Source organism: Spermophilus citellus (assembly GCF_964194105.1).
Source record: "Spermophilus citellus genome assembly, chromosome: 10".
Classification (NCBI taxonomy): domain Eukaryota; kingdom Metazoa; phylum Chordata; class Mammalia; order Rodentia; family Sciuridae; genus Spermophilus; species Spermophilus citellus.
In genome coordinates this window covers 32052927-32124610 of record NC_138197.1, presented here as the reverse complement: position 1 = coordinate 32124610, position 71684 = coordinate 32052927, and the positions used below count along the sequence as shown (strand labels likewise).

The window sequence follows — 71684 nt, the reverse complement described above, 5'->3', positions numbered from 1 at the left end:
TTTGTGAACTTAGACAGTACTATGTTGGTGTAACATTGAGGATTTGATCAAGAGTATGATATATAGAGTAAGTAACCAGATCCTAAAAGTAAAACTAGAAAAATACCTACTTGTTGAGCAAAGGCATTCTAGAACCTGTTTGTTTGGTGCTGAGGGCCATATGCCAAGTAGGAATGACACATCAAAATTTCCTTGCCAGCGTACCCCATGTTAAATGGACTTGCCTTGGAATTTCGCTGTTGACATTGCATGTAAGGTGACCTTGCTCAAGGACCAGGGCGGATCCGGGTTTAGAGCTGATCAGGTTTGAGGAAGTATCCCGGTCCTTGGGTTTAGGGCGTTCCCGGTTTAAGACAAGTTTTAAGTGTTCCCGGTTTAAGACAATAGGGGTTTTAGGGAAGTTGGAGGTTGAAGATTATTGCTGCTGGAAATAGGGCTTTCCTGCTGCCTGAGCTCCCGTTGAGTTCTCGTGAGATTCAGAAAGTATTTGGGGGGAAAAAGCCTCGTGGAGTAGGTGAATTGAGCGGTGGCAGAACTTGGATTTCCCCAGAACATGTGTAGAGGCCGGTGTGAGTTCGGGAATAAAGAATTTCTGTTTGAATCTACAAAGCTGTGTGGTGGCTCGTGATTCTTGTGCCCCGCCAAGACATTGGCAGTTTGGGTTGGTTTTTTAGGTCTAGGTCAGAAAACAAGTTACTTACAGACCTGCAGATAAGGTCTAATGACTGATTTAATAGTGCTATTTATGATCAAAATATGTGAGTAACCTTTAAATGTGGACTTTTAATAGTGGCCACTCCTGTTTTGTTCCATGTCTTCTTTCTACCTAAGCTTATGTCTCATATCGTACCTTGAAAAGTTGCTCAACATCATATGTCACTGGGGAATACAAGTTAAGACAACAATATTATACTACTACATACCTATCAGAAGGTCAACATCCAAAACACTGTCAGCACCAAATATTGGCAAAGGATGTATATCTACAGACATTCTCATTACCAGTGGGACTACATTTGGTACAGCCACTTTGGAAGACATATTGGCAGTTCCTTACAAAACAAATCAATATTGCTCTACAATCCAGCAATCATGTTCCTTGGCATCTAACCGAATAATCTGAAAACTCACACCTACACAAATGCCTGTATATCTTTATTCATAATTACCAAAACTTGAAAGCAACCAAGATGTCCTTCAGTAGATAAGAAAATAAACTCTGCTTCATTCATCTATAGAATGGAATAGTACTCAACATTTTAAGAGAAATGAGCTATCAAGTTATGAAAAGACATGGAAAAAGCATAAATGCATTTACTAAGTGAAATAAACCAATCCAAAAAGGCTATATACTATATGATTACAACTATAAGACATTCTGGAAAAAGCAAAGCTATAGTGATAGTTAAAAGATTGGCTGTTGCCAACGTATGGAGGTCAGGGAGGAGGGATGAATAGACAGAAGAGAGGACTTTCAGGATGATGAAACTGTGTGGATATTCATCATTGTATATTTGTCAAAACCCAGAGAATGTATAACACCAACAGTGAAGCCTAATAAAAACTATAGGCTTTGTGTAATAATGATGGTTTAAAGTCAGTTCATCATTGTGACAAATGTACCACTCTGGTGATCGATTGATGTTGAGACTGGATGAGGCCAGAGTTGGGAGAGGTCTATTGGTGCTCTGTGCTCTCTGCTAATGTTTTTAGGGAACCTAAAACTTCTCTCAGCCCATTTTTTAACAAAAAGTATTTCGGGGCATCTTCAGTGAAAAGTGGAATAATTTTTATTGTCTCAGTGACCCCTCCTGAAAACCCAATCCATGTCTGTCTGTTCCTTGATCTATTTGTATTGGTGCTGCTATACCTTGTTCTTGTTCTCCTAATCTTTTTCCTTTCCTGAAACCTTGTCTAGCCATAATAGTGGGCGCATTTGGATTGATGTTATTTGTTAATGTTAGTCCTAATTGATCTAGGACATCTCGTCCCCATAAATTTATAGGAAGATGATCCAATACATATGGCTGTATAGTTCCTTCACATCCTTCAGGATCCTTCCAATCTAATACCATTGCACTTCTATGGGGATTAGTTGCCACTCCTAGGCCTCGAAGCGTTTGAATGGCTTGTTGTAACGGCCAATGTTTTGGCCATTCTTGACGAGAGATGATGCTAAGGTCTGCACCTGTATCCAGTAGCCCATTAAATTCATGTCCTTGAATATTTAGTTTTAGCATGGGTCGAGAATCAAAATTTAAAGAAAGCATAGCCCAATCTATACTTGTGAAGCCTAATCCCCTGGAACCTCTTTCTATAGTATGGTTGGAAAATTTATCATGTAGGCTGGGTATTATTAATAACTGTGCTATTCTATCTCCTGGTGAAATTACTGATATACCCCTTGGAGAACTAGCTATAATTTTTATTTCACCTTCATAATCAGGATCAATTACCCCAGGACTTATCATAAGTCCTTTTAGTGTAGAAGAACTGTGTCCCAATAATAAGCCTACTGTTCCTTGGGGAAGAGGTCCTTTTACCCCTGTGGGAATGATTTGAACTCCCATCTCTGGAGTTAGTACTGCTCTGGCGGAGGCACAGATGTCCAATCCTGCACTCCCACTGGTTTGTCTAATGAGGGATCTAATGGATAATGTGTCCTGGGCATTACCCTGATGGTGTTGCTGGGTTCCTCCAGTGCCCCGTATATTTGTGGTCATGGGCCCCGGAGCATTGGGCCCCCCTGTCCGTTTTTTGGCAATGGAGCCCAATGCTTTTCTCCATGATATCGTGGGTAAACACTGGTCCTTGTCCATTTTTTGATAATGGAGTACCCTCTATGGTGGTTTGAGAATGGCATTCATTAGCCCAATGTCTCCCTCTATGGCATTGTGGGCAAATACCCAGTATTCTACCCCTTTGATCATATTCAGTTTTGTTAAACCCTCCTCCTATGGGGCAACTTCTTCTAAAATGTCCTGTTTGTCCACAATTGTAGCATGTTTTTGGCCTGGCACCTAAAGCCTGTTGTACTGCAGCTGCCAAGACTTGCCCCTGTTCATTAATGTCTCTACATAATTTAATATATGTGTTTAAATCTTCATGTTTCCATGGTCTAATGGCCTCCTCGCACCATCGATTTGCTTGTTCATAGGCTAGCTGTTTAATTAATGGCATTGCTTGTTCTGTATCTCCCAAAACTCTGGTAGCTGTTTGAATAAGCCTATCTACAAATTCAGCGTAAGTTTCATTAGCTCCTTGTATTATCTTAGATAATTGACCTTATAAATCTCCATGTCCTTGTAAAGTCTTCCATGCCCTAACCACATCTGCAGCAATTTGTGAGTATATGGCATGATCATATCCAATTTGTTGCTGCTGACCCTCATAAAGTCCCTTTCACAACAACATATCTAGATTTCTCTGAGGATAACTGGCTGCTGCATTTCGCCTAGCCATCTCCATGCACAATTCCTGATTGGCAACCTTCCATAACAGATATTGTCCTCCATTTAGCACAGCTTTGCACATACTAGTCCAATCTGCTGGCGTCATGTCCAAGTTGGTAATGGATTCGACCATAATTACAGTGAAGGGTGCTTGGGGACCATAGGCTGTTTACAGCCTCTTTCAGCTGCTTCACTGTTTTGAAATCTAAAGCATGGAGAATTCACTGCCCTCCTGCCTGCTCAAATACAGGGCATGCTAATCTTTGAGGTCCTGTCAAAGGATCCCATCTATCAACTATGGGGGTTGGGGGCCCCCCAGCATATGTTGTCTCCATAGGTAGAGCTGTTGGTTGGACACTTACGCCCTCTGGTGATAGAAAGGTGTTAGTAGCAGCCTCCTGTTGTAACTTTTCCCCTGATAGCCTTTCCTCCTTTAAATTTTCTTCCTCTGTCTGACTAGCTTGAGAGACCTTCTCTTTCACTTGATCTAAAATGTCTTCTCCTTGACTAAGCAAACAAGATCGTACCAACATCCATAACGGTAATGCGCCAACTGGCAGAGTTCCTGGGCTTTCCTTTTCTATCCTTTTTAAATCTTCACCATTATGGTTCCATTGTGATATATTTAATAACCCCTCTTTAATGAACCATGGGCTACATTTTTGTATTGTATCAACGTATGCCCTAACTGATCTTGATTTTACTGGGGTGCCTCCTTCCTCTAACAATTTACTTAACACTCTTTCGGTTTGTTTTTTACTAATTTTTAATTCCATATTTCTGCTAAAAAAATAACGCAACCCAACAAGATAACACAAAACAAAACCAAAGCAAAACGAAACAAAAACAGAACAAAAAAATCGTTGTATCAGTTTTTCTATTTTCATGACATGTGCATTTGTGGTCTATCTCTATCTCTTCCTCAGAGGTGAACAACTTCAAACCTTGAGCCAACCATTTTCCCGAGTTTGCCTGAGAAAGTTCTAGGTACAGGCAGCTTGAAACAAAAACAAAACAAATCAAAACAAGAACACATTGTTTTTTGAAATGGTCACCCATTCTCTCACCCTCCCTCAGGGGTGAGCAATTTCACTTTCCCCCAAGCTTCAGGTGTCCCCCGCATGGGCCACCAAATGCCGCAGTCTGGCTGGGTACAAAATAACTGAGTCGCCATGAGGCACTTGTAGTTTCAAACAGGAACTACTTTATTGCCCTAACTCTCACCTGCACTCCATGCGCACTTCCCAGGAACTCACTCACCCTCCACCGGGCTCCGTGAGAACTCAAAAGTAGTGGGCGCCTGAGGCAGCAGGAGCCACCCTATTGCCAGAGCCGCCCTATTGCTGGACAGCAAGGGTCTATATACAACTGAATACACAGCCTGTTTCAATCCAGCAGCATCCAGTCACAGCAATTATACACAGCTTTACTTAATTATCATAATCATCTTAATGGCTGCTGGCATCACCTCTCAACCACTCCTTCTGGCAAAATGCTGTGGCTCTCAACACCATATGCTGTCCTCTGACTCTTGCCCTTTCCAATAAGATCCAACCATCCATGCACAGTGACATTGGAACCTCATTGAAAATACAGAGATACCAAATGGAAGTAGCCTGAGTCTCTAATTCAAATACTGTTCCCATAATTCAGGACAATGCATTATACAATCTAGACCCACATTTCCTTAGATTCATAGTCCCTTATCTGAAACTCTAGAGGCCACAAATGTTTGAATGCTTTGATATGCAGACATTGGGGATTTTAATTAGGTAATGAATTACTACATGAATACATGTTTTATGTATATTACATGTTCATATATGTTAATGAAGCCAGATTTAAAGTTAGGTAGTCAGTGTAGTTAGATCGGGTCTAACATCGAGTGAAATCTAAAATGGAGGCCATGCTGAGAATGACTCAGGAAAAACACAGGACGACTCATGGAATGTTACTCATGGAATGTTAATGAAGTCCCAAAGAGGCCCTAGGCCAAAGTCCACCTCAAAGAAATGTTAATGAACAGCCCCCAATAGATTTGGAGATAGCCCATCCCAGAGAAGTGATAAGCCCATCCCAAAAGTCCTTCTTGCCCTTTTGGCCCACCTGTGTCCTAACCCTTCCCACCTACATTCCATCACCAAAACTATAAAAAGGGGAAACAACCGCACTTCCACGGATTCCACCTCTTGGGTCCCCTTCTTCCTCCGGGAGAAGTCTTTTCTGCTGTCCTTTAATAAACTTCTAATTTCTACTCTGACCTTGCCTCGGCGTGCTTCTTTGGTGTTATTCTTCAACATCGGGGAAGTAAGGACTCGTCACCGGTCTACAGCGGTAACATTAATTGTGTGTCTCCTGTACACATGGAAAGCTCGGTCCTTGTCCCTGATGCCAATCCAATAACGAGGACATGGTTTTGGTAAAAAGGAAAAAGAAGTTTTATTACTTTGCTAGCAAAGGAAAAGCACAGCTGTCCCAGAGATTGTGATTCTGTCTATCAGGAAAAATAGAGGGCTTTAAAAAAAACTCTTCAAAGGCTGGTGCCCTGACAGGGGGTCCCAGGTGCACCATAATAATTGTGTTGAAATTCACTTGTTAATTTGGGAGATAGTCACTTCCTAGATCTTCTGTTGTTCCTAGATCTCCTTTCTGTGGTGGGTGTGTGCTCTAGGACAGATAACTCAAGGTAATAATGTTCCCCACCCCCAAGTTAGGGAAGGGGAGAGGGAGGAAAAGAAAAGAAAAATATGTCTCTTTTAAAGTAAGCATTGACTCAGCAGCTCGGGAGGCTGAGACAGGAGTTCAAAGCCAGCCTCAGCAAGGGTGAGGCACTAAGCAACTCAATGAGACGCTGTCTTTAAATAAAATCCAAAATAAGGCTGGGTGAAAGACCCCAGCCCCATAACCTAAGGCTTGATTATAAAAAGTAGAAAGTATGTAGTAAACAGGTGAGCTCACCACATGACCTGTTAGAAAGGGCACCCTGACCACATCACAGGACATGCTTGAGCAGACTGGGATCATAAGCGGGAATAGGGAGGAAACACAATGTAAACCTGTAAGATTGATGAGTTTTTCGGGAACCTATAGTGAAAAACAAGTTTATCATAGTGAAAAACAAGTTTACCCTTTAAGTGACCTGTACGTTGGATTCAGAGGGACCAATGAGACACCTGTTACTGAGCTAGGCGGGAAACAACTCCTTTTTCCCTATAAAAGATCTGTACCCCAAAGCCCGGTGTGCCAGTTCACCAAAGCTTCGGCTGAGGTTTTGCTGTGCACCCGCAGGCGCCTGTGTATTAATAAACTTCCCTCTTGCAGCCAGTGTGACGCTAGTTCTTTTGGATGGGGGATTTGAGGGTCCGGGGGTCTTTCATGGGGATGTGGCTCCAGTGGTTGAGTGCCCCTGAGTTCAATCCCTGGTACAAAAAATAAAATAAGCATTGAGGGCTATATTCAAAAAGTGAAGTGGATCACTGTTACAACCCTAGAATTAAGCATACTGAAACTTCAGCAAAATATACGAATTTTTGCTCTGAGATGAAGATGAAATCTACAAATTGCCTCAGAAATATAATAGAAATAGGGACTGTGTTGCTACAAATGTATTTTCGCAACACAATCATTCAAGTGTTTATTATAGTATTGATTATTTATGAATAAATGCTTTTCGGTTTTGGTTTTCAGAACTTTGTGTATTTCAGAATTGCAGGTAAGGGACTGCATAACTGTGTAGCCAAAGTCCATAATATTTGTTTAGTATTAGGCAAACTATGCCTATAACTATGAAGCTAAACTCCATTGAGAGGATTATCCAATTGTTACCTCTAGTCCTTGCTTCCCCAATGCTGAAGTATAGCACCAGAGAAGCACGCGGAGGCAAGTTTAGAGTGGAAAGTTGAAGCTTTATTAAAGGACAGCAGAAAAGACTTCTCCCCGGAGGAAGAAGGGGACCCAAGAGGTGGAATCCATGGAAGGGGGAGGTCTTCCCTCTTTTATAGCTAAGGTCTACTTTCAGCTTTCCCGAATTCCTGTCCTTTGTTTTGCTATCTTGCAGTGATGTAGGTGGATGTAGGTGGAAGGCCCAAAGAATGCGGGACAGGTGGGATGAAGGAGTAATCTGCGCAGGGAGGGCTTTTGGATTAGCATCTCCTGGTTTTCCAGAGCTGCTTGATTAACATTTCCTTGGGATGGGCCCTAAGACTTGGGGACATTAACATTTCAATTCCCCCAAATGCTGCTCTGGTTTCCTGGATCCATTCTCAATAATGGTCTTCATTTTATTCATCTTACTCGATATTAGACCTGGTTTACCTAACTACACTAACTACCTATCTGTAAATCTGGCTTCACAATCCAGAGGTTGGTATGGCTGAATGCTCAGGTTCCATTAGATAACACTCAGTCATATGGCCACCTTAACAGCAAGAGGCTGGAAAAAAAGTAGTTTATCTGTGTGCCTAAGATACACTGGATCACTAGGATATGCCAGTAACTGTCAGTCTCTACTAAAGTCCACCCTTCTTGTCCCCAGTGTTAGGCCTTGCCGGTGACTATGAAGTTAAATTCTGTTAAGAGGATTCTCCAATTGTTATGCTCGAATTCAGGACCCCCAAAAGACCACCAGAGACCAAGATCGATGTAAACAGCAAAGAGGTGTTTATTGCGAGCTAGCTCGGTCCTCCGTGCGCACATAGCAACTGGTGATGCTGAGAGGCCCCGAGCCCAGGGTTTGCAGCAGTTTTATACACTCTTTGGAGAAGGCAGGGACCCCCACATACATCATAGCATCTCTTAGCAAATCATCACACACCGCGGGAATATCAAATAACAACTCTAAAACATGATTAGCACATTCACTGGCAGGAACAAGTTGGGGAGGGGTGATTGGTTACTACAAGAGGGGGATTTATTTGAACTGATTGGTTTAAGCTAAAAGGGGTGTTCATGCTGAACTACATGGTTTCCCAACACGTTGTCAACCACCATAAACTACTGGGAGGGTCATCTGGCATCCCAGGTATTTCCCTGTCTCATGCTGATTGGTGGCTGCTGGGGGCTGCTATGGATCCCCACCTAGCCTGACTGAGTCAGGGACACCTGGCGCAGCAGATCTCTCCTGTTATTTGTAGATAAACAACTTAGCAGGGTGGGAATGTGCCTAGGAGTGCTCTGTGGGTCTTTCCAAGGACAAAGGTGATGTCCCTTCCTTGGACAGGCTTTGCTCTGAGGTAGAGGCTGGTTTTTCACAATTAAAGGATGGTATGTAGACAACGTGCCTAGCAATGTGAGGCCCTGGGTTTAACCCTCTGTACTTAAAAACAAAAATCAAATTCAAAGTCTGGTGTGTCTGTTTCAGTCTTCCCATTCGACAATGGACTTGACAGCAGCTTTGACAAGCTATATCTCAGCTGTGCTGTGAACCTGGGCATCCTTAGGGTATCTCTCTGGGCCACTTTTTCATCTCTTATGTTTCTTTTTTTTTCTTTCTTTGTTTTTTTTTAAGAGAAAGTGGGGGAGAGAGAGAGAGAGAGAGAGAGAGAGAGAGAGAGAGAGAGAGAATTTTTTAATATTTATTTTTTAGTTCTTGGCAGACACACCAACTTTGTTTGTATGTGGTGCTGAGGATCGAACCCGGGCCGCACGCATGCCAGGCGAGCGCGCTACCACTTGGGCCACATCCCCAGCCCACTTATGTTTCTTTTGATTGTGTTACTCATTCTGATCCAACATCCAATATAAGCCCTACACACACACCCATCACTGTGAAGATTTTTAGTGTGTAGTGTGTGGGGAAAAGATGATTTTCCAGTTACCTAGGTTTTAATTTAATATTTTATTGAAATTATAAGTAGAAAACCTGATTTTGCTTAACCTACTAAATTCAACTTATAAATCTTGAAATTCTGTGTATAAATGTACAAAATGTGGTTTTTAAAAATCACTTTCACTTGTTCTTTGATTGACATTTAACTCAACTTGAACAGATTTAAATTCCCTTAACAATTAGTTCCACTTAAAAACTTGGTTAAATTTCTGTAACTGTTTTAGACCATATTCACATGTTTAATATATCTGATTCTTTTTCTCATGTACTTCAATTGCCTGACAAGGTAGACTTAGAATCCTTTTTATCATGCAAAATTTTTCTCATAGCTTAAGCAACTCTTATAAATCTAATTACTTGATTTGCCATGTTCAGGTGTTTGATTTCTCTTAAATGTTGTAATACTGTTTACAAGCTTGAGTAGCATCGTAACTAAACATGATTCTAGAAAAACAGAAGTTTAATTTAAATTTAGGCTTAATTTAAACTCATACTTTTTTTTTTTTTTTTTTTTTTTTTGATACCAGGGATTGAACTCAGGAACTTACATCCTTAGCCCTATTTTGTATTTTATTAGAGACAGGGTCTCACTGAGTTGCTTAGTGCCTCCCTAAATTGTTGAGGCTGGCTTTGAACTAGGGATCCTCCTGCCTCCACCTCCCAAGCTTACAGGTGTGCGCCACACACCCAGCTTTGAGGTTATTAAGTTTAACAATTAGTGTGACTGGGGGTACAGTTCAGTGGTAGAGCACTTGCCCAGTATATACAAGGCCCTAGGTTTTGAAAGGATAAAAGAAATTGAAATTAAAATGTAAAGGACCAGGTTTTGTAAAGTTTCTAAGCTGCGCTCAGAACCTGAAATTCCTGTGGCAGTTAAAACAATTCCTGGAACTGCCCATTAAATGTGTGTCGAAATCTCCCCTGACCACCTAGTTGCTTAACCACCCCCTCCCCGAGACCATGCAGTTCAGCACGTATACACCTTACGGCTTAAACCAATCAGTTTGAATGTATACCCCTCCTTAGGACTGACCTATCACCCCCGCCCGACCTGTTCCCGCCAATGAATGTGCTAATCATGTTTTAGAGTTGTTATTTGATTTTCCCGCGGTATATGATGATTTGCTAAAGGAGGCTATGATGTATGTAAAGTCCCTGCCCTGAAGAGCAGGAAGAAAAGATTAACATTAAACAGAGACATGAGATGGGAGGGAAAGGGAGAGAAAAGGGAAATTGCATGGAAATGAAGGGAGACCCTCATTGCTATACAAAATTACATATAAGAGGTTGTGAGGGGAATGGGAAAATAAACAAGGAGAGAAATGAATTACAGTAGATGGGGTAGAGAGAGAAGATGGGAGGGGAGGGGAGGGGGGATAGTAGAGGATAGGAAAGGTAGCAGAATATAACAGTTACTAATAGGGCATTATGTAAAATTGTAGATGTGTAACCGATGTGATTCTGCAATCTGTATTTGGGGTAAAAATTGGGAGTTCATAACCCACTTGAATCTAATGTATGAAATATGATATGTCAAGAGCTTTGTAATGTTTTGAACAACCAATTTTAAAAAATAAAATAAAATAAAAAAGAATGTATATAAACTCTGCTCAAGTTGTTCTCGGGGCTCTTTGTTCTTTGCTCCTCTGAAGTGAGCTCAGAGCCCCAGCATGCTGGACCCCCAATAAACCCTTTGCTGTTGCATGAGACGGTCTCTTGGTGGTCTTTTCCTCCGACGTTCGCCCGACCTTTTCAGTTTGGTCACCAGTACTGAAAAACAAAATAATAGTATCTGTTATGAATTGAATATTTGTGTCCACACCCTCTCAAATTCTTACATCAAAATCGTAAATCACAGTCTCTCACTCTTTCTGTTCGTTGCCACATGAAAACACATAAATAAAAATCATTTACGAATCAGGAAGAAAGCCCTCACTAGACATTGGATCAGTTGGCACACAGATCTTGGACTTCCAGCCTCCAGAACTGTGATAAATAAATGTTATTTCAGCTACCTTAAATTCAACACTCATTATTGACATTCAACATCCACACTGTAGCACAGTGTCATAAAGCAGTTACTTATCAGACTGAAGAGCAGGACAGGAAAGTTCAGGGCCATATGCTACCAAGGTCATTCTCACTGGTGACTGCATTCACCTGGTAGATTTACTTCTGCTGGCCTCATGCTCTGGCTTTCAGATGCACTGTTTCACAGTTCACACCATCAAGGCATCTTTTGCATGATGGCTTATCCCATCTTGGGTAGATAGATATACTGAACTCTACATAGATCTCAGCAAACTTTTCTCACTTGACAATTTCTGCATGCCCTTTGTATTTTTCTTGTCCTACCAGATTCTATAGGCCTGCCAATGGCTTCTGTGTTGGTCAGTTTCTATTACTTTAACAAATAACTGAGAGAAACTACTTCAAAAAGGTAAGGTTTATTTTGGCTCACAGTTTTGGAAGTTTCAGTCCATGATCAACTGGGCCATTGCTTTTGAGCTTGTGGCAAGGCAGCATGTGACAGCAGGAGCATGTGACAGCAGGAGCACGTGGCAGAGGAAGCTGCTTAACTCACAGCAATCAGAAGTGAAAGAAAGCCAGGGCACTGGCGCACACCTGTGATCCCAGCAGCTCAGGAGGCTGAGACAGAAGGATCAGGTGTTCAAAGCCAGCCTCAGCAAAAAGTGAGATACTAAGCAACCCAGTGAAACCCTGTCTCTAAATAAAACACAAAAAGGGCTGGGGATGTGGGTCAGTGGTTAAGCGCCCCTGGGTTCAATTCCTGGTACAAAAAAAAAAAAAAAAAAAGTGAAAGAGAGAGAGACCAGAGTCCCACAGTTCCCTCCAAAGGCACACCCCCCAGTGATCTAATGTCCTCCAATATGTACCACCTCTGAAAGACTCCACTGCCTCCCTGTAGCACCACAGTCTGGGGACCAGTCCTTCACTTATCCAAATCAGAACATCCTCTCTTTTTCAATCTTTTAATTAGGGTCAACATAAACATCTCCTTTTCCTTTTCCCTTTCCTTTTCCCTTGCCTGGCCTGGCCTCACACTCTTTCATATACCTAACTTCAAAGACCATAAAGCTCAGGCAGGAGTATCACAAGTTCAAGGCCAGCCTCAGAAATATAGCAAGACCCTGTCTCAAATTGAAAAATTAAAAAGGTTTGGAATGTGGCTCAGTGGTAGAGTACTCCTGGGTTCAATCCCCAGCACAGGGGGAAAAAAAAAAGAACATAAGCTTTTCTTCCAATGAAATTCCTCTCTGTCTTTCTTCATCTTAATCAGCCTTTTAATTTCTTTCAATTTTCTACTGCTCCCATTTCAGGAGCAAAACAAAAATCCTATGTTGTTTTGTCATTGTTGTTGTTTTTAACTAGTTTCTCCTTGATTCCCTGAGCCTTTGGGTTTGCAGTAAGTTTGATTATCTCTCTACCTGAAGAAAATAGTATCTAATTAGGAATCATTTTCTTTACCAATTTCTTAAAATAGAGAGACAATCAAAGTTGCTACAAACTCAGAGTTTCAAGAAAACAATTAAAGGACCTGTATTCAAAACATTTTAAATCTAGGAATCAGATTTGCTCAAGGAATCAAGGAAGTTCTATGGTTTGGATAAGTGTCCCCCCAAGGTCCGTGTGTTGAAGGTTGAAATTTAATTGCCATTTTGATGGTATTAAGAAGTTGGCGGGTTGGAGTTGTAGCTCAGCGGTAGAGCGCTTGCCTTGTACACATGAGGCACCATGTTTGATTCCCAGCACCACATATAAATAAGCAAAATAAGGGCTGGGATTGTGGCTCAGCGGTAGAGCACTCGCCTAGCATGTGCGGGGCCCTGGGTTCGATCCTCAGCACCACATAAAAATAAATAAAATGAAGATACTGTGTCCAGTTACAACTAAAAAAATAAATAAAAAATAAAAACAAGTAAGTAAATAAATAAATAAGCAAAATAAAATAAAGATATTTAAAAAATAAAAAAAAATTTAAAAAAAGAAGAAGTTGGACCAAGACAGGCATGGAGGTATTTACCTCTAATACCAGTGACTTGGGAGGCAGAAGTAGGAGGATCACAAGTTCAAGACTAGCCTGGGAAACTTAGAGACACCTTGTCTCAAAATAACAAGGGATGGGGATGTAGCTCAGTGGCTCAATTTCCAGTATTAAAGGGGTAAGGAAAATATTAAATTCTCCATCCATGTGTCTGCTGTGACCTTCACATGCCCTTGGATGGAACATCTAAAGAATGCTGACTTACTGATAAGTTTGGCTCACTCATGAGAACTCAGAATTATTCACTTATCTCAAGGCGAACACTCCCTCCCTTTGGGGATCTTGCCAATCCTTGGGGGAAAAAAGTGTCCTAGAGGAGATCATTAGGTCACACAGGTTGTTAGAATGGAGCTTTCTTTGTTCTAATTTGTATTTAAGGAGACCCACTTATAATAAGACTTTGGAGTCTCACCTGTGGAGAGGACTCTCTGCCCAGGACATCCCAGTCAGGACCCTGAAAATCTGTCCCAGGACACCCCAGCTGCATCCCTTCAGGTAGTGGTGTTTCCCCTGATCTGGTGATGTATTTTCTTCTTTCTCTTTTGCCTGTGACTTTTGCTTTTGCTCTTGCTTCCATATTATTACTAAAATAAATGCTATTTTATATAAAGAGAGTGTCTTTATTGTCTATTGGATATGACCTGCCAAATTCAGCAGCTGCACACATACGTAATGTTTTAACGTTACAAGTACCCCCAATTCCAAAGAAAAGTGGGACGTGGAGGGCTCCACTCTAGTGGAGGGCTCCACTCTTAGCATCTTGCCATTGCTGTCATTGTAGAAATGGGTTAGTTATCATGGCAGTATGTTCTCAAGAAAAGGAATGAGTTCGGATCCCCTTCCCTCTCATCTCACCATCTCTTGCCCTTCTGCCTTCTGCCATGGGATGGGACACAGCAGAAAGACCCCACATAATGCCAGCACCATACTCTTGGACTTTCTAGGTCCAAAACTGTAAAACAAATTTCTGTTGATTTTAAATTACCCAGTGATAGATATTCTGTTATAGCAGCAGAAAATAGATCAAGACACTTCTTTTAGGTGAAGAACTGAAGCTTAGAGAAGTTTAAGGCCGAGACAACACTAAGTTGCTGGGATATGGACAGGGGCGTCATTTTATATAATGACCGCTTTAGTCTTAAACCTCCTCCCCACCACCTAGGTGCTGTGGGCTTTCCTGGGAGCAGTAAGATAGTGTATAGGGTAGGTTCCTGAAGTAAAAGGTCATTAGCCCAGAGGTCTGTGTGGGACTGTTCGACTTTAAGGGGACAGGTTGCATGAGCAGCACAAGGCTGGGTTGGGCCTGATACTCTGGGGCTTTGCCCACTGTGGTTTTTTTTTTTTTTTTTTTGGGGGGGGTGCGGGGAGGTGGGTGCCAGGGATTGAACTCAGGGGCACTCAACCCCTGAGCCACATTCCCAGCCCTATTTTGTATTTTATTCAGAGACAGTGTCTCACAGAGTTGCTTAGCACCTTGCCCTTGCTGAGTCTGGCTTGGAACTCATGATCCTCCTCCCTGCCTCAACCTCTTGAGCCAATGGGATTACAGGCGTGTGCCATTGCACCCAGCCACCCACTGTGTTTTTGTCCACCTTCCCAGTGGTGTCTCTGATTTGGTAACAGGAAGAAGGACACACTCTGTTCCTGAACTAGTAGTTCACATATCTGCCTTTACAGCAAGGCTTTTTCCCAGTGGCATAGCTCTTCATAATGCACCATTTGAGAAGCTAATTAATTTTCACTGAAGAGAGTGGACTTGAGAGGAAAACAACCCCCATCACAAGAAAACCATCCCACCATCTGTAAATTGTGCTTCCCTCTCTTCACTGGACTTATTTTTCTTCTCTGTAGTATTGTGGAAGGGTGGGGGGGGGGTGGACAAAAACTCTCCTTTTAGTAACATAACACTACAAATCAGGGATCTTTTCAAAGGTGTTTTGTACCTATTAACAGCCCCCCAGTACCAGCCACACTGTGAACATGAAGAAAGTGTTACACAAGGATTTATGGGAAAAATGCCCAACTGATGGGAAGGTGGAAGAGGTATTGCAAAAATTGGGGTCAGGTCTTGAGACTGAATACTGGGGACAGAGGTTCCCTTATCCTTGTGGACTAGAATCCCCACTCAGGATATACAGGGTTCCTACTCCTTTCCCAACAAAGCTAGCTCAACCACATCCCAGAGGCTCCATCCCCCGCCCCCTCCTACCAACTGTCACTAAATTTAGACCCTCATCTGTCCTTTTCCTGTAGGACGTTGGTATTTTAAGCTCTCAGCAGCATGGTGCCACAGGAGAGCCAGTACTTCAGCCTCATGCAGGTAAACATGGCAGCTCCACCTCTCTCCGACAGCAGCCTGCCAAGGGCTCACCAGGGAGGCAGCATGAAGGAGCAGACACTCCAGAGGACCCGGAGTGAGGAAAGGGTTCCCTGGGAGGTGGCATTGAGGAAACCAGTACCCACAGGGCACAGAGGAATCTAATGGTCATCAATCAACTCATCTCCATGTCATGCTTATGGACATCCTCAGGAAATATTTCAGGGTCTCAAGGATCCAGTGGATCAAATAGTCCAGAGAAGCACTGAGTTATGTTAGCTTTAGGGATCCTATTGGATCTGCTTCAGTGAAGCCCTGACATGGAGGTAAAATTTGAAGGAAATGAGATCTTCCATGGCTCCTAGAAGATTGGGAGCAGACCTGTAGAACTCCCAAGGTGGGGGTTGATGGGTGATCTTATAAGTATTGCTGATCAGTGCATCAGCCCAAAGGCTATAGGGTGAAATCTCAAAGAGGGCAGACCCACACCTTTGCACATGTTTGCGCCCATTTACCCCAATGGCACAGAGGTGAGTTTTCCCATCTCTGGTTGGGTAACAGGAAGGACACACATTGTTCCTGAACTGGTAGCTAACATATCTGCTTTTACAGAATGGCTTTTTTCCCAAAGGCATAGCTCTTTTTAATGCACCTTTTGAGAAGCTAATTAATTTTCACTGCAAAGAGTGGACTTGAGAGGAAAACAACCCCCATCTCAGGAGGAAAATTTTGAGTGGAGCCAAGGGAAATGCGTATGCTGTTTCTAATTAAATTGGAAATAGGTGAATTGGAAACCCTGCCAAGTTCGACATCCTGAGGCTTTACCAGCTTCTGTGAGGGAGGTTAGGGAACATCTTTCCAACAGATCTCAAAAAATAAATAAATAAATAAAAACCAATTTGGACTCCTGCCTGCTGCTCTTTGCCTGCATCATTGGAATTAGCATCTTGCCTCATACTTGATCCTATTTCTGCATGTGTGTGTTTGCGCGCGCATGCGCGCATGAGAGAGACAAATTGAGAGAGGGAAGACAGAGAATTGAGAACAGTCCAGGGCATGTGTTGGTATAAAGAGTTCAAGGTCTTCACAGGCCTCCAGGACCCCACTGACATACACACCCCGCGTGACCTGCCCATCTGTCATAGAGGGAGAGAGTGGACTGGGCCCTGTGTATCCGATGCTAAGGATAAAGAAGAGAAATAGGGGAGGTTACATCTACAAGAAATAATCAGTGGCCAATGATTCTGATTCTGGAGGCTGTTTCCAAGGAAACTAATGTAGAATGGTTACATTTAAAAAAAAAAATCATCAGTCCCAGGGACAGATGATCTAGGAGGGCCAAGAACTGGGCTGAGGCTGGACAGATGCTATGATATGCCACTATATGCTGCCATGTGGCAGTCTGCAGGTATGCACACATCAAGAGCCAGCTTGCCCTCTCACCTGCAGCCTTTCTGCCCCTGAAGCTTGAACTGGAGGTGAATAAAAACTCCAAGTTACAAGTCTTAGCTATGGTGTAGGGTACTCCAAATACCAACGGAAATAATAGATCCCACCTGGTTTCACTTCTCTGCAGTGGGAAGCTGTGGCCTCCTACGCCAGGGTGAATGATTAGGAGAATGAGAAGAGAGTGGAAAGGGGGTTGAACACACTGCAATTCAAGGCCACAAACTAAAACCTGTAATTCATATGCCTTTGAGAACTAGAGTTCTCTTTTTGTCTCGAGCTTCTGACCTCTACCTGGAGCTCCAGAGGAATTCCAGGGTGAACAGGTAGAGCTGCTTCTCACATGGTGTTACTTGCAGGCACTGACAGAATAGCTTGATGTGAAGGCAGACCACTATGGGAGAGGCTGCTGTAGGGTATCTCCTTGGTCACCCTCTGTCCCCTAACTCCCCTGGCCAGCATATCACCTATGCATATCTCTCTCTCTCTCTCTCTCTCTCTCTCTCTCTCTCTCTCTCTCACTGCCTACTGGTAAATATTCTCTTAGTCTGAGAACCATGCACAACCTCATTCATCATTTCCAGAGCCCCTACTGTGTGTCAGGCCCCATGTGAGTTGCTGAGGATACAGAGAATCTGTCATAAACATGTACTGCAGCTTCATGGAGAGTGCTGTCATGGAGATGTGAACAACTTTCTGGAAGATGTGACATTTGAACTGGGTCTTCAGTGATAAGATTGCTGGGCGATGGTGAAAGGGCATGCAAGGCAGGAAGGGATGGTGACAGCAAAGAGATCAGGGAAGCAGGACCTGATCCACCTGGGCTAAGGGTCCTGCCAAGGGGCTTGACCCAAGCAGTGACAGGAAGGTATTTTTGGAAGGTTCCAAGCAGGAGTGGCATAATCAGAGAGTCACAAGCCCCAGAATTAAAGATGGGATGGAATGGAGTAAGACACGGGGCCAGGGCAGGTAGGAGGCTCTTGGAATAGACTAGGCAAAAAATGAAGAAGAGGGCATGAGTCAAGGCAACAGCAGAGGAAGAGGAAAAGTCATATTGGAGAGATTTTAAGGTGTAGCAATGACTGGTGAGTCACCATTTGGACATAGGGTTGAAGGAGAGGGAGGAATCTAGACTGGCCCCCAGGTTTCTAGCTTAGGTAACTAGGTGAATATAAAGGTGAGTTCAAGGCACAGGATGCCCAGGTGGAGGTACCATAGGTAGGTGGAAACAGCAGTTAGGAAAGAGGCCGGAGAGGGAGATAAAAATGTGGCAGCATTAATAGCTGGTAATTGAAGCCATGGGTTAGGACACAGTCACCTGGTGGAAGTGAGAATAGGACCAGAGAGCTCCACCTCCACCTCACTGTATTACAGAAAACTAGGAGAAATCTTAATGGTACTCTCACTCCCTTCTTTCTATAGAAAGGAACCAAGGCTTGGGGCCCCTGGTATTTCCCAGGACAAGGAGAGCACAGGAGTGATGTTCCCACCAGTAGCTCATTCTTCTAGATAAATCCCTCTGGTTTGTTCCTTTACCACCTGGACCAGAAAACCAGTGTCCCAAAAGGCTGAGGAAGGACCAGAATCTGCCTGACCTCAGGCTGGGCTGCCAGGTCAGCATGAAGAGAGGCCACTCAGCAGCCATGTCAGGAGAGCCATGTAAACATAGGCAAAGCAGAAGTTCCCTGGGCTGAGGGTCACAAACTGGTCAGCAAAGAGAGCTGCAGATCCCTTTTAGTTCCAAACAGCAAGGTTGCCTGCCTTCTCCCTTGAACTCCAGGGCTTGGAGCCCATGTGGTCAGGCAGTGCTGAGGGCCATTACCAAGTAGATATGACCCCATGTTAAATTTGCTGTGACCTTGCATGTATGTTTGAGAAAGGTGACCCTGCTCAATGACCAGGGTGGATCCAGGATTAGGGTGTATCCTGCAGTTTGAGGAAGTATCCCGCTCCTTGGGTTAAGGGCGTTCCCAGTTTAAGACCTTGGGTTTTAGGGAAGTTCGATGTTGAGGATTATTGCTGCTGGAATTAGGGCGTTCCTGCTGCCTGAGCTCCCGTTGAGCTCTCGTGAGATTCAGAGAGCATTTTGGGAAAAAAGCCTCGTGGAGTAGGTGAATTGGGTGGCAGCAGAACTGGGATTGCCCCAGAACGTGTGTGGAGGCCGGTGTGAGTTCGGGAATAAAGAATTGCTGTTTGAATCTACAAAGCTGTGTGGTGGCTCGTGATTCTGTGCCCAGCCAAGACTGCGGCAAGGCAGGATGTTCCAAGTGATGAGGAGGGGCTGACAGTGTCCCCTACAAAGCACTCAGCATCTTTCAAGGTGCCCATGGCATTCCTTGAGTTGTCTGTTCTTTTATGGGGACGCCAAGGGAAAGAGACAGTGAAAGCCACCTGCCCCCATCTTACCTTCCCACTAGCCTGGAACCCTGGGGATTTATGTGTCAGGGTATTAGAGATAATCAGTTCTGCCCCCTCACTCAGCCTTGCTCAGAGACCTGAATGGCCCTGAAGGACCAAAAGCCTGCTACCCAGGCCCACACAGGATCAGGCAGGTAGAAGGCAGCTCCTGGAGCTTTTTTCTTATTTTATTTGAAAACCCTAGGGTGTGTCCCCTCCCTCACCACACCCATCCCCTACCCTCACCCCAGGACATGACGATGCCACACACACACACAAGGCTGTGAGCTGCACAGGAACACAGGGGCTGCGCTCACGACAACATTGAAAAAATATACATTATATATAATACACGCGGGGCCCTCACTCTCTCTCCCATCCCCACAACCTAGCCACAAGCAGGTCATGAAGGAAGGGGCAGGAGCTGCAGGACCTCAGGACTGCAAAGGAAAGAGGAAAGAGGACAATGAAGGAAGGAAATCAGGAGAGGGGGAGGAGCAGGGATCCCCAGAGTGAAATGGAAATAGAAGAGGGGATCAGAAGAGAGCCAGAGAAGGCCTGGCCTTCCTCCCCCACAGAGCCCAGGGGAGGAGGGCATCCCTTGGACAGGATAGAGTAGAGAAGGACAGAGTAGAGGATTCCCTTCAATCCCGCCCTGTCCCAGCCATGGCTAATGCCACCCTCTCCCCAGTTCAGTGCATGACTGGTTGGGAGAGACAAAGACATGGTGAGCTAAGGGGGCAGCTGCCACGGGAGGCAGAAAGGACAGGCAGAGTCATCCAGCCCAGATGCCACAGGGAGTGACCGCCCAGAGGCAGGAGGAGCAGGAGGGAGGAGAAAGGGTTGGGGTGACTCCAGTGGGGTCCACTGGGGTTTTGAGACTAAAGGACAGCTCTTTTAGAGAGAGCTCTCTCCCTCTTGGTCTCTCTTCTCTCAGAATGTCCTTCTTCCTTTCTTTCCTGGGCGTCTCTGTTCCACCAGGGCAGAATTCTTTCTTTCTCTGGTCCGGGATGTAGGCCTTAGTAGCGGTGTGGTGGGCTCTCGATGATGCGTCTCTCATCACTGCTAGGGGAGTCAGCTGCCTCGGAGTCACTGCTGTCCTCATCTTCCTGCTGGCCACCAGCAGCCCCTGCCATACAGGCCTGCCGACTCTGATAGGACTGGAGAGGGTGGGAACACAGAGGACAAGGATCACACCCCAGAGTCTCTCCTTTAGGAGCCACGCCTCCCTCAGTCCCTTTACCCCCTCCCCACCTCATCCCAGTCAGAGCTTTCTTCCTCCCTGCTCATTATAGCTCTGCCAAGAGCTTTCACATGGGACCCAGGGGTCTTTACTGGGCATGTTCCAGGAGTGTCTTGACTCCATAGACTGCCCCCATTCCTCAGAGCCACTCACCTCCATAGGATTCACAATGATGGTGAGAGCAGAGTCATCCCAGAAGAGGTCCGGGTCCTTGGGGTCACTGGAGGCTCCTGGGGGCCCGCCAGTCCCCGAGACGCGGCGGTGAAGGGAGTGGATACGCACGAGGCCCAGGATGACCATGAGCACCAGGAAGCCCACACACACCACAATGATGAGGGTCGCGGCACTGGGGACCACTGTGGGGAGAGTAGGGAGAGTGGGGAGGTCAGCAGAACTGACACCCGAGGGAGGAGTGGGGGGAGGTCTGGGGGAAGAGGCTTCCCAGCAGAGGAAGTTCCTGAGTTAGGACAAGACAGCATCCATGGTGGCCCAGAAGAAGAAACCGAGAAACTGGAAGAGAAACAGAGCCCACTAGGTAGGGCAAGAAACAGGAGAGGGCAGGAAGCTGAATGGCTACTGCAAGAGCCAAAGGGAGCCATGGACAGTGGACTGGTGGGAAAAGGGAGGGAAGGGCAGGGGAAAAGAAGGCTCCGGATCCCGAACTGCCATGAACAACCCTACCGTCAGCACAGACAGGGGACAAGGACTGGAATCTGCCTGGTCTTTCTGCCTGTGCCTTATACGGAGATCACTCAATCTAGAAAGAGATGGCCTAGTACCCAGAGGGGACAGAGAGGAGCACTACAAGAGCTTGATGGGCAGAGGGGAAGCTTAGCCTAGCTGCTTGAAAGGAGGTTTAGGCCCCAAGACTGGGGACAGGTCCCAGGGACAAGGAGTGGCCCCTTCTCTTACCCACCTGGACTGGGCTCACTTCTGCCAGGTGACAGCTGCCGTCTTCTTGAGGGCTGGAGGCTCCTGGAGGTATGGGGCTTCTTCTTCTCCCCAACCATCTCCCCCTGAGGCTTCACTGCCTCCTCCTTGGCCCTCCCATGCCTCTGGCCCTGCAGCCTCACTTTAATGCCCAGGTCCAGAGGGACACGGAGCCTAACAGGCAGCGAGAAACAGAAGGGCGCAAGCACTTTCACGTGGACCCTTGAGCTGATGGTAGCAAAGAAGATGTGCATGCATAGGTACATGCCCAGGAAGAGTGTGTGGGCACACAGCAGGACAAGGGTTGCCATGCCCCTCAACTGAGCCAGGCTTCTGCAGGCCTGCACACTTGCCCTCACCAGCCACCTGGCAGACTGGTCACACAGCAGGATTAATGGAATGTGTCTCAGAGTCTCCAGCAAGGCATACAAGAGCCATATGTGCAGTGTCACCCAGCTCCCTGCCAGCTGAGCAGACCAAGCAAGACCCTGAAGGAAGATATAAACAGTACAGACTTGGACCAGAAGGACTGCGGAGCAAACAGCCCTGTACACAACTCTGCCTCCTTTCTGCACACACACACACAGCACTTGGAGAAGCATGAGGAAGAAAAGATGGAGAGCCCACAGTCCCAGGGACAGCAAGTGGAGGTAGAGACCCCACAGACGCAACACCAGGCCCAGAGCCCTTGCGGGCATCTGGGTCACTACACGCCACATGGATTCCCACAGCTGCACGGCAGCTCAACCCTGGGCTCAGTCCATGTGTGTGTCACACACACACACACACACACACACACACACACACACAATTAGCGGTCACATAAGCAAGCCCCTAGAGGTGCATGGACTCACACATACACAATTATATTCCAGCACAGTTTCAAATTTACCCACATAACATGTCAAGAGAAGGAACAGAGCATAGAAAAGCATGTGGCACCAGAGCCCCCCACCACTACCACATCCTGCTGCAGACCCCTCCTCACCAGCAGTCAAACTCTCCTGCTGCTACCTGCTTTAGGGCCAACCAGGTGAGTGGAAACACACTGCCTAGGCAGGCCTGCCACCCACAGACCTCCCTGAGGCAACCCTGATGGCTTTCTACCAAGTTGATCCCCATCCTGACCCGACCCATAGCCTACTTGGGGCCACTTGCAAAATACAGCTGGCTCTGCAGGGGCAGAGCTGGTAGGCGCTGGCTCCAAGGCAAAGATCAGCCTGGCTGGATCAGCATTCCACCTGGCTGGGGATCAGGAGGAGGGGAAAGGGGATAGAGCTGCCCCAAATAGTCCCTCGCAGGTCTCCAAGTCAAAGGAAAAGACCTATTGGCAGGTGACCCCACCAGCAGATGCCCACTGTGGCTAAGCCCAGGCTCTAGAAGGAATGGCAACCCTATCCTCAAAGTGGGGCCACAGCAGGTCAACTAGCACTATGGCCACAACAAGAACAAGCCACAGTTTCTGGTGAGCACCTTAATCAAAAGCTTATGTCCTGTAATCCCAGAGGCTCAGGAGGCTGAGGCAGGAATATCACAATTTCAAAGCCAGCTTCAGCAATTTAGTGAAAACCTAAGCAACATAGTAAGATCCTGTCTCTAAATAAAAAATAAAAAGGGCTGGGGATGTGGCTCAGTGGTTAAGTGCCCCTGGGTTCAATCCCCAGTACCAAAAAATAAAAATAAATAGATAAATAGATTGATAGATAAAATTTGTCCCTCTGAGCTCCTGGCCTAGTAAAGGAAATGACAAGTTAATTACTAGAAGTAAGAAATGACCACCAGAAAGAAAATGTAGATACTTTTCTCTGTAGGCAGACAAGTCTGATTAATTAGGTTAAGATAAACCAGGAGACCAGGAAGATGGGAGGATTTTTAGCTACAGATAAAAATTAGCATTTAAGAAGTCCAACCAACCTTTCTTGCTGCATTAGATCCTAGAAGATTCTGCCCTTGAATGGCCTCTGTGGCTGACCTTAAGGGGTATTTTAGCAAATGGCCCATGTCATCAGAATGGCACTGTTGAAAGCCCTGTCCACAGCCCCACATGGTACCTTCTATGAAGAAAAAGCCTCAGTAGAGAAGTCTTCTGATCTCAGTCCCAGGATTTCTCTTGCAATACCAATTGGTCCCTGTTCTCTAACTTCCAAAACTCCTCAGGTTTCCTTTTGCTTTAGCCCCAAGGAAGTTCAGAATCAAAATTCTTCCCTACCCTTACAAGTGTGCTGTTTCTCATAGTATGTATTTTATGAACTGACTTTATTCTTACTTCATCTTATTCTTCTTTCATCATTATCCTTTCCTGTTTATTGCCTAATTCATATCCTTTTTATTACATATTGGTTTTTTGTTTGTTTTTGTTTTGCAGTACTGGGAATCAAACCTAGGACCTCATGTATATTAGGCAAATGCTATACCACTGAGCTACAGCCCAAACCCTTTTTATTTTATTTTTATACAGGGTCTCATTAAGTTGCCTAGGTTGATCTCAAAATTGAAATCCTCCTGCCTCTACCTCCCTAGGAGCTGGTATTACAGGCATGTCACCACACCCGTTGTGTTGTTGTTGTTTGTTGGTTGGTTGGTTGGTTTGGTTAGTTGGTATTATTTGTTTTTTGAAATATGGTCTTACTTTGCTGCCAAGCTGGCCTTGAACTCCTGGATTCAAGTGATCCTTCTGCCTCAGCTGCCTGAGGAGCTAGAACTATAGCCAAGCCACTGTGCTGGCTCATTTTCTTTTTCATCCTATTTCTTCATGGGTCTTTCAGCAAACTTTCAGATACTTGAGGAAACAAAGTAGAATAATTCCAGACTTTGCTGCACACTGGACTCAAGTGGGGATCTTTAAATCCACTGATACCTGGTGCTCTTAGTCCTAGACACTCTGATCTCATCAGTTGGATGCCACTTAAACACCAGAAGTTTTTAAAGCTCCCCAGTTGACTCTGATATACATCAAAGTTTGGGACAACTACATAAATAATGTCTTCATCATCTTGTCTCAGACAACCTTGCTCTTCCTAACCATAAACCCTCTTAATCACCCTCCCAAATTCTCAAATTTGCATTCTCTCATGCTTCTCTAGTTCAGAGACCTTCTTCTTCCTGTGGTCCAAGTGCAAACTTTACATATGCCATAAAACCTTCCCTGACTATCTCAATACACACCAATCTTAGGAGCTGCAGAGAAATGAGCCTTAAGATCACATGTCTAACTGCTTCTGCATGTTTATAGTTTGATATTGTGAAACCACAGTTCTGCAACACACTTTTGGACTTGGGAGGTAAAAGGGAGGGAACACCTTGGGGAGTCAGAAAAGGCATGTGAAAAGGTCACCTGAGGAGCACAGGCAATGTCCTCAGGGAAACTATGAACCCTGTGCCCATTCAGGTGGAAATAAGGGAAGAAGGAAAGGCAGGCTGCTACGCTATTTAAAATCTTAGAGGAGCCAGGTGTGGTGGCGCATACCTGTAATCCCAGCTACTCACTCACAAGGCTGAGGCAGAAGGATTGAAAGTTCAAAGCCAGCCCCAGCAATTTAGTAAGACCCCAAGCAACTTAGTGAGAACTTGTCTAAAATAAAAAAGGACTGGTGATGTGGTTCAGTGGTCGAGTACCCCTGGGTTCAATCCCTGGTACCAAAAAATAAAATAGAATAATTAATTAAATAAATAAAATGAGCTGGATATGTGGCCAAGAGATAAAATGCCTCTAGGTTCAATCCCCAGTATCTCCGCACCCCAAATCTCCAGCAGAAAGCTCAGCTGACCTAGACACTGGCTCAAAACAAAAGACAGGAAGCCTAAGCTTTGTCATGAGGAGAAGGAGTTAATATCTATAAACATCAGTCCCACCCCTGGCAGCTCTGGGGTATGGTGGGTGAGAAAAGCTGCTTATGGGACCAGTCACTGCAGGGCAACTGGACACCCTGGGGAGGAAGCTCTGTAACATTAAGAACAAGGATTGGGATAGTGGGGGGTTGTGGCTCAGTGCTAGAACGCTCACCATGCATGCAAGGCCCTGGGTTCGATCCTCAGCACCACATAAAAATAAATAGATAAAATAAAGGTACTGTGTCCAACTACAACTAATAAAAAAGAACAAGGACTCCCTCATCTGGGCCTTCCTACCAAAGAAAAAAAAAGATCAAGAACCTTACTAGGCCCAGAAGCATACCCAGATCTATCTTGAGCCTAACTGTAATAGCAGGATCCAATATGCAACTGGGAAAAGATTGAGTGGGATTAAAAAAAAAAAAAAAAAAAAAGATTGAGTGGGATGATTCCAAGAAAAGAACTAGAGAAAGAACTAAGGAGTCACAGGGAGATATATATGGTTAGCCCCAAGTGTTTTAAAAAAAAAAAAAAAGAAATCCTAAACACACACACACACACACACAAAAAAAAAAAAAAAAAAAAACAGGTTTCTTTTGCTAATAAATCTAAAATACTATGTGAAGTGTCTTTGAACCTTTGCAACTTGATTATGCCTTATATCCCCTCCTCCCTTCTATTCTATCTACTTTGCTGTAACAAATCATAGTAGAACTGACAGGAAGGACTCTGCAGTTGTTTGTGGAGACAACCAGAGACACAGAAACTGTGTAGGTGGTGGCCATTGCACAAGGAGAGGAAACCAGAATGAATCCCTGGGAGCACCAGGGTAGCTAGCCTTTGGTAGAAATTCTGGGAAGCCCGAGGAGGATGTTAACGGCCATGGTTAGTGCACAGGCTCTGGAATCATGCTGCCTGGATTTGAATCTAGCTCCACCTTTTTTCTAGCAATGTGCCCTTGGGTAAGGTACCTGACCTCTTTGTGCCTCTGTTTCCTTACATTTAAAGGGAACAGTTAGAGCATCTATTTCGGTTTTTTGTTTGTAATGGCTAAATGAGTTAATGTATGTAAATCCAGTAACACAGTGAGAGCCCTATTTGTGGTATTACCATTACGAATACTTCGTGGTACTGTTCAGTGACCCTGAATTTCCCCCCAGACGGCATTCATGGAACTCCCTAGCGAGTTGGTTTCAGAGCCTGTGATACAATCCTTTGACATTTTTCCAAAAGTGACAAGTCTGTGGCCTTTGGTAGTGATTTTAATGCTTAAAAAAGTAGAATGATCTCCAGAGCCAACTCTGGCAAAAGTAGATGATGAAGTTAGATGATACTGAACCAGGCCAAAAGCAAAGTGTGCCCCAAAAGTGACAAAAATAAATGCACCTCCTGAGTGAGCTTTGAAAAAAATTCTAAAGAGGGATTCCAAACATTCCTTTCAGCAATGTCGGCATCATTTTTCATTTTTCAGTAATGAAGACTTGTTTTATGGTATTAAGTATAGCCAGGTGCAGAGGCACACACCTGTAATCCCGGTATAAACATCAGATTACAAAATAGATCAATCTCAATTTTATAAAAAGAGAAAAATAGGCATAGAAAAAAGGACTCGAATATTATACACCATATTAACAGTGTTCTCCTCTCTCTGGGATGAAAGTAAGGCCGATTTTTCTTCTGTATATTGGTATTTTCTAGTTTTTCTACAGCTGAGCAATTTGTATTGGAAAGTAAAAATTATACCACTGGAAAGGATCATGGCCAGGAACTGAGATTGCTTTAAAGGCAACATCCCATCTGGAGGTGATACTTTCCATATTTTGTTCTAGAAATATTCTTACTTCTTTACAGAAAGCACATAATGACACATGTAAAAGTACCAACTTATTCCTTGAAGACAGGAATTGTATCTGTCCTATAATATTTTATATCCCAAATAGCATCTTAGGACAGTGCGAATACCTTGTAGGCACTTAATAAATGCTTGATAGCTCCACTGCAGAGGATCTCTAAGCCCAGAGCTAATTTGGGAGAAGGTTGGTCAGCAGGAATAACAGACACCTATACCACACATTGACTTATGATTCCAGGCACAAATGTCCCTTCAGTGACTCAGGGCACACCTTGTCACAAGGGAGTTAATGATTCAGTGGGATAAAGGGATTAGTCCACAGCTGTCAACTAAAACAGGTACCACAGGAAACAGAATCAACTGTTCTTCCTTCTCCTTTCCTCCCAAGGATGGAAGAGACGCTAGTGCCCAACCCTCACTTGCCACCCACCACTCTCGCCTGGACCCACTTAGCCTTACTTACTGGAGTTCCGGTGGGAGCTGGCCAAGCTGTGTCCAGCCATCTCAGGAGGAGGCTGGTGACCACGGTGCAGGAACTGCTGTGAGCTGAGCACATGGCTTGGGTGGGCAACCCGGTTCATGCTGTGCAGGACATTGACCTAGGCAGAGGGAAGGCTCCATGGGCACCATGCTTCTCCCCAGACCCCTCCTCACCCCTTTAGAGCCCAGCTCCATCTCTGAACTGCTGTCCCACATCTCCTTCTCTACCCACTGCCAGGTCTAGAAGTCCTCATGCTGCCATGTCCTGCCCTTCAGGGCCCTTCACCACTATTGAGTTGAGTCCATCCCACCCTGGCTCCTTGCCAGGAGATAGTAGCTGTGGAAGGAAAGAGACTTTCTGGGTACCTCCACGATGAATTCATTGCTGGAGTAGCGGCCATTCATTTCTGAGCAGGAGAGACGGAATTTCCTGGCGTAAAGGGCAGCTCCATGTCGTAGCCGATAATGAGCCTGCCTCAAGATCTCTTCATACACAGTGATACTCTCCACCCCTGGGGACAAGGAAGAGGCTCAGTGCAGGGCCTGGGGACATGGCCCCTCTCTTGGACTCCCACCAGCTGACAAAGCCATAGAAGGGGTTCTCCCCATCCCTCAACAGGGAAGAAATTCTCCCCCACTTTCCACCCCACTTGGATGGACTTGAGTAAAGCAACCAAAGCTGTTTTCTGCTTTGCCCTTCTCAGCTAACTCAGTGGTTTCTGGATAAGAATGGAAAGGAGAAAATAAGGACATCCTGAAAAACAGAAGGGAGGAGGCCAACAGAAAATAAATGGGGAACACACAGCCTCCGTGAGGCCCTGGGAGAGAATGACAATAGGAGGGAATTGGTATTGTATCTGTCCTATAATATTTTATATCCCAAATAGCATCTTAAGATAGTGCTAGTACCTTATAGGTGCTTAATAAATGCTTGATAGCTACTTTGTCCTGTTCTCCCTGAGGAGCGCCCTTCAGAGAATAGGAGATTTCTTTTGCAAATGACCAAATCATCACTTCCCACTACGAAACAGCTAGATGAGCAAGCTAGTCTGGGAAGACTGAGCCAGAGGAGGAGAGGGATGAAAGAGATCTGAAGGAGAACAGAAGTGGAAGCAGAAGTAGAGCTGACCCAGACTATGGAGAGGAGAAGGGGAGAGAAATTGCTAGAGCTCACACCCCAGCTCACTTTCCCGATGGGCAATCTGGAAGCCAAGAGATCTTCTAGCTGGGAAGGTACAAGCTGACATTTGGTCACATCCCTGGGCCTGGAAAAAGGACCCTTTGGGTTTCCTGAGTGCTTAATCACAGGGAGAGGCTCTCAGGCCCCACTGACCAGCAATGGTGAGGTAGGCTGACGTGTTGGTGAGCTCCAGCCCTCGCTGCTGCAAAGACGCCATGTCCAAGAGCAGGCTTTCCCGCTCAGGATCCAGGTCATCCCCCACCAGGGAAATTTCACAGCCATCCAGGTTGTGCACGATCTCATCTGACATGCGCGTGTCTGTCACTGGGTAAAGAGAGTCAGAGTCTGGGTCAGAGCTGGGTCATCACCTTATGGCCACTGCCCCCACCCCAAGGGACATCCTTAAGGGTAGTCAACATTTGTTTTCATGATCATTCCACAATAGTTTCTTCATACTCATGGGCCTCCCACCACTCCATTTCTTTCCTTTTTTTTTTAAATTTATTTTTTAGTTGTAGATGGACACAATATCTTTGTTTATTTTTATGTGGTGCTGAGGATCGAATCCAGTGCCTTGCATGTGGGAAGTAAGCACTCTACTGCTGAGCTATAGCCTCAGCCCCTCATCACTCTGTTTCTTAAGGGTAAGTTGTTCTAGTCACAGAAACACATAAGGAAGTCCCTGTCCATTTCTAGCCCCAGACTTGTTTCCTTATTCTGGTTCCAGACATTGGCTGCTTCTCTGGATGATGTCACTCCCTGGATCATCCTCACCTGTGCCCTGCCAACTTTCGTCCTTCTTGGCTTCCACCTGGTGAGAAATGGAGCAAGTGATTTGAAGATCAGGGAACAAAGGGACCCCCTCGGGTCCCTCAAAGTCCACAGCTGGGCGGGCAAAATGAGTGGTGCCACTCAGCAGGATCTGGGGTGCGTCGGGCTGAAGAACCACCACGTAGCCCTCCACTTCAGGGATGGAGACACAGGATTCTTCGCTGAAGCATCTATGTGAGAAAAGGGAAAGAGGCAGCTGGTGACCCCAATGCCCCCTCCTTTAAAAATCTATATTCTGTTTCACCCCTCTGGGCCTCCTCCTCTACAGTGGAGCACCCAAGTTAGAGAGGGGTTGGGGAGGGATTGTGTCTCTGCACTCCAACCCCCACATCAAAGCTGGAGGGAAGGTCTCCTTCCCTAATAGAATGTCACTGAAGGAAAAGGTCAGGGACAGAAGGGGAGTTGGCCCCAACTTGTGGGCATGATCACATCATCAATTTGCCATGCCCCAAAACTATGGAACGTCTGTCAATTATATTTTAATGAAAAATAAAGTGAACTGATAAAAATGTGTATACACACACAGTTCTTTATCAGGGAGGTAAAATGTACATGGGTTCAGTATAATATCTGGCAGATATGTGCCCTGAAATATAAAACATGAGGAAAGGTGGAAAAATCTGTCAAGGGATGTACTCTTCCTTGGTGTGTCTTCCGTTCCCTGATATGAGAGAAACTGACAGGGAGGTGAAATAATCTGACCTTGGACCTAGATCCACCCCCTGCAGCCTGGGCTTCAGTTCTGTAGGACTCTGCCAAGCCAAATCAAACTACAGGACAGCTGCTCAGTAGCTATTCCCAGAGCACCTCCAACCCCTCCTTTTGCCAATATTAATGACACCTAACAATCACATAGCATTAGCCAGTTTCTAAGCGTTTTGCCCACAGTCTTTCATAACAAACTTGCTTCAATGCCATAAAATAGGGAGAAGGCACCTAAGCTCTTAGATCATGCATCTGGCCACACAAACTTGACAGTTTAAGAGTCAAGATTTTAAACTGAGGTCCACTGATCTTTCCATTAAACCGAAGCCACCATTTAGGGATCAAGTTTTCACCAACAAAATTTATTTTTAAAGAAGTTCCATAATATAGTTTTCATATATTTCCAAAAGAGTATGTGTTGGAAACTTAATCCCCAGTACAACAGTGCTAGGAGGTGGGGTCTAACAGAAGGGGTTTAAATTTGGGGGGCTTCATCCTTATGAGCAAATTGATGCTGACTATAAAAGGTTTCATACTATAAATTTGATCTCTTCCTCTGTCTCTCACTCTTTCTTCCCTTCTGCCATAAGATGATGAAGCAAGACAGCCCTCACCAAATGCCAGTCCCTCAATCTAGGACTTCCCAGCCTCCTGGACTGTAAGAAACAAATCTCTACTATTTATAAATTCCCTGGTCTCAGTTGTTCCATTACAGCAGCACAGCTAAGGAACTTAGTAACAGAAAAGTGGGGTACTGCTTAACCAATTCCTAAAAATATGGAAGCAGCTTTGGAACTAGCTAATGGGTGGAGGCTGAGACAGTTTTGAAGTGAATCCTGAAAAAAGGTCTTTATTGCTATGAATGGAGCATTAAGGGTGATTCTAGTGGGGGTTCAGAAAGAAGAACTATAGGGAAAGTATAGAACTTTTAGAGATTATTTAAGAGGACCTGATCAGAATGCTTGTAGGAATATGGAGAGTAAAGCCTTTTGGATGAGATTTCAGACCGAAATGAGGACTATCTTACTGGAAACTGGAGTAAAGGTAATCCTTATAAATTGGCAAAGAATTTGACTGAGCTGTATTCATGCCTGAGGTTTTGTGGAAAGAAGAATTTAAGCAATGAACTGGAATATCTGACAGGAGAAATAGCTAAGTTAAATATTGAAAGAGTTGCATAACTATTTTTAACCACACAGAGTAAAATGAGAAAAGAAAGAAATTGTTTAGAGATGAATTTATAATCAGGTGCAGTGGTGCACATCTATAATCCCAGCAACTCTGGAGGAGGAGGCAGGAAGATCGCAAGTTCAGGGTCAGCCTCCTCAACTTAGCAGGGCTCTGTCTCAAAATAAAAATTTTAAATGGCTGGAGATGTAGCTCAGTAGTAAAGTGTCCCTGGGTTTGATCCCCAGTACCAGAAAACAAATAAATAAAGATGGAATTTATAATCAAAAGGGAAAAAGAACTAAGGAATTTGAAGAATACACAGCCTGGCCAAGTAAATGAAAAAGCATGCAAAAGTATGACCAAGTAACCCTCTGAAAAAGGAATTAGCATGAATAGAAAGAAATAAGGTAACCAGGTGCTATGGCATAAACCTGTAATCCCAGCAGTTCAGGAGGCTAAGGCAGGAGAATTTCAAGTTCAAAGCCAGTTTCAGCAACTTAGCAAGGCCCTAAGCAACTCAGCAAGACCCTGTCTCTAAATAAAATATTTTTTAAAAAGGGCTGGGGATGTGGCTCAGTGGTTAAGTGTCCCTGGAGGGGGTGGGGGTGGGGGGGAGAAAAAAAAAACAAAAGTGTCTCTGGGTTCCATCCTCAGTACCAAAAAATAAATAAATAAAAGAAAGAAAGAAGGTGCTAGGCATCAAGACAATGAGAGAATGTCCCCAAAGGCATTTCAGAGATCTTGAGGCAGCCCCCAAGTGAGCAACCCAGGGTACTCAAGAGAAATCATCACCCTCAGCTCTGTGCCACCGTGTCTTTGCTCCCCACATGTTGGTGCAGCACCTTGGCTGTGGCTCAGCCATCCAAGACACAGCTCAGACCACTTCTCTAAAGGGCACAAGCAATAAGTCTTGGCGGCATCCACATGTTGCTGACTTTGCAGGGGTTCAAAATGCAAGAGCTTCGGGGGCATGGCTTCCTCTGCCTATATGTCAAAGCATGTCCCAGACGGCAGGGAACTCAGGAAGCTATAGAGCACTACAAGAGCTAAGTGGAATTGCAGCTCAACACCCCTACAAGGAGTCCCTACTAAGGTCATACCTAGTGAAGCCATGGAAATGAAATCACCATGGAGACCCCAGAACTACAGAGCTACCTGCCTCCAACACAACCTGGGAGAACACAGGCATGAAACTCCAAGCTATAAGAGCTCCACATGGGCTGGACCCAGCAAACCCCTGGGAGTGGGACTACTCAAGGCCTTGGGAACTGAATCCCCACCCTAGTGTGTTCAGGAGGCAGCACATGGAGTCAAGAAACTATTCTGGATTCTTAAAGGTTTAATGTTGTTTGTCCTGTTTGCTTTTGGACTTGTTTGAACCAGTTACCCTTTTTCCTTCTTGTTGCTCCCTTTTGAAATGGGAATGTCTATATTATGCTTGTCCCATCAGTGTATTTTGGAAATAGATAACTTGTTTAATTTCACAGGTTCACAGATGGAAGGGAATTTGCTGCAGATGAATCATGCCTTGAATCTCACCCATCTCTGATTTAGATGAAACTCTGGACTTTAGACTTTAGAATTGGTACTGGAATGAGATAAGACTTTGGGACTGTTGGGAAGGCATGAATATATTCTGCATGTGAGGAAAACAAATATGGGGGGCCAGAGACAGAATGCTATAGTTTGAACATGTCCTCCAAAACATATGTGTTGGAAACTTACTCCCCAAAGAAGCAGTGTCCAGAGGTGGGGCCTAATGGGAGGTCTTTAGGTCATGAGAGCTCCATTCTCATGAATGGATTAATGCTGATTTTAAAAGGGTTTGAGGCTGTGAGTTTTATCTCTTGCTCGCTTGCTTGCCCTCCCACATACACACAACTGTCCTTCCAACATGGAACGATGCAGCAAGGAGCCCTAGCCAGATGATGGCCCTTCAATCTTGGACTTCCAAGCCTCTAAAACTATTTAAAAAAAAACTCGATTCTTTATAAATTATCCAGTCTCAGGTATTTTGTTATAGCAGCACAAAATTAAGACATTCCCCTTTGAACAAGCAATCTTCACAAGGCACTGTAGGGACTCCATATGCTTGTACTAATTGAAATGATTTTGCAGAGAGGTATTACTGAGCATGCCCAGGTTGGCTATTGGAGCCAAAATGAAAAAAGCATACTCTCAACAGGTATGATTAGCCCAGAGTCCCTGAAGTTACCAATGCCCAGAACTTACTGAGTTCCTATACCTGAAAAATAACTCCAGCAGGCATCTCCAATGCAGTGAGCAATCCTGTAGTACATTACAGCTCTGGGGCACCCAAATAAGAATAAGAGGCTGTCTCTGACCCAAAGGTACTCACAATCTGGTAAAGAGATTAGATCTGGCACACAAACCTTAGACCAAATGGACCAAAGGGGGGGAAAAAAACAACAGAGGAAAGGGAATGGAGTAGGGCACTTGAAAAAGAAAGGTAGGAATAAGTCAGGAAAATTAGTAGTTGAGCTAGCTTTAAAAGAAGGTTGGACTTTGCCAATGCAAAAGGTAGAGAGGATGGTGATGAGCATACCACCGGAGCAGAGGGACATGAGGCAAGGAAGGCAAACCAGAGCCAGATGGCTCGGACCCTTAAATGCCATGATAAGAATTCAGTTTATAGCTTCATGTCATGGACAAAATGTCATTAATATCTTTTTCATCAGGAGAGCATGCTGATCAAAAATCGGATTTAAGATCACTTACCTAGCTTCAGGGTGCAAAGTATACTAAAGCTAGTCCGTTAGGAGGCAATAGGCCAGGTGAGAGGTAAGGAGAGTTTCAGTGGGAGGGGGACAACAGAATGGGGAAAAGATAAAACAGATGGCAAACACCAGCATGCTAGATGACTCTGGAAACTCCACCTGGCATGTGGAGGATAAAGACAGGGAGGAACCAAAGATGACTAAGGGGTTTCAAGCCTGGGTTATGTCAAGGACAGACGTCTTTAGAAAGAGAAGTTAGGGGGAGTAGCTACTTTGGGCAATGATTAATTAAAGTTAATTATTTCAGCACTAGCTCATTTGGGTAGAGGTGCTGGCAGATCATCTGGATAGAAGTTACAGAAAGCAGGTGTAAATTCTAAAGATATGGAAAGAAGACAAAGTTGGAGAAAAAGATCTGGTTTCCATCTGTTCCAGGGTTCAGGCCATGAATCGACAGGCCTCGTTAAGCAACAAAATTAAAAAAAAAAAAATTTAATCTTAGAGGAAAGTTGCATTTAAGTATTAACCAGTCATACAAATCTGGTTTTAAATGGACAGAGATCCAAGAACTGAATACTAGAAGTTAGGGAAATCACATGGGCAAGGATAAGCATATGCATCTGAGAAAGGGAGGCACTGCTATGCTCTGTCTCTCCCTGTTACACACACACATACACAGATTTTTCTCCCACAAGGGAAGTATAAGGGTAGCACCAACCATGTGGTAGCCTTAGAAATGGAGAGAAAAGAGCTCTCATTCTTAACCTCATAAAGAAAATGTCAAGGCCCCTTCCCTCTCCTGAAGAACCAAAGTCGAGATCAAAGCCCTTGGGTAAGCCTCTATCCTAGACATGAAAGAGGTGGAAGGAATTCAAATAAGACAGTCAACAAGAAGGATGTCAATTCTTCCCCCTGTGCTAGCAGAGCTCCACCCTGGATCAAAAAGACAGCACCCCCTTCTGATGTGGCTCCTGAGCACAGTGAAGGGAATGGGACAATTCCTTGGTCTCTGATGGATTAAGCCCTTCATAATCAGATGGCAGCTCTTAACAACTAGAGTGCTGACTAGGGCATGGTGGGGTGCACACTCAGCTCTCTCATCTGTGCCACGTGACCTGTAACCTTCTCCTTCCATGACCACACCATGGACCAGCAGCCCAATTCCCCAAAGCCATTCACTCTGCCCTCTCTCTACAGCTCTAATTGTGAAGCCTGTTATAATCTTGCCCAGTCACTGCAGAATACGGAACCCTCTCCCCTCCAGCCCCTACCAACATAAGGATACCTCAGAGATGTTGATCTTCAGACAGCTTATGGAGAAGCTGAGGGGCAGCTGTGAGAACACAGGAGTCCTGACTCCTAAATCCACACACTAAATGGCAGTATCTCCCCAAAACTGCCCCATAGACCATAAGGGGTAAAAACACCTTCATATAATAGTCAATATTTACAGAAGGCACTCTGCTAGGCTCTACTTGGCATTTGATCTGGGATATATCATTTCATTCTCATAACAATTCCATGAATTAGATTCTATTAATATTCCCACTTTATAACATCTGTCAAATGCTAAAAAGCTAGTAACAAACCCTGTGTCCTTAACTATTATGTTTTCATTGCCTCTCAATCTTCATTTTCAAATTCCTAATAAGTATTTAAATCTTTAAATAATCTAATTCATTTAAGAAATTCAAAATAATTTACTTACAATTCAGAGGTCAGCAAAATTTTTCAATAAAGTACCAAATACTAAATATTCTCTTAATTTTTAATCATATAGTCTCAATTCCAACTATTGTGAAATCAGCCATGGAAAATATGTCAATAAATGGGCATGGCTGTGTTCCAATAAAACTTTATTACAAAACAGACAATAGGCCAGATTTGACCTGGGTCCACAGGTTGCCAACTCCTAGCTTGGATCATCCTGTTTGACTTTGCAAGAGCTCAGTGAAGCAACTAGAGCTCACTATTTGCCCAAGGTCATCCAGTCAATTAGTGTTGAGTCATGATTAATGTCAGGTCCCCAGCTCCCAGTCTTCTTGCTCCTACTTAATGCATCTGCATAAAGGTATGGAGAAGAACAAAACCTCAAAATCCCGAGAGTGTGGCTTAGTGGAAAGAATAATGAATAGGTTGTGAATCTAGACCAGACTCTTTTACCAACACTACTATATGACCTTCAGCAGACCAAATGTCCTCTGGGGAGGTGGGGGCAGAGAGGGAGGTACTAACTCTAGGTGACATCTTAGGCCCAGGAGCTGAGAACTATCTGACTATGCTCCATGATTTGCCCCGCCCACCCAACACTCACTTGACAGCAGTGGTGAGGCGCAGGGGCCTGACGCCGGGCGTGGCAAAGCGCAGAGTGTTCATGTAAGCCACATGCTGCAGGGCATGGTTGAAGGTCTCCACATCATCCCCCTCCAGGGTGAGCAGGGACTGCGAGGGGTTCACGTGGACCTGGGCCCCAGACACAGACACAGCTAAGAGCGGGACCAGGAGGCAGGAGAGGTAGGGAGCAAAGGTAGAGAGGTGGGCAAGGGGAGGGGCAGGGGCATGCCGGGAAGGAAAGGATGGGGGGAAGGGGCTATACCTTCATGCCTTTGCCCAGGCTCTCGAAATCCCTATAGTCCAGCCCCTCCCGACATGCATAGAGGCACTCGATGACCTCGCGGCTCTCCAGGCGACCTGAGCGCACGCTGAAACCAGCCAGGTAGCCATGGAAGTAGTGGTGGATCGGCAAGGGGTCTCCTAGGGCAGGAACACAGGAGCAGGCCGGGCAGTGAGAGGAGGAAAGAAGAGGAGGGAATCAGGACAGGGGCTGAGAGAAAGGGGAAAGAGAGTGAACAGAAGACTTGAGGAAGAAGATGAAAAGGAGAAATATGGAAATGGAAAAGAAGGAAAGAAAAGAGATGAGGAGAGAGGAGTGCAGATAAGGGGCAGGATGGAGAAGGGAGAGAGATGAGAGAAAAGACAGGAGGGGGGTGCGGCTCCGTGGTAGAGCTTGCCTAGCATGTGCCTGGCCCTGGGTTCCATCCCCAGCACCGCAAGTATGAAGGCAGGAGGAAGCTGGGGGGGGGGGGGGGAAGGGTAAAAAATAGAAGCAACTGGAAATGAGAAAAGCTTCTGAGAAGGAGAGAGAGAGAGAGAAGGAAACTAGGAGGAGGGGGTGGCCGGTGGAAAAACCAAAAGGATAGAGGGAGACTGCAAGAGAGGGTGTGTTTACAGTGGCATGCAAGGAGACCAGGAAGGATGTGTGTGAACTTCACAGATGCCCAGCTCTTCCCCTTCTGCATGTCTGACTCCTGCCACCTCCTTTCTGCCATGTGAAAAACCAGCAAGAGAAACCCTTTCCTACATTCTGTGGGCAGGAAAAAAACAGAATCCAGGCAGGCTACATCCAGCTTCATTGCTCCAGGGAGACCCTGGCTTGCTGAATTTCTCTGCGGCTCTGCCCCCTGGTGGCCGTCAAGCAGCAACTAGACAGGCTGGACAGGACTTGGGTGGAAAAGAGAACAGAGATCCGAAAGCTGAGAACTCCTGTTCATACACACGGAGTACCTTGGGTGGTGTCTGTGCTGTTGTCTCCTCCCTTTTCCTTCTCTTTGTTCTTCTCCTCTGAGGACAAAAAAAAAAAGAGGTGACAGTGAGCTTAGGTTGTGAAGAGATTGATGAGAAGAATGAGAGTCTTCCTCTTCTTTTGTCATGTTTCAATTTCAGGCCTCTGTTATAGACCATCCCCCAAATACATTGCTGAGGAAACACAAGGGTCTTGGTCAGACACACATGTGTGCCCCCAGGAAAAAAAAAAAAAAGAAAAGGAAGAAATGGCTTAGAAGTTAGAAGGTTGATGAGGTTCTGAGGGGTAATACCCTCCAGCAGGGGCGTGGAAATCACTGTCAGTTCAATGGAACAAAGTGGGAACTGGCTGAAGTCACAAAAAGAGAGATTCTGGAGACACTCAGAAGGAAATTCCACCAAGTCAGAGGTAATGACCCATGGAACTAGAGGAGATGTGGAGGTCAAGATCTCCTCCAGCAGAGACCATTAAGAGTCATCATCCTGCCCAATTGCAAGGAGATGCAGGATATGGCCGTAGCTGCAGTGTCAGGCTGCTCTCTTGCTCCTCACCAGCCTATGTTCCCTCACCAACCCTAAACCACTGACATGATCAGAGGGACCTACCAGTCCAGCAGGCACCAATCATGAGTGCAGGCTCCCTTCGGGGTGGGTGGATGAGGCCATTGTCATGAATGAGAGCAGGGTCAAAGGAGATGCCATCAGCATAGAGAGTGACTGTGGGGAATTCCAGGTTCAGAGCATAGTGGTGCCACTCATCGTCACAGACCTGGGGGAGCAGGGGTGAGGGCAGGAACCTCTCAGTTACTTCCTTTTCAGGGAACTAACCTCATCTTCTGAGGACAGTCCAGTATGTTCTTAGTTTTACCAACAGAGCTGCCTTCCCAGCCTTCCCTTCCGTCAAGGAATAATATTGACCAAAATCTTATCAGGTAGCCAACATAGTATGGAAAATTCCACTAAGTCAAGTAAATCTTTAAAACTATAGCGAATGAAATACCGTGAGGACTAAGCTGGCTTTTGTTGGCTTTGAAGATGCAGGAAGAGGTCACACCAGGGAATGTAGGAAGCCTATAGGAACTGGAAAAGTCAGGGAAATGACTTTTTCCCTACATCCTCCAGAAAGAAGGCTCTGCTGACACTTGATTCTTTGCCTAGGGAGACTCTGTCAGATTTCTGACTCATGGAACAGTAAGATAATCAATTTGTGGTTTTGGGGGGGTACTAGGGATTGAACTCAGGGGCACTCAACCCTGATCTACATCCCCATCCCATCTTGTATTTTATTTAGAGACAAGGTCTCACTGAGTTGCTTAGTGCCTTGCCATTGCTGAGGCTGGCTTTGAACTTGTGATCCTCCTGCCTCAGCCTCCGGAGCCAATGGGATTAAATCATATGCCGCCACACCTGGTTCAATTTGTGTTTTCTTTAACTATTAAGTTTGTAGTAATTTGTTACAACAGCAACAAGTAACCGATAAAATTTCAATGAAGTGCAGTTAAATATATATGCATAGAACCAGAGTCCCAGAGGCTGAGGCAGGAGGAGCTCTCTTGAGCCCAGGAGTCAAGGCCAGCCTGACAACACAGGGAAATCTCATCTCAAAATACTATAAATATAAAACTATGTTGTGAATAAATTTTTCCAGAAAATATGTATGTATGTACGGCACTAGAATCTCTAGGGTAGTTTCTAATCCAACAGGAACTGCCGAGACCAATACTGCTCTCCTTTGCATTTTCTCCTGTGTCAGTCAGCTGCGGATGAGGATGGCAGAGGAAGAGCAGAGAGTTCTCTGCCTTATCAACTTCCAAAGTTCAGGTTCCCTCAAGGCTCAGACCTAGGCTCTCTCCCTCTTCCCAGGATTTACCTTGTCTATTCCCCATGGGTTCAGTACCATGTTTATGCTGATAATTCCCCAGTCTTCATCCCATCCAAGGGTCTCCATTTGGCTGTCTCGAAGTTCTCGTGAATGTAACGTGGAGGATGGAAGTCCATGCCCCTTCCCCATTCCCTCAGTTTTCCCCAGGTGGTATAGACTCTGCCCTCCACATGGTTGCCCAAGTGGTAGCCTAGGAGACAGCTTCAACTTTCTTTTCCCTCACCCTCCCATCCAGTCCATCAGCAGCTACTGTGGATCTCAGGTCCAAACAGAACGGACAGCTGTGGATTCCTGTGCTGGTCTCTATATCTCCATTATCATGTGCCAGTCAACTCCCCAGCCCCTTTGTGGGGACTGTTTGTTTACTCTCACTCTCTAGTATAATCCTCCCACCATTGCCAAAGGGATCTTGTTAAAATGTAAGTCTGATCAGGTGCCATTCCTCCTTTAAATCCTTCAAAAAAGTCTCCCTATCTCTCACAGGACAAAATCTACACTAACCCCAGTGGATGAAGTCTACTGTACAACCTGATTATTGCCCGTCTCTCTAGTCTTTCCCTCTTGTTCACTGTGCCCGAGCCTCTGGAAAATGCTCATCTCTTTTCTGCCTCAAGACCTTTGTATCTGCTCCCCCCACTACCTGGAATACTTCCTATTATCTTCTCAAGTCAGCTAGTTCTCCTCTAGCATTAAACTAAAATTTCCCCTCAGTCAGGCCTTCTCTAGACATCCGATCTAAGTTCCTCACACTTATCTTCCCCTACATTCTATCCCAGGTCCTTGTCTGTTAATTTTACAGCACCTATCATAATTGATGGGTTTTTATGGCTTTAGATTTGTGGGTTTTGTTTGTTTGGTGCTGAGGATTAAATCCAGGGCCTTCTGCGTACTAAGTACATGCATACCCTATCACTGAGCTAACACAGCCCCATTTAGTTTTTAAAAACCTATCTTCTTAAGGGTCTAGAGGTATGACTCAGTGGTAGATCACTTGCTCAGTATGCACAAGGCCCTGGGTTCCATCCCCAGCACTGCAAAATAAGAACAAACAAACAAATTTATCTTCCCAACCAAGAAGCCATCCTCTGAAGTGAAGTCAAAGATTTTGTTCCATTTTCTATTCCATTATATCCCAAGAACCCAGCAGAATAACAAGAACTTAAATGACATTTAATTGATTCTTTTTGTTTGTTTGTTTTTGGTTTGTTTTTGTTTTGTGGTGCTGGGGATTGAATCAGGGTCTTATGCTTGCGAGGCAAGCCACTCTACCTACCCTGCTATATCCCCAGCCCTAATTGATTTTTTTTAATATTTTAATTTTTAGTTTTTTTCTAAAATAAAATATCTTTATTTTATTTTTATGTGGTGCTGAGGATCGAACCCACCACCCCACACATGCCAGGCGAGCGCACTACCGGCTACCGCTTGAGCCACATCCCCAGCCCCATAATTGATATATATATTTTTTTTAATTGAGTACCAGGGATTGAACTCAGGAACACTTGACCATTGAGCCACATCCCCAGTCCTATTTTGTATTTTATTTAGAGACAGGGTCTCGCTGAGTTGCTTTAGTGCCTCACTGTTGCTGAGGTTGGCTTTGAATTCAAGATCCTTCTACCTCAGCCTCCCAAGCCTTAGGATTACAGGCATGTGCCACCATGCTTAGCTTAATTGATTTTTTTTAATGATTACATGATTATATCTGAATACTAATTACTTTTTTTAAAATGCTTTTTATTTTCTGAATTTTCCACAATGGACATACCCTTATTTTTTTTTTTTTTTTAATGTGGTGCTGAGGATCAAACCCAGTGCCTCATGCGTGCTAGGCAAGTGCTTTACCACTGAGCCACAACCCCAGCCCCTTAATTGATGTTTTAATAAGTGAGAGTAAATTAAAGAAAAATTGGAAGGGCAAAGTAGACTATTAGCAATGTGGGGGAAAGATCAAAAAATAGCAATGGCAGACTCTGTCTTTAAAAGAGTGCCACCAACAGTGAAGCTTTTGCACATGCCCTGAATTATCCAGTGTGTAAATTTTCTAAGCTTTTATTTCTCTTCTCTCTCTCTTACTTTCTGCTTTTTTTTAAAGCCGTGTGCTTATTCAGGCACTCTATTGTGGCTTGCAAGAAAAATAGAAGACGGCAACTCAAATTAGTTTTCACTGGTCCTTATGTTCAACTTGGAGAAAAAAAAAACTAAGTAAAGAAAAAGCTATGGGGCTGAGGATGTAGTTGAGTTGGTAGAGTGCCTGCCTTGCATGCACTAAGGCTCTGGGTTCAATCCCCAGCACCACAAGAGAGAGAAAAAAAAAAGCTACAACTGTTGGCTCAAGAGAGGATTTAAATTTTTTGTTCACTTTTATTAATTCCTCATAATTTTGGACAAAAAAGTGAGAATTACCATGTATGGAGTGCTTTTTAATCTATAAAGTTCTGTTATATCATCTAACCCAACAACAACCCTGGAATATAGAATTTTTTTTTTTTTTTTTTTTTTGTCGTTGATGGACCTTTATTTTATTTACTTGTATGTGGGGCTGAGAATCAATCCCAGTGCTTCACACATGCTAGGCAAGCTCTATAGAATTCTTTTTATCTCTATGTAATAGACTTACAAAAGTTTAGACATATTAACCAAGATTTGATAGCCAGCAAGTACCCCAACAGGGCTCAAAACTAATCTGTGTACTTTGGCATTATTTATTTTCTTAGTTGTAACTCTTGAGAGTCAGGGACATGTACTGCTAAGATTCTACCTCAGAGAGATGAAATAAAACAACGGGGCAGCCTTGGTGTTAGTAGTAATTTGTTGCCTATTTCCTTTGAATCCAGGAGTTCTTTCCTAAGGCACAAGCCTTGGAGAAGAATCTAGGAGTAGAATGATTGAAGAGTGAAAATGGGGGCATAGGGCAACCCAGAACATGCCAACCCCTCCAGGGGACCCTCTCTCCCTGAACATTAGTTACATCCACCTGGCCCTCCCAGGAGCCGGGCACCAGCCTCACCTGCTCCAACTTCCACAGGAACTTGACTGGGCGCGCGCTCTCAAGCAGGGGCCAGTAGAGGAAGGCAATTCTGCAGCCATGGACGGTCAGTGAGTAGTGAGAGAAGCCATCCTCTGAAGGTACAAAATGAGGAGAGGAGTCAAGCACAGACCAGAGGCAAGAACAGCAGTAGGAAGAAGATGCTGGATGCTGTTGATCCTCTCATAGGCTCTCATTTCGCCCCTCTCTGGTGTCCTCTCCACGATTCCCCCTCTCCCCACCCATACTCCAGTCCACGTGATGACTAGAGCTTCTCAAGCACTGGTTGGGGAACACTGGGCAACCTGCTCCTACCCCTGGTCCAGCTCTTCACTGGTCCTTTGACTAATACACACATCATGGGTGACACCCTTTTTCAGATCAGGAAAAATGAGCCCAGAGAAGTGGCTAGAAAAAAAAGAGTGGGGCTGGGGATGTGGCTCAAGCGGTAGTGCGCTCGCCTGGCATGCGTGCGGCCCGGGTTCGATCCTCAGCACCACATACAAACAAAGATGTTGTGTCCGCCAATAACTACAAAATAAATAAATAAATATTTTTTTTTAAAAAAAGAGTGGATCAAGGCTGAGAATCCCTAGGGGGCTGTGCCACCACAGATGAGGAAGAGGGGTACTTGGAGTCAGTTAGCCTTAGAGGGGATAAAGAGAAAGAAATGGGCACACCATTACCCAAACTTTTCCATTGCAGTGGCTCATGGGAGTAGAGATGGGGGCAGTCAACTATCAGGGATGCAGAGGGATTGATCGAGTAACTACAAATGAGAATGGCAGTGGTCACAAGGAGTCCCCTGACACTCAGAGCAGTAGGATCTCAGCATGCCATGTTGGGGATAAATCACAGAATTTCAGCAAATGTAAAAGCTAGCACTTTTATCAAAGCGTGTCATAAAGGAAGAGAGAGGAGGTGACCTATCCACAGTCAAACACTGGACAGTGACAGATTGAGGACAAGAAGCTAGTCTCTCACTCTCAATCCCATGCTCTGAGGAAGGCTCACCATTCTGGACTGTGTTACACACAATGGTTTCCTCTTCTTTCTTGCCCTTGTTGGGAGTTATACCATGCTTCATCCAGAAGGACAGGGTAAAGTGGTCACTGAGGCCATCCTGGGGCCCGGAGCCCAGGCCAGCTGAGCCACCCAGGGGCACCTGCACAGCTTGGGTGCCGTTGAACCAGTAGATAAGGCTGCTGTCTTGGCTGTAGTGCACCGAGAGTCCCGCCGTCCAGTTGGCATTGGGGCCTGGCATAGGCAAGAGATCCACCTCCCCAGTGGCAGCACCTGCAGGGGCCCCAGGAGGTACAAGTGTTAGATAAGGGTCAGCAGATAAGGAAACTGGAAGGAAGCAGAGAAAGAGGGACTGATGGGAAAAGATTTCCCACAACCAGTCTCACTCCCTCTTGTGAACTTTCAAAGACAAGAGAGGAATGGACCTTTCTTCTGGGGATAGCTCTCCAGTTAACTCAACCCATCCTCCACCTCTTGATCTCTCCCTACCATTGTTCTATAATATATCTGGTGACTAGTGCAACAATTATAATCTTTGCCAAAGACATGTCTACTACCCTTAGCCCACAAGAGCTAACCACATACCACAACTCCCATGGGAATATCCACATGCAAATGGCCAGAGGAGACATAAGGGGATTCTTAGGAAAGCAACAGAGGAGGTGCAGATGGTTGGGAAAGGACAGGTCTGAGGACTGCTGGGGGAGGGGGCACACGCACCACACAGTTTCCGCAGTGCCCGCTCTGAATAATTGTCTCGGTCACAGCCCTTGGCCACATGGCTGGTCTGCAGCTCTATGGTGGCCTGAATGTTCCAGAGTGGTTCATCACAGGTCTCCAGGCGGATACCAGGGAACAAAGCCAAGCTCCCAGTGCCTGGTGCATATTCAATCCTTTTGTTCCAGCCTGCATGACAGACACAAAGAGAGCAGTGGAGAGAGAGAAGGTAAGGCAGCCTCTCCTACCCACTCCCCTCCCGCCATATCTACTAATCATCTCAGGCTTTTAGGAAAATGGCTTGGCTGGAGTACATATCTGGCTGCAAATATGTCCCCCAACCCCTAGCCTAGCCCCTTAGATGTAAGAGGGACAAAAAGAGAAGCTAAGGTAAAAGAAAATTCACAAGACAAAAATTCACAATTCACAGGGCTGAGCACCTCACCTTGCCAGCTGGGTTTACAGGTGGGCTTCACCTGGATCTCCACCTCAGCATCATCTGCTGCCCGCTTCTTCCCACAGTCATAAGCTGTCACTGTAAACTTGTAGAGCTTCTCACCACTGTATTGCAGCTTCTCTGTGTTCTCAATGTTCCCTGGGGCACAGGAGTGGGGGAGGACAAATAGGGTTAGGAGCACTACAAAAAGCCCAGGGGGGCAAGGGGAAGTTAAGGCAGCAGCTGCATTTATCAGCAGAAAGTAGAAAAAAGGAGCCCCATAAAAATGGCTCCACATTTTGGAAGAAGGATGCAGTGAGGGTTCAGGGGGCAGAAGTAGAGAGCACAGTGCTGGGTTGTCCTGAGGGACGTGGGTGCACAGGACTAGCAGCTGGGTCACGGAGAGCGTGGACTCACCATCATTGTCGATGAGGAAGGGGGTGTTGGGCGTGAGGATCTCGTAGTAGCAGATCTGGCTATATTGGGGGGAGCAGTCACCATCGATGGCTTCCACCCGCAGGATGCGATCATATAGCTTCCCCTCCGTCACTGCAGCACGGTAAAGACGCTCCACAAACACTGGGGCAAACTCGTTCACGTCGTTGACCCGCACGTGCACCGTTGCCCTGCGTGCACCAGAGTGGGAGGAGAGTGGGAGGTATTAGCCAGTCTCTATACGCTGAGCAAGGTACAAGCAGAAATCCAAATGGGGAGTCGGAGCTGGAGGGAGCCAGTCTACCCCTGAGACTGCTCACCCCTGCCCCACAGAGCACAGGGCTATGCCAAAATCATGCCAGAGACAGGGAAACAGAAGGAAAAGGGCCCAAGGAAAGGGTAGCTGAAGTGAAGGATAAGGAACACCAGGAGCGAAGCTGGATGACTTCTGTACAAAATGCTATGGGTTAGGTTGCCATGACTAGAGGTGGCTCAAGCCCAGCAGGTCCTTCCTTCACAGCAGTCAGATTCAACGGTATAATCAAGACACAGTGAAAAGCTGGGCATGGTGGCACGTGCCTGTAATCCCAGCGGCTCTGGAGGCTGAGACAGGAGGATTGCGAGTTCAAAAGCCAGCCTCAGCAACGTCGAGGTGGTAAGCAATTCAGTGAGACCCTGTCTCTAAATAAAATACAAAATGGGGATGTGGCACAGTGGTTGAGTGCCCGAGTTCAATCCCTGGTACCAGAAAAAAAAAAAAAAAAGCACAGTAAAAGCCAAATTAAAACCAGCCAAAAGAAGAGAAGTGGCATTTGTACAAGTTATAAATCAGCTGGGTACAATGGCAAATGCCTATAATCCCAGTGACTAGGGAGTCTGAGGCAGGAGGATCACAAGTTCAAGGCCATCCTCTCAGCAAGTTAGCAAGACCCTCAGCAACTCAGTGAGACCCTGTCTCAAAAAATAAAAAGGACTCAGTGGTAAAGCACCCCTGGGTTCAACCCGCAGTACCAAAACAAAAAACAAAAGTCGTAAGTCACCTGACATATCTACATAGTACATGTGAGCCACGGGCTGCCTTCCCGCATGTGCATGAAATGTGTGTGTCAGCCGTGGCCCTCTTCACTCATGCACTTACCTGGGCAAGCAGGGCTGGGTCTAGGTCCTACAAGCTGAGCCCTGCCCTCCTCAGGATCCAGACCCAGAGGAAAAGGTCCTATCTCTAAATGGGAAACTAAGTCACAAAGAGCATTTTATCTCTAATACCTCTTAGTGGCCCAGGAATCCTGACTGCTGATCTTTCTCGTATTCTCAAATGAGAAGTGAACTGGAAACAGATGTAGGTATCTGGGACCCAAACCTCTTTACCGCTCTAAATACCCCCTGCCCCTTCCTCTCACCTAAGGCTGTCTGTGTATTATGAATTGTGTGCCATGCAAAAAAACTGGAGGGGACAGTTGAAAGGGACTTGAATGTTTGCTGAATGTGTTCATTCTCTTCACCTTGTTCTCTTCCTCTTCACAAACCACCTCCATTAATCCTCACAGCAACTACTCTTCATTTTACAGATAAGAAAAAGCATGTCCAAAAAAGCTAAATTGTCCAAGCTCATAAGAGGCAAAAGAAGAATTTTATCCCAGTAAACTCTGCCATACTGATGGTCCTTAAACTTTTTGAATAGTGGGGGTTGAGGTAGACTTTCAATGAGACATGGACAGAGGATGGTGAGGGGCTTGGGAGCAGGAAGGGGGGACCCCACAGCACAGCATATGGAGTAGGGGACAAGGCCTTCCTCACTTGTGGGACTTCTTGGTGTTGGCGCCGTCAGGACCCTCGCCACAGTCATAGGCTTGGATGGTGAAGGTGTGCTCCTTCTGGGCTTCACAGTCCACCGGCTCTTTGGCCCGAATCAGCCCTTCTCCTGTTGCCTTGTCCAAGATTACAGCCTCAAATGGCACCCCAGATCCATGGAGCCGAAAGCCACAGATCTCACCTGGCCAAGTGGGGAAGAGACGGGGTGAGGCTCCTGCCCTACCTGGTACTTCTTCGCTGCCCTCAGCCTCCCCACCTGAGACACACTGACACATCAGGTGGATCCAGTACCACCTGTCCTCCCAAACTCCTGGGAAAGCATCAGTGATCAGACATACAACTCCAACCCCAGCTTCTCCAAGCAGCAGCCTCTCAGAGCCACCAGGCCTGAGTTCTGGCAAAATTGGAATGTGCTTAACCCCTGCTTGCCCATGACCTTCTCTGGCACCCTTTACTCGATCTCCGTCTTCAGTGGAGCCCACGCCCCTCCTTGAGCCCACTTCCACTTTCCCCAGGCCTCCTCCCCACTTTCTTCCCTCCCTCCCTTGCACTCTGCTCTCCCACCCACTTTTCTCTGTCCTGCCCCTGCATTGCCATCCCCAGCCCCAGTTACCTGCATAGCGCAGGGGGGCATCCTTATCCAAGGCAAAAAGCGGTGGGTTCAGTAGGACAGTGTTATCATTCTCCATGACGATGCCCTGGTACTCCGCCTCGATCCATGGCTTATGCTTGTTGGCTGATCCCACCCCAGGGAGAGGAGAGGAAACACCTGTGAGCAGGACCACCATTCCCACCCGAACCCTTCCCACCCCAGCAACTCACACCACAGCATCATCGCCCTTTCCTTCCCTGCTGGAGGACCTTACAAAAGGGAGGACTAAAGACAAGAAATCAACTGTAGAAGTCAGAAGGTCTGTGGGAGAGCAGAGCCTTCTCCTATGGCAAGTTGGACTGTTTCCATGGCAACTGCCTGCCCTGGGGGAAGGGGGCCACTATCTCCCCTGGGAACCATAGTTAGAGATGGAGAATCTTCTTTAGGGACCTCCTGTGTTTAGAGGATGGAGACTGGGGACTCGGGAAGCAGTAGTGAGCCCTCAGAAGGTCCTGGAAAGGGAAGGGATAAATTACAGGAAGAGTTAAGACTAGAAAGAGAAAATCTAGAAGTTTCCTAACATCCTGATTGTTTATCCTCCCACACACACTCCAAACCCCATTTCTATCCTGGTCCCTTCATTCTTCACTTTTCCCAGTCAGACCCCAACCTCAGGCCACTCTCTCAGAGCAGAGGAAGAGGAGAAAGGAAAGAAGAGAAGATATATAGGACAGAGGGAGGGGGACAGAGAGGGGCAGGGATGGAGCAGAGGAATCAATGCCAAATGACAGGACCAGCAGAGCTGACATCCTAAGGGATTATGGAGGTGGCCTAGAAAAATGCCAAATCCCCTCCCTGTTTCCCATCCCCACACCCAAGAGAACATTTACAACCAGCTCATCTCTATGTCCTCAATAAGGCCTCCAAACCCCACACTCCCTGGACCCCACTTTTTCTTGCTGTGGTGGGGATCAAACCAGGGTCTTGTTCTTGCTAGGCAAACACTTTACCACCTAGCTACAGCTCTAGCCCAGACTCAACTTTTTATACAGACCCATGATTTAATCCCAATTCTTATCTACCCCAGCCCTCTTTCTTTCATCCACCAGCCAATTCAGGATAAATGTGGGATTCAGCCAGACTCACTTCTCCCCATCTCCTACCAGGCTCAGCTAAATCACATCTCCTTCGCAGGACCAATCTCCCACTGGCCTGGCAAGGAGCTGTGGGGAAACCGAAGCATGTTCCTTGAGCTCAGCATGTTCCCTTCCCCCTCTACCTCACCCCCCATCCCCAACCTCCACAGCTTATTCTATCTAATCTTGTCAAGCAAACACCCAGGATTTAAAGGCCCATTCACTTTGGCATATTGGCTGGACACGTGTGTGGGAGGATGAGGGAAACTGAGTCACCAAAGGGCATCTCACCCCCAGTAATGTGGGTGAGCAAGAAATCCTGATTTCCACTCTCCCCTCCAACCACATCTCACACACTTCCTGGTACCTGAATGCCTGCCCCTTTCTTGCTGATAACCACCATAACCCCCTTCCCTAATGGCTGAAGAGAAAGCCACAAGATGGTGCACTGAAGGCCGCACAGGAAGTGGCAGGAGGCTCAGAAGCCAGGCTGAGGTCCTGAAGAGAGAAAAGAGCAGATGGAAGGGCTGAGGCATGGCAAGGGCAGGGCTGGGCACCCTCTCCAGACCTCACCCCTCCAATCCCGCATCTCCTCCTGGTCCCTGAGCCTCTGTTCCCCTGTTGCTCTCTTCTTGGTCGCCTTCCGTCTCCCTTCCTTCCTTCCTTCCTTCCCTGTCACTCATTCTTAGGCTCCCTGACTCTTTGGCTGTATGCCTCCTCTCTTCTCACTTTTCTTCCTGATTTTCCTTTCATTCCTCCCTCTCTTCTGCCTCTACCTTTACCCTTTTCCATCCCCTTCTCCTCCTCCTCCCACATCTCACCTCCCTCTCCTCCACCTCAGCTTTCCTTCTCACCACTCACTTGGCACCCCCACACACCCACTTCTGCCCTTCCCTGCCTTTCTCCCTTCCTTCCACCTACCTGAGCCCTCTGTCCCAACCCCTCCCTCCCACCCTCTCTCCATCCTTCTGACAGCCTCACCCAGCTGAATGTATCTGCTGTCTGCCAGAGAGGGCAGCTTTGGTAACCCACAGCCCAGCGGATGCAGGCACAGGGTATGGATGCAGAGCAACACGCAAAAACATACGTGCTCAGAATTGCTGAGCTGCAACCAACAGTTTTTCCCCAGGATGGGATGGAAAGGAACCAGATGGATCTGCCACACACCCTTAGGGTGTGCGCACTCCAGTGGGAAAGGAAAATCATTGAGATAAGTATACCACCCCTCAGGGCAAGTCTTTCTGAGACCTAAGATATCTACTAGTATGGAGAAATTGGGGGAGAGAGGAGAGAAGCAAGAGACACCCCCCCCCAAGACAGGAATGGTAACCAAATAGGAGCAGGATGACTGGCAAGAGAAGCACATGGGTAGAGATGGGTTAGAGAGGAAGATGTGGCTCTGGGAAGTGAGACGGAGGGGTAGGAAACGGGTCTGAGAAAATGGATAAGAACAGGGATGGTCAGAGAGGAAGGGCCACCTGTCAGGTGCCAGAGAGTCTCAACACCTTCTTCCCACCCCACCCCCACATTGCTCTGCTTGATACCTTCATTCAGAGCCCCCACCCCCACCTCACTCACCTTTGTTCCCAGAGCTGGGTGGGAGCAGAAAGGCCAGCAAGAGGGGCAGCAGCAGGAAGGTCATGGTGTGGGTGTGGGGCAGGGCCAGGCCAGGCGATCGCTGTCCCCAGGTCCTCAAGTCTGCTAATTCCACCTCAGAGGAGAGATGTCGGGGCTCTTCACAGAGGGGAGGGCAGCAGGCAGTGACAGAAAGGAGCCTGCTGCCCACGCTAGTCCATAAAGCACACGCTGGCAGACCCCAGTCTCAGTGGCTGTGATGGGGGACTTGCAGTGGCTTCTTCTCTTCCCTCTTGAGCCCAGCGTCCTCACTCTCTCACTCCCACCCCATCCCCGCTACTGCAGGATGACGTCAGCACAGCCAGGCATGGATTGATGAGGCTGCTGGCCAATCGCGTGACTGGGGGTGCCAGGTGCTGCAGGGGGGGGAGGGAACCAATAGGACTGGGGAGCAGGGGCGGGAGAATGTGTTAGGGCTTTTTCCCCTGACTGCAATTTGGGGGAGCAGAGGAACTGCGGGGGCTGGGAAGGAAGCAGGAAAGCCATACAGGGGATGGGAGATAAGGGGGACATTGAGAGAAAGGAAAAGCTAGAAGCCAGGGATGGGGAAGGGAGACATCCACCGAGACCCGAGGTGGCCAGAAGGGGCGGTACCCACATCACCACACCCCCAACTCTGCATTAACCTCTTTTCACAGCACTTTCCATCAGCAAGTCCCTGCTGTGTGCTTCTGGGAACTGCTAAGTAAAATCTTCAGTCTGAACATGAGAAATCCTAGAAATTTTAAGCCCCAGTCCAGGTCTCTGTAGAAACCATAGGAGAGTCATCAGGGTCATGAAAAGCTCCCTGGGACTGGAGCAAGAATGAGATGTTTGTGCCTGCCTCCCAACACTCACACCCCTGTTGGGACAGTTCGTCAGCAGCTTTTGGTACTGCCTACTCTCTCTACCTCCCTCTCCAAATTTCCCAACTTAAGCCATGATAGAACAGCCCAGGAGATTCTGAAGCCAGGGAATTTGGCAGGTTTGAGAGAGAAATGTGCAGTTGGGGGTGGAACATACAATAATTTAGGGGTCCTCTACACCATTATGCGAACACATTTGGTTAAAATGAGCTTTTCAAGGGCGGGGGGGGGTATCATTGGCAACTCAAGACAGAAATTCTGGGTCTTAAGCCAAAGAGGATAAATTTCTTCAGAATAATCAGACAGATCCCTCCCACACCTGCTCCAGACCTTGAACTCAATACCCATGAGGATGCTGACAGCCAGTTTCTCTGCCACCCTCTCTACAACCTAACAGGACCAAGATCCTAAAATGCCAGTTTGGGGTCCCAGTTCAGCCAACTGTCTGAGGGAGCTGTGAGATTAGGGCTCCAGGGCTTTCTCCACTGTGGCTCCTGGCCAGCTGGCTGTTCCCCTCCCTCCTCCCCCCATACCTTTCAATATCCCTGACTCAGTCTCAGGATCTCAGGATACTCCTAGAACTCATTTATCCCCATCTGACTGAGTCAGGGCAGCCATGGCTGCATCCTCTGGGGAAGGCTGTCCCCTCAGGATTCCAGGAAGATTCCAAAGCCTGCTAGAAATGGGGTGGAAGCCAAAACTGACTTTTAGAAAGGCTCAAGTTTTAGATGATTGACAGTCCCAAATCCTGCCCCAAGTTCCTTCCTCAGGAAAAGCTGAGATCAGGCTCGATTTTGCCAAGTCCCAGACTTTCTGTCAAGCTGTAGACACCAGCCCCCAACTCGTCATAGGGGAGGGAAGGCTGGTAAAGACTCTTATTGCAACAGGACCCAGCCCTATAAAACCCCTGGCCAGGGGACCTTTCCACCCTCCTGTGTGTTTGTGGAGGACTGGCCAAAGTCTGTCAGCACTCTGCCCGTCTGCCTGTGTCTCCTGTATTCTCCTGAAATCTTGATCTCCATCCGACCAGTGGAACAATGCCTCCCAACCTCACTGGCTACTACCGCTTTGTCTCCCAGAAGAACTTGGAGGATTACCTGCAGGCCCTAAGTAATGACTTCACCCTCCCATACCTGTTTCACTTTCCTTCTCTCTCCCTTGCTACTTCTAGGTCCCCCTAAGAAGGGGGCACACTGGGGTTGGACTTTGTGGAAAGGCTCTGTCAAGTGGCAGCTGACTTGAGATTTGTTTCCAACAGCGGGTGGGTAAATCCCCAGTGCCAGACTCTACTAAGGGAGTGCTCAAAGCCACGGGGCCGGGCGCTGCTACGGCAGGGGAATACCTGGCTGGGTGGCAGGTACCTTGCTAAGACTTAACCCCTACAGACATCAACGTGGCCCTGCGGAAAATAGTGTTGCTGTTGAAGCCAGACAAGGAGATTGACCACCAGGGCGATCGCATAATAGTGAAGACTCTCAGCACCTTCCGCAACTATGTCATGGAATTTGAGGTGGGAGTTGAGTTTGAAGAGGACTTAAGGATGGTGGATGGACGAAAATGCCAGGTACTTTCTCTTGGGCTGAAGGGGGAGAGGAAGGACAAGAAGGTGCCTCCTAATAGTGTGGACCAAAACAAAGGGTCCTCTCTCAGACATCAGAGCCAGGGAAAATGACCACCACAGCAGGCCATGGGGTCCTAGGGTACCAGGCTCTGGGACTAGAAGGCTCTGCTCCTCCCCTCATTCCGTCCTTCTTCCCTGCTCCCTCTTATCATCTCCCAGAGGAAAAAAGAGCAAGCCACCCAAGGGTAAGCAAACATTTGTTCTATCCTGTGACACTGTGGGTCACCACAGTCTCTTCTCTATAACCCTAGTCTTCTGTGACTTTCCCTACTTCTTCCAGGGTCTTTCTTGGTCCCCTTAGTTTCCTTATTTATCCCTTAAACTGGGGTTTTCCTCACAGTGTTTCATTCTTGACCTTCTTACCTGTACACCATCCATGGGCTAAATCACCTACACCCAAGCTTTCTGCTACCATCTATAAACTGTCCTTGACATTCATTTCCAGCCAGAGCCATCTCCTGAGATCCAGGGTGATGTTTTTAACTGCCTGCAAAATATTTCCATTTGTGTGCCTCAAGGTCAAACTTGAATTCATTATCTTCCTATCCAAACCTACTCCACTTTTATATTTACTTTCTCTGTTAATGGCAATAACCAGTCAACCAGGAGATGCAGGTGGTGTCTCTTGTTTCCTTACTCCTATGCCCCCCAAACCCACAACCTCCACATCAAGAAGACTTTACAGGGTTGGGGCTGTAGCCCATGTGAGGCACTAGGTTAAATCCTTAGAACCACATAAAAAATAACAAATAAAATTCGGTCCATCTACAACTACAAAAAAATTGTTTTTAAAAAGAAATCTTTATAACTTTTTTGCACTGTCCAATATAGTAGCTACTAATTACATATAACTTCTGCACACTAACATGGAAGTAGACCAAGTGGAATTGTGCCATGTGTGCAAAATATACACTGGATTTTAAAACAATATTTTAAAAAATGTAAACATCTCAAAATACACACACACACACATATTTATACCAGGGATTGAACACAGGCGTGCTTAACCACTGAGCCACATCCCCAGCCCTTTTCTGTATTTTATTTAGAGACGGGGCCTTGCTAAGTTGCTGAGGCTGGCTTCAAACTTCTGATCCTCCTGCCTCAGCCTCCTGAATTGCTGAGATTACAGGCATGTACCACCATGCCCAGATTCAGAATATTTTTACCATTGATAACATGCTGAAATTATAACATTTTGAATATTTTAGATTAAATAAAATGTTATTAAATTTAAAATTAGCTGGGGATGACCATGTACTCCTGCAGTTCTGAGCAGGCCTACTCAAGAGGCTGAGGCAGGTGGATCACAAATTCAAAGCCAGCCTGGGCACTTTAGCAAGACACTGTATCAAAGTAAAACAAAAAGGCCTGGAGGTGTGGCTCGGTGATAAATCACTAGACTTGCATGCCTGAGGCCCTGGGTTTACCCCAGTTCTGCAGAAAATAATTAATTAAGTTTTCCTAATAAGTCTCATATAATTGATAATTGTTTTGTAAATGTGGATTTTTTTGGGTGGGGGGGTACTGGGGATTGAACTCCAGGGCACTAGATCACTGAGCACATCCCAAGCCCTTTTTTATATATTTTATTTAGAGACAGGGCCTCACTGAGTTAGTTGCTTAGTGCCTCTAAGGCACTAAGAGGCTGGCTTTGAAGTCACAATCCTTCTGCATCAGCCTCCTGAGCTGCTGGGATTACCGGTGTATGCCACCCGTGCCTGGCATTAAATGTGGCATTTTATTTCTGTTGTTCATCATTCTTCTAAATGTGTCTTATCCATTCCCTCCTAGTCTTTCTCACTATCAGCACCTTAATTTTCTCACTGGATGCCCCAAATTAGTCCCCAATCTTAAACCCCCTTGAAGCCATTCTGTGTATTATAGCCACAGGATCCTCTAAAATGTAAAAGTGACCATGTCTCTCCCTGACTAAACCCTTTGGTGATGATCTATTACATTTCAGATAAAGCCCACATGCTTCACAGAGCAGACCAGCTCCTCATTGCTTTCCCATGTACCAAATTAGGGCCCTTGAGAACTATCTGCTCTCCATTCTTAATTCTATGCTATTTCTTTCCTTGCAAGAAATTTCCCATTATCTCTAATCTACTTAACTCCTAACTTTCTTGAAGATTTGCCTTTCCCCCCCCTCTTCCATCCTCAGGTAATAGATACCTTGTTTAGCAGACCTATCCTCTGGGAAGGCTCCATAAATGTTGATGAAATGCCTAAGTCTACAGAGGTTAATCCTTCAGTCCTAAGGACAGGTTAACTAAGAATGGGAAGAAAGGAGAGTACCTGGGAGTAATTCTCAACCAATCTTTCTTCTTTCTGAAAAGATAAGTCAGTGGTATCCAGAGAACAAAGTTTCCATTCTTCATCACGCCCTCCCCAGTTTCATCCTAGTTATCCTCCTCCTCCCCTGCTCTCCACCAAAGGTTGCCATAGATAACTGTGGGACTCTCTGAAGGCTTTTAGGATCAGGGGGCTGGAGTCCTGCTGAATCAGAGCATTTGTCTCAGAATGAAGGGACCAGAGAAAACAGAGTAAGTTGAGAAGTCTTTGGGTGTACTTCCCCCCAATTTTCCTTTATTCCTGCCTTCCCCTATAGACCATAGTAACCTGGGAGGAGGAGCAGCTGGTGTGTGTGCAGAAAGGGGAGGTCCCCAACCGGGGCTGGAGACACTGGCTGGAGGGAGAGAAGTTGCATCTGGTAAGTTGGCGGGGGAGGAGGGGCACTCCAGCAAGGATTCGTCCTCTTGCCCAAAACCAGAAAGTCTATTCCTCTACCCCAACCCACCCTCACTGTCTGCTCCAAGGAAGTAGGGCGGGGGCACTTGTAAGAGTAGGGAGAAGAAGATACAGAGTGGCCAAAGTGGGTCCTGGCTAAAAATCAGATGAATACCCACAAATCATAACTGGAGATATGGAAACCACCATTTCATCCCCTGACCCAGCGACCTTCCTTCCTCTGGGGTGAAAAATTGAGGATTTGGAACAATGATACAATTCCCCATACATCAAATGCTTTAGCTGCTGTATCCTGAGGGATTAAGTGAGGTCAGGGACTGTGAGAAAGTCTGAGTCCCAGCTGGTGAGAACCCTCTCTCTCCTCTTCACTGTCCTCCTTTACCCCCAGGAACTGACTGCGAGGGACGCAGTGTGCAAGCAGGTCTTCAGGAAGGTCAGATAGCCAGAGAGGAGCCAAGGCCCTCCCGACAGCACCAATCCAGGCCCCTCTTGTTTGTGCCATTTTCAAGCCCAGCTTGTGCCAGGTCAGCGTCCCCATCTTGGCCACTATCCTCCCTGTGGATCCCTCCTCACCCATGTTAATCGGTAACCTGCAGCCTCCAGTCAAAGTCTTTTCTCTCACACACTCCACTGTTCAATAATGGCCCCGCTTCCAGTTCAAGGTCTGGCCTCCTGGTTGGCAGAAGAAGGCAAAGGGAAAAGGACTCTTGAGATAACTGACCTCCATTCTATAGTTAATTTGGCCTCTTATTTTCCATCTAAGAAAAAAAAAAACTAAACTTTGGGCATTCAAATGTTCTTGAAAATTCTATCCCGATGGATCTTTTGGAAAACTGTGACTGGTTCAAGAGTTTAAATGTACTCCGCTGTTAGAGACTTCTTGTCCGTTTCTTCGTCTTTATTCTCAAGAAAGCCTCAAGTACTCAACAGAACCCAGTCAGAGGCATGGCCTCAACCACTCAGTCCCACGGATCCACCTTACTGACATCTGAAGACATCTGAAGACATCCTTATATGGCCATTTCCCCCCACATGTTGGAGAAAAGGGATGGGACCGGGTGAGACTTTTGGCCAGTGCTGGGGAGTCTGGGAGCTTCCAAATAGTGCCCTGGCCTCTGTGTCTACTTTGGGAAAGACAGGCAGCAAGAAGGACTGGAAAGGGAAGCAGGGGGTGGGGTTGTGGCTCAAGTGGTAGAGCCTAGCATGCGTGAGGCTCTGGGTTCAATCCTCAGCACCACATAAAAATAAAATAAAGATATTGTGCCCACCTACAACTAAAAAATAAATATTAAAAAAAAAAGAAAAGAAAAGGGAAGCAGATGGAGGATGCAAGGCCAAGGGATAAAGAGGTGAGGAAAACATGCAGGTGTGCAAGCAACAGTAGCAGAAGTGGCTGAAGCGATCTCTGCTTGAAGACCAGCAAACCTGGAGACGGAGCACAAGGGAGAGAGCTGAAGACAGCAAGGCCCCTCCCCAAGGGTCCCCTGACTTGGGAGACTGCCCAGAAGGACGGAGCTGGTAGAGGGTCAGGGCCAGCTCCAGCCTGACCTCTTCCCTGTCTCCAGGGGCCTTGGTTCTTTCAAAATAAAAGTCCTATAGAGCAAGTGTCAGAGTCTCTTCTCTGACATTTCTCAATATGTGGGTGGGAACAGAGCCTGGTGGAGGGGTGGAAAGTCCCTGGCCCTCAACAGATGCACACCTTTGTCTCCTCTTCCTGCAATGGCTGGGTCCCCTGCGCATTCAAGAATTACTGGGGCTCTGGCAAGGAAGGAGGCCTGTGCTATTAACCCAACCACATGCCCTGGAGTGAATTTGGAAAAGAATTCAGAATTGAACTAATAGTATATTCCCTGCCCAGCCTCTCCACAGATGTCCCCAGCAGAGTGAGGAATAAAAAGTCCTTCACTTTTCAAAGCCACCTAGCAGAGGCTCTGCAGGCTACTGGATCCTGTGCATCCCTCCCCAAAGCACAGGAACATGTTTGTGGGTACTTGCACATTGCCCAGGTCATGAGGTCTTCTAAGTATCCTGGTTCTCTGAGTTCACAGTGCATGTCCAAGCCTCTCCCCACAGGACTGTCCTCGGTGTTCTTGTCAGTTCAGTGTTCCTCAGTGCAGTCTTGTCAGAGGTCCTGACTCAGGAGCTGTAGGCCTCCAGAGTGGCTATCCAACCCATGCTAAAAAGGGCTCAGTCCCTCAAAACTCCTGTGACATGGGCATCCAGAATCCCCCCAAATACACACTGCAGGTCCACATCCTCCACTCAACCACATCCCTCCAGGAGCCAGAATCCAATGAGAGGTCCCCCCATAGGAACACAAGCATCCTAGGGATGCTGAGCAGCTTTAGAAGCCAACAGGAGCCTTGGCCTGCTGAGACTGGGGGAAGCCAGAGCTGCTGTTTCCCTTGTGGACAGCAGGGGGCACTATGCACTGCAGCAGAAGTCACATCCTTCAAATTGAACCCCCTCCTCCACCATCTTCTTGGATATTAGCCCTGCCCCGCTACACACACACATACACACACACACACACACACACACACACACACACACACACACACACCAATTCCCAGCCCACAGACTCACCCTCACAAGGCCCTTATCCCTCATTCAAATCAAGCTCCATCTAGCAAGGGAGGGGGCAAGACGGTTGGATCTCACTCCAAGGCCTTCCTGGAGCACATGAAACTGTAGAGTTGACTTTGTTGACCACAGTCTTAGACCTTAGGGATATGATCAGGAATCCAAAATGTTTATTGATGAAGCCAGACTAATTCCATCTTAAAACTGGGAGCCATCTTGTCACAACTTCATGAAAAGTTCAATTCTGTTTTACTATAAAATACTAAGATTTCTATTTGGCCCTACTATAATTTGATGTTTTAAAAACTTGCTTGGGATTTCTGCCCAGGCTTTGAACTTACCAGTGCCCATCTCTCCTTGACCAGATAACAACCCTCCCTGAAATCCCAGCTGCTCCTCATTAACTTTGATGTTGGAATCTGAGTTTGTTCCCTACTTTGAGATGTAGATCATAAACCTGCTATCTGCCCTTGTATTACGCTTGCCAAAACCCTTTTAGCTGTAAGTTCCCAAGATACCCCCCTTTGTAACTTTTTGTGCTATAAAAACCTTCTTTTCCCAGAGAGCCATGGCTGTCCTCTGGCCCTGTTTTTACAGGTGAGGTAGCCGCTGGCCAGCTCTCTTTTGTGTACACAATATAAGCTTGCTTAAATTTGGTTTAAATTGGAGTCAGTGGTTTTTTCGCATCATGATTCAACATTTATTTCCATATGATATGGAACAACTGCACTTTCCTAAGCCAGGTCCCTACCTCACTTCCACTCTACCAGACCCTGAGGCCAGGATACAAGCAATGCTGCAAGACCCTAGCTCACAGAATAGGCAGGGAGCAGAATAGGCAGCTTCCAGGTTCTCTCCTGTCCTCAGATCTCAGTCACCAGGATGGACATGGACCAGCAAGCACTTTGGGTATCTATGCTCCTCACTAAGTACCCACCCCCACCACAAGCCACTTAGGTCTTAGAGGACTGAAATGAAGCTGACCTTTCAAATCACTCTTCCAGCAAGAGCAAGGGGGACCTCTGGTTTTCTCAAGGGCTTCCAGGATCACTATCTAGCTGGAGGTGAGACTCCTCCTCCCCTCTATCGTCATTTTTACTCTGGCCACTAGAGAGAGGGGACAGTCCTCTGGGTCTCAAGAATAGTCAGGCCATTAGGCTCACAGATAAAGTACTTGCTTCAGAGCCTCTAAAATGGCATCCAAAATTGATCATGTGAATAGGCTTTGGTGTCAAACTATTATTAGCTATGTGAGCATATACAAGTCTCCAACCCTCAGCTAATAAGCCACATATGCCAGTCATCCAAGGAAGTACTGAGAGTACTTCCAACCTCCAAGAAGTTTCATGAAGATGCCATAAACCATCACCCAGCAAAGCACCAGGAACAGAGTAAGCAAAGCACTGATGAATATTCAACATCACTGCTCCCTACCTCTGCACTTGGTGACTGAAATTTCTTTAACTGGAAGCAAAGCCTTGTATTCTACAGTTGAGGATAAGGTGTCAATTGCCGATACCTCTGAGGTTACACAGTGATGTATCTGTACCAAAGTGTAAGTGACCGATAGCAGACAAGTGGGGATGATATAGCTCTTACTCTGCAGTCCAGGCAGGGACATTGTCTGGGGGTGATGGGGGCAAAGGGGAGTTGTTGCTTTCCCCTCAGCCTCCAGAACCAGGTTCTCCCACTGGATCCCACCCCTTATCCCCAGGAGAGGACAAGAGTGTTGCTCGCAGAGCACCTGTGCTAGCATTAGGGAGGCTACTTCTATTCCACCCCTGTTCTCCCACAATGCACACTAAAGCTCCTCCACTCGAGGTGCTTGACTCCTGGTGCTGGTCACAGGTGACCAGGCTATGTCCAGGCCCCAGGCTCCTCCAGTCACCAGCTGCAGGCTCAGTCACTTTTCCTTGACCCTCTTGCTCCCAGATCTTTGTCCCTACTTGTAACCAAAATCTCAGTCCTTGTCCCCAACGTCAATTCGATAATAGGAACACAATTTTGAGAAAAAGGAAAAAGAAGTTTTATGGTTTTGCTAGCAAAGGAGAAACACAAGGGACTCCTGTCCCAGAGGCTGTGATTCTGTCCATCTGGAGGAACAGGGGGATTTTAAAGGCTATATTCAAAGGCTACATTCCAGGTGTGTCCTGACAGGGGGTCCCAGGGGGCCTGGTGGTCTGTTAGTATTCACTTGTTAATTTGGGAGATATTTACTTGCTAGATCCTCTAGTTGACATCTCCTTCCTGTGGCGCACAGATAACTCAAGGTAATCCTGTTCCCAGCCCCCAGGTTAGGAAGGGGAGAGGGAAAAGAGGAAAAGGAAAACATGTCCCTTTTAAAAATAAGCCTCAGGGCTGGGGCTGTAGCTCAGTGTCAGAGATTTGCCTAGCATGAGTGAGGCACTGGGTTAGATCCTCAGCACCACATAAAAATAAACAAATAAAATAAAGACATTCTGTTCATTTACAACTACAAAAAATTTTAAAAATAAATAAATAAAATAAGCCTCAGGGCTATATTCAAAAGATGAAGCAGACCACTACACACTGACAACAAACCAGCACCTTTACCCTGCCCTGGAGTTGTTTCTCACCCTTTCCTCTTAGGAGGCTTCCACCCTCCTACTGACCCTGATTTGCAGAATGTCTTATCTCCTGTCTACACTAGCTCAAGCCTCCCCTCCTCTGGTTAAGCCTGGTTTGGGCCTCACCAGCCCTAATCCACAAATGAGTGGACAGGCCCAGGGTCTACATAAGTGGACCCTGAACGATCTTCTTTCACATATATGTGCATAGTCTGTACGAGTCTTTCTGGTACACACCTCTTCTACATACTATGTGTGGGGACATGTGTGTATCATATATAGTGTGGCCTTTTTCCTTCCTTGTCCCGCAAGCCTGCTGAAAGTCAGCATCCTCTCTGCTCTTTCCTTGGTGCATAAAACAATGGCTATGGCTTCTTCCTTGACCTAGGCAGGTGACACAGAGCAGAACGGAAAGTGTCATTGAGGGATCCACTGTGGCTCTCTCCTGTGTGATCCTTGAAAGACCCCCGGACCCTCAAATCCCCCATCCAAAAGAACTAGCGTCACACTGGCTGCAAAAGCAAGAGGCAAGTTTATTAATACACAGGCGCCTGCGGGTGCACAGCAAAACCTCAGCCGAAGCTTTGGTGAACTGGCACACCGGGCTTTGGGGTACAGATCTTTTATAGGGAAAAAGGAGTTGTTTTCCACCTAGCACAGTAACAGGTGTTTTTGAATCCAGCATACACGTCACTTAAAGGGTAAACTTGTTTTTCACTATGATAAACTTGTTTTTCACTATAGGTTCCCGAAAAACTCATCAATCTTACAGGTTTACATTGTGTTTCCTCCCTATTCCCGCTTATGATCCCAGTCTGCTCAAGCATGTCCTGTGATGTGGTCAGGGTGCCCTTTCTAACAGGTCATGTGGTGAGCTCACCTGTTTACTACATACTTTCTACTTTTTATAATCAAGCCTTAGGTTATGGGGCTGGGGTCTTTCAATCCTGAGCAAATAATTTTACTTCTGTGTGCCTTTGTTTCCTCACAGGACTGGTCCTGTCCAGTTCCTACATTCTACAACTGATGTCTCCTGCCTTCTGTTCCCACCCTCTCCCCTTGAGTTTCTCTTTCCAGATGTTTTCAGAGGAGTCTTGCTCCATATCTTTAACCCAGCTGCAAGGAAACTATTGTCATCCTTAATGTAACTGGGGCTTCTGCTGGGTCCCCAGTAGAGAGAGAACCCACACAGGAAGGGGTAGCTAGATGGCAAAGCCCCTCTCCTTGAGGCTGTCCCCACCCTGTGGCAATCACCACCCCTTTTCTGTCCCCCTGCAGTCCCTTTATCTTTGAGTAGCACAGATGGGACAAGGTACATGGTTTGAATAAGTGTTTAATAAAATCTTGGAGAAAACAAAAGGGAAATGGAACAGAGTAATATACAAGCATAGCTTCATCCATGAACCCATTGTCAAAGGAAGGGGTGTGCAGGATAGAACAGAACTGCTTTGTTGTTTTGTGAAGATGCCATAAACCAAGTGTGCCAAGATCATGGGCCATGTGTTTAAAGACTTTGCTGCTACATAAAAGTATGCACAAAGCCTGTGGGGTGTGGGAGGTTTTGAAACAGGCCAAATTCACCCCACTCCAGACTCTCAAAAGGAGCTTCTCCTCCAAAGAGAAGAAAGCTGGAGAGGCTGCAACACCCCTCCCCCAACCCTGATAGGCGCCAAAGAATATGGGAGCCAAGGTGGCCCCTGTCCCCACTAACTCCAGCTAATGAATCTGTGACTGCAACTTTCCCAGCATCTATGTGGCTGACCTACAGCTGTCTCTTCTCCCCGGCCTCCTCTCCTTTAAACTTCTGCTGATTTTCAGGAATTGTGGAGATGGCAACTTTGAAACGATTAAGTTCTTCCCTCTTCCCTCAAAGTTGGCTTTGAAAAATACCTACTTTCCTACCAACCCGACTCCACATATTTCTGGCATAGTGAGCACTAATGGCCCAGCCTCTTTCTTCCCTGGGCAGGATTTTGTGCTGCCCGGTAAGTTCAGAACTTGTTCATTTGGGCAATCTTCCGGAGTGGAACCTCCTGGGATTCTCAGGATGCAGAATTGCCATTAATTTCCCTGAACTGGAAAGGGCGTTTACCTATGGCTTTTTTTTTTTCCTTTTTTTTTTTTTTTTTTGTATTGGGTATGTAGCCCAGGAGGGCTTTACCATGAGTTACATCTATCTATCTATTTATTTATTTATTTTTATTTTTATTTTGAGACAGGTTCTTACTAAGTTGTTGAAGGTTTTGCTGAATTGCCAAGGCCCTCCTACCTCACATAGCCTAGTTGCTAGGGTTACAGCACTCACTGGGCTGGCTGGGGCTTCCCTTTGAACCCTTTGCTATCCTCCCAAAGTTCCACCATCTCTTAGGTTAGCCTCCTGCAGGTTATACTTGGATCTATCCAGTCCTACCACTGGATGAGAATGGATATTGGGCCCTTCAGATATAAAGGTACAAAGAAAAGATCAGAGTCCTCCCAACTCTCTGGATTCAGGTTAATATATCTGAAATACAAAGAGAGCTAGCAAAAATAACATCTTTTATATATATTTTTTTTCAGTTGTTGATATTTATTTATTTATTTATTTATACGAGGTGCTGAGAATCGAACCCAGTACCTCACACATACCAGGCAAGTGTGCTACTACTGAGCCCCAGCCCCAGCACCCCCACCAAAAAATAACATCTTGATAAATGTACTAAAATGAGGTCTGCTTCTGTGACAGCCAGCCTTCAATGATCCCCTTCCTGGAATTCCTGTCCTTGTGTTGTCTCCTCCCACATTGCATCAGGGTTAGTCCAAGTGACTAAATGAATAGGCAGAAATGGTATATTATGTCACTTGTCACTTTCAAGGTTATATTACAAAGGACATATTGGCCTCTGCCTTGGTTTTTTCCACCTTGAGTCACATTTTTTTTTTTTTTTTTTGTACCAGGGACTGAACCCAGGGGCACTTCATCACTGAGCTACATCCCCAGTCCTTTTCATATTTTATTTTGAGGCAGGTCCTCGCAAAATTGCATAGGGCCTTGCTAAGTTGCTGAGGCTGGTCCCAAACTGGTGATCTTCCTGCCTATCCAGCCTCAGGCTTTCAAGTTGCTGGGGTTACAGGTTTGTGCCACCATGCCCAGCTCTATCTTGGGTCCACTCTTGAGAATACTCAAGTGTCCTATGAAGAGGGCCTTGTGGCAAGGAACTGAGGTCTCCTTCCACAATCATGGGAGTGCGCCATCTTGAAGGAAGACCCAAGATGGCCCCAGTTAAGCCATCAGATGACTGTAGCCCTGGTCACACCTTGATTGAGACTTTGTGAGAGACCCTGAGCCAAAAGGACCCTTCAAGCCACTTCGAGATTCCTGATGGTCAGAAACTGTGTGAAATAATGCACATTTGCTGTTTTAAACTGCTCAGTGTAGGGGTGATTTGTTACACAATAACAGATAATTAATACATAGTCCCAATCTTGAATTTCATCACAAGCAAATCTCTCCTAGAACCATAGCTTCAGTATTTGTCAGGCTGGCAAAAAATTGGGGGATGACTTGAAGCAATAAAGACATGTCCAGTCACAAAAAGATATGATTCTATTCAGTATATCCAGGCATCCTATCCTAGCTAGAAGCCCAGATACCACCTGACCACTTGGTACAGGGGCTCACATTTCAGCATCAGCCCCTCCACACATCTAAAGAGAAGGAAGGTCAGAGACAGGCAGCTGTCCTCTTTCAATCCTCTGTAAGCTCCTCCTGCCTAAATGCTATCTGAGAAGCCATGTCTTCCCTCTGTAATTGATCTGGCATCTCAGGTGGTACCCACCCCTTTCACTGGTGTGCAGCCTTATTCTGTGGCTTCATAAGGCAAGTATATCAGAGCACCACTCAGTAAGCTTCATGTCATCAAAGAGAGGGCATAACTAGAGATGGGGAGCATACTCACATGGCATCTGGTCTTTACTGGGAGGAAGCAGGTGACCAATTCTTCAGAGGATCCTGAAGACCAGCAGTAGTGAGGAAGAGGTAGCATTTCAAATACACAAGGCAAAAAAGGGCCACACCTAGAGATTCATATATACCTCCCAGAGGAAGGAGGTTCTGGGTCCTCCCTACTCCTCTAGGGCCAGCACAGTGATACTGGAGCCAAAGTTTCTCTGCTGAGAATAAGATGAGTAAGATGGGGAGATGCAGATGGAAAAAGGCTTGTGCAGGGGCCATCAAATGTAGCCAAATCTGAGCTGGCATGGTGGTGCATACCTGTAATCCCAGCAGCTCAGTAGGCTGAGGCAGGCGGATTGTGAGTTCAAAGCCAGCTTCAGCAATTTAGCAAGGCCCTAAGCAACTCAGTAAAACACTGTCTCTAAATAAAATATTTTAAAAAGGCTGAGGTGTGACTTAGTAGTTAAGTACCCCTGGGTTCAATCCCTGGTCCCCTCCAAAAAAAAAAAAAAAAAAAAAAAAAGCAACAATGTAAATCTAATTCTTGAAAGGAGAAGGATTCCAGGGAAAGTGTGTGGAGACACTGTCCCATTGTGCTCTCCCAGACAGAGACTACACGCAACCCCAGCCTGCCAACTGAGAACATCCAGGAGGAGCAGAACACACACCAGTCCCAGATATAATTGCTGCCAAAAAGCTGTATCACCAGATGAGGTGAGGGCCAGCTGGGCCCCCAGAGGGGCAGAATCCTTCTTCCTTTCACTGGGTTGCTCTCTCCAACAAAAAAGGTGAAGAGCGAGGTCACATGGTGAAGGTCGGAACTCTCACTAGGGAACAGCAAATGGAGCAGGGCTATGCTCAGACCATCTGCCTCCAATGCCAACCCTAGCTCCCAAACGCACCTGTTCACCACCTGCTTCTCCTTCAACAGGAACTCCAGTACATACTTAGTACATACTTCCTGCTCTGCCCCACCCGAGACACAGGTGGTACCTAATGTGCCAGGAAATGTGCTCAGTCCTGGGGATGTTGCAACCTGCAGGACAAATCCGCCCTCAAGTAACTCACGGTCCTGTGGGAAATACAGACAAGTGGACAAGGTGGTTATCATGTATCAAGATATGCACAGGGAAAGTAATGGGATCCTGAGTCAAGAAGGGCTTCCCCGAGGAGGAGACACATGCAGAGAGAATCATAATAATGTCTGGCATCTGTGGCATGATTCCCACATACCAGGCACTTACTCCTCTGAAGAACCCCATCACATATTATTATCCCATTCTACAGATAAGGACACTAAGGAATGGTGAGTTTCAGGAACTTAATAAGGTTATATATAAAATAAAAGGGTATTATGGGGTTTGGATCCAAGCAGATTGGAGCTGACCACCTAACCCAGGGTTTCTCATCCTTGGCACTATTGACATTTTGAGCCAAATCATTTTTTGTTGCAGGGGTAATGCCTTGTAAATTGTAGGATGCTTGGCAGAATCCCTGGCCCCTGTCCACTAGATGGCAGTAGCATCTACCGCTTGTAAAATCTAAAACCAAAAATCTGTAGATATTGTCAAATATCTCCTGGGAAGAAAAATTGATTGAGAACCACTGACCTAACCTCTTTGGCCCCTCTAAGCAAGTAATGATGATTATGATGATGACGATGATGATGATGACAATAATAATTTACATTACTGTTTGCCAAATGCCAGGCACTCTCCTAAACAATATCGGTTATTAACTCATTTAATCATCACAATAATCTTCTGATATGGGCACCATCATTCTCTGTTCCAAGGAGGAGGATGTTCGCAGAGAACTTATGTAAATTGGCTATGGTCATACATCTTCTATGTGGTGCCTGGCTTTGAGCTTGGTGAATGTAGCATAGGATCCCACCCATTTTACAACAATGCTATACTGTTTTTTGGTCTCTGTTGACTGAAGAACATTTTATTGAGCTAGGCACCCTTAATGCATGCCTATAATCCCAGTGACTCAGGAGGCTGAGGTGGGAGGATCACAAATTCCAGGCCAGCTTCAACAACTTAAGCAAGAACCCATCTCAAAATAAAAAATAAAAGGGATAGAGGAGGTGGCTCAGTGGGTTCAATATTCAGTCCAAAAATATAGAACAAGATATTGGCCAGGGAATCATGTGTGCAAATGTGAGACACATTCAGGAAACCATATCTTCAATGTGACTGGAACACACATGTGTGGCAGATGCCAAAACACAAATAGAGCCTGGTTACAAAGGAATAAACTGGATGGTCCACATATAGCTCAGGTTGCATCTTTTGGATTGGAAGATAGAGTCCTTGAAAATTTTTCAGCTTGCAAGGGGCATGATTGATGAATATGGACAGATTTGACCAGGTAAGAAGGGCCGGCTTAACACTCCTTTGGATTGATTTGGCCCCTGTCTGAGTGTCCATAACCAATGGAAATCAGAGTCCTAATTTGCAAAATTTCCACCACCCATGAGATGATATGGGTGGTGGAAGAGAATGCAGAACAAACCCCAGTCTAATTGGGGTCATCCCGTCCCCTAAATCCCTGCCCTGCCTAAATCAGTACTGGCCATTCAGGACAGAAGCCCAGGCTCCCAACTCAGCCCACTCAGGCTGCTTATCCTGCTGCTGTCCTCTATCTTCTTTCCTATGTGGTGCTGGGTGTAGAAGTCCCACCATGTCCTGGCCCTGGACAAGGTGTCTAAACACAGGAAAACCATGGAAAGGAATAGCTGTTGTTGCCTCCAGGGCCCAGGGTCTTCCATGGCTGTTTGGATTTCAAGAGAGAGCAAATTCTTCTTTAAACAAAGGCTGCAGAAAAACCTCCCTGGCCAGAACACATTCCTCCTCTGTTGGGCCCTTCCCCCTTGCAGGACAGCAGATGGCAGCACCAACAAGATTGTCAAAACCAAAAGTAAAAGCCCAAATTTCAAGTGTGTTTATGCACTTCCTGCCTTTACACGCATGTATTATTTCTGCTTTTGCTCTCCACCCACCCCCACCCTCTGCTCCTCCTCAGTTAATGAGAAACAAAATCCAATGGACCCAGATGTAAGTTTAGAAAGTGTGAGAACTAGAGGCAGGGGAGGAATATCACTTTGTCTTTAGACAAAGCCCAAGTGTATTCCTGGTCCCTGGGGCACCCTTGTTCTCACTTATCCAGTTCCCCAGGATTAAAAGAATCCACAAAGAGCCAGGTGTAGTGGCACACGCCTGCCTGTAATTCCAGCTACTTGGGAGACCATTAGGAGGATCTCAAGTTCAAAGCCAGCCTGGGCCCTTGAACCCTGTTTCAAAATAAAATAAAGCGGGGAAGACTAAGTGTGTAGCTAAGTGGTTGAGTGTTTGCCTAGCATATATGAGGTCCTGGGTTCAATCCCCAGTACCCTAAGGAAGAAAAAGAAAAAATGGACAATTCCTAGTAGAGCAAGGAAAAGAAAAAAAGGATCCACAACTGGCCTCTTGAGGCAGGAGGTTCGCAGGCTTGAAGAAGCCAAACTTGGCAATTTAGCAAGGCTCTAAACAACTGTCTGCCTCAAAAATAAATTAAAAAAGAACGAGGGATGCAACTCAGCGGTAAAGTACACCTGGGTTCAATCTCTGGTACTGAAGAAAAAAAAAAAATCCCCAGAGTCAGAGTCTCACACTATTTTCAAGATCTGTGACTTCATCCTTCTAATCCTCTCTGGCTTAGAAGGGATGATCCAGTCATGCTTATAATTTTAAATGTCTTTATTTTGTAACTAGTAAAGTGACTTAATAACATTACAGAAATTTCACTAAGCATCCTTTAAATCACCCATAACCCTGTGCTCTAATATGACACAGTTGTTGGGAGAATTTGCTCATGGAGTTTTTTATAGTTGTGAATATAGTGTACTTGCAATTTGTAGCTTGCTTCTTTTCATAGCTAGCCTGCAGGAATCTCAATCCTCCTACCTATATTTGGGGGCCTTAAAACAGACCAGATATAGCTTGTACTCTCTAGGGGCTCACATTGGGATAAGGGAACAGGGGCCAAAGTGAGTGACTGACGCATTAGAATAAGGTGACCTACTGCCCTGGTTTGCCTAGGATTGAAAGGTCCATGTTTCAGGAAACCCCTCAGTCCCAGCTCAATCATGAGGATTTCTAATTGATCACCCTGTTAGAAATAAGTCCCCCTGAATTAAAACAGTTCGGAGTTCAGAAGTCCACTTTAATTTATATATTGTCCTTTTAGCTATACCTTTTTTGCCTCTCCCCACCTTTGTTTGCCATAGGGTAACTGTTTTTAAATTTTATAGACTTTAAAATTATTGCAGGGGCTGGGGATGTGGCTCAAGCGGTAGCGCCGCTCGCCTGGCATGTGTGCGGCCCGGGTTCGATCCTCAGCATCACATACAAACAAAGATGTGTCTGCCAAAACCAAAAAAAAATAATAATAATAAAATATTAAAAAATTCTGTCTCTCTCTCTCTAAAATTCTCTCTCTCTTTCTTAAAAAAAATTATTGCAAACCCTGAAGAGCATTTGCTTATGTAAGTTATTTCTATTAATATTCAATGTTTTCGAAATTAAAACAGAAAGCCAGATATTGTGGCTCATGCTTATAATCCCAAAGTTGTAGAAAGCTGAAGCAGGAGGATCACAAATTCAAGGTCAGCCTCAGCAACTTACTGAGTCCCTAAGCAACTTAAGGAGGCCCTCTGGGGATGGTGGCTCAGTGGTAAAGCACCGCTGGGTTCAACCCCCAGTATCAACAGAAAAAAAATTTAAAAGAAAAATTTAAAACACAAATATACACAACACACATTCCAATAGTTATCAGGCGATAAATCATCACAGATCATGTAGCCTCTGGTATGCTCCACTGTATACTCATGAGAGAATGAGAGGGAAAAAAAGCAAATAGTATCTTAGTGCTTTTATAAAATCATTTTGACCTAATAGACCCCCTGAAAGGATATTAAGACTCTCACCCCAGAGGGCTTCCCAGACAATGCAGAGAGCAACTGCTCTCCAGAGAAACATCTACCAGGAATTCAGAATACACCCTTAACTTTCTAGTCTTAAAGTTCATATTTGTTACACTTCAGTAACATGAAGGAAATTTGTAACCTTCTGAGTTCAACCACTCATCCTATATGCTATAGTTTCCGTATAGATCGCATCTACACATATTTTTATTTTTAATTTTTTTTATGTGTGGTGCTGGGGATTAGAACCCAGGGCCTTGTATATGCAAGGCAAGCACTTTGCCAACTGAGCTATATTCCCAGCCCTTTAATTTTTATTTTTTAGTTTCTTTTTCTTTTTTTATTGGTGCATTATAATTACATAAAAGTGGGATTTGTTATAATATATTCATACGTGCACAGAATAAAACAGTATAGTTTGATCAATTTCATTCCCCAGTACCCCCACTTTCCCTCCCCTCCTTCCCCCTAATCCCTTTCCTCTATTCTACTAGTCTTCCTTGTATTTTTTCTTTTGTTTTGTTTTTAATTTGTTATAATTAGTTATACATGACAGTAGAATGTCTTTTGACACATTGTACACAAATGGAGCACAACTTCTCATTCCTCTGGCTGTATGTGGTGTAAAGTCACACCAGTAGTGTAATCATACATGTATATAGGGTAATGATGTCTGTCTCACTCTACTGTCCTTCCCATCCCCACAGCTCCAAACATCCTCTCACTCCCCTCTGCACGATATATTTTATTTTTATTATTTATTTATTTATTTTGGTACCAGGGATTGAACCTAGGGGCACCAAACCACTGAGCTACATCCCCAGCCCTCTTTTGTATTTTATTTAGAGACAGGGTCTCACTGAATTGTTTAGGGCCTCGCTAAATTGCTGAAGCTGGCTTGGAATTTTCCATCCTCCTGTATCAGCCTCTCAAACTGCGGGGATTACAGGTGTGAGCCACAACTCCGGGCACATCTCTACATTTATAAACCTTACAATACAGTGTGATAATTTTTGCCTTAAGGCTTTTTATGTATTTTAAAGACCTTGATAAAGAAAATGTATTTTACATTCACCTACAAATTTACTTCTTTATTCCAGCCTATGGCTCTGCTCTTCCATCTAGCCTCATTTCCCTTCAGCCTGAAGAACTTTATTCAGCACTCTTCACAGTGCAGGTCTGCTGCTGACAAAATCTGTGGATTTATTTCATCTTCATATTGGAAAAATATCTTCACTCGAAAAGAAACTTGGCTGACTTTTTTTCTTTCAGCCTTTTAATGATGTTATTCCACTGTCTCCTAGTCTGCCTAGTTGTTGATGACAAGACAATGACATTGAAAATATTCTTCTCTGTCATGTTGTGTGTCCTTTTTCTCTGACTACTTTCAAGATATTTTCTTTATCTTGCTTTTTTTTTGAAGTTTGACTACGATATGTCAATGTGTGCTTCTTTTATTTTTTACTTTCAACTCTGCTTTTGGGTTACTAAGCTTCTTGAGTCTAAAAATATGTATCTCACCAAAATGAGAGAAAATTCAGTCACTGTTTCTTTGAATATTTCTTCTGCATCATTCTCTTTCTCTCTCTCCTGAAATTCCAAGAAAACATTTATTTGGTGTATTTTTTTTATATATTGTCTAACGGT

At 45.7% G+C, this 71684-nt stretch overlaps 2 protein-coding genes across 2 annotated transcripts; one reads left to right on the top strand and one right to left on the bottom strand.

The window, feature by feature from the left end:
- Positions 1–19686: 19686 nt before the first annotated feature.
- On the bottom strand, positions 19687–50982 carry CLSTN3 (calsyntenin 3). Its single transcript, XM_081311587.1, has 18 exons — positions 50687–50982; positions 47994–48116; positions 47366–47561; positions 45551–45759; positions 45143–45292; positions 44701–44886; positions 43972–44253; positions 42940–43052; positions 38654–38816; positions 38030–38086; positions 37062–37219; positions 36780–36928; positions 29796–30022; positions 29175–29345; positions 28208–28353; positions 27825–27960; positions 20902–21104; positions 19687–20665 (listed from the first exon to the last, which is right to left on the bottom strand). Exons 1-18 carry the CDS (start codon positions 50748–50750, stop codon positions 20525–20527), a joined length of 2874 nt encoding a protein of 957 aa, XP_081167713.1. The 5' UTR covers positions 50751–50982; the 3' UTR covers positions 19687–20524.
- A 1643-nt stretch (positions 50983–52625) lies between these two features.
- Positions 52626–56405, top strand: RBP5 (retinol binding protein 5; the record flags this gene model as incomplete). The annotated part of the gene is made up of 4 exons (XM_081309384.1): positions 52626–52698; positions 52974–53152; positions 55824–55925; positions 56352–56405. The coding sequence occupies 4 exons, from the start codon at positions 52626–52628 to the stop codon at positions 56403–56405; spliced, it is 408 nt and encodes a 135-aa protein (XP_081165510.1).
- Between the last annotated feature and the right edge of the window lie 15279 nt (positions 56406–71684).

Coding starts and splice junctions, on each gene's coding strand:
- CLSTN3 (XM_081311587.1), bottom strand. CDS start 50,750: ATGACCTTCCTGCTGCTGCCCCTCTTGCTGGCCTTTCTGCTCCCACCC. Junction 37,220..38,029: donor CAGCACAGACACCACCCAAG/GTACTCCGTGTG, acceptor TTCCTGCCCTAG/GAGACCCCTTGCCGATCCAC. Junction 30,023..36,779: donor CGCCTCACCACTGCTGTCAA/GTGAGTGTTGGG, acceptor TTTCTCACATAG/ATGCTTCAGCGAAGAATCCT.